This window comes from Dendropsophus ebraccatus, chromosome 8, assembly GCF_027789765.1.
Source record: "Dendropsophus ebraccatus isolate aDenEbr1 chromosome 8, aDenEbr1.pat, whole genome shotgun sequence".
Taxonomy (NCBI): domain Eukaryota; kingdom Metazoa; phylum Chordata; class Amphibia; order Anura; family Hylidae; genus Dendropsophus; species Dendropsophus ebraccatus.
In genome coordinates, this window is record NC_091461.1 from 2,908,815 (window position 1) to 2,969,762 (window position 60,948).

General features: G+C 48.0%; 2 protein-coding genes across 2 annotated transcripts; one reads left to right on the forward strand and one right to left on the reverse strand.

Annotated features, from left to right (window-relative positions):
* Nucleotides 1-2,564: 2,564 nt before the first annotated feature.
* Nucleotides 2,565-10,342, forward strand: LOC138798370 (glutathione S-transferase P 2-like). The gene is made up of 6 exons (XM_069978793.1): nt 2,565-2,824; nt 6,165-6,271; nt 7,599-7,686; nt 8,922-9,025; nt 9,927-10,034; nt 10,108-10,342. The coding sequence occupies exons 1-6, from the start codon at nt 2,761-2,763 to the stop codon at nt 10,291-10,293; spliced, it is 657 nt and encodes a 218-aa protein (XP_069834894.1). The 5' UTR covers nt 2,565-2,760; the 3' UTR covers nt 10,294-10,342.
* A 7,644-nt stretch (nt 10,343-17,986) lies between these two features.
* On the reverse strand, nt 17,987-59,793 carry TNKS1BP1 (tankyrase 1 binding protein 1). The gene is made up of 10 exons (XM_069979606.1): nt 59,637-59,793; nt 48,896-48,967; nt 47,815-48,229; nt 43,963-44,818; nt 37,153-37,493; nt 31,659-34,509; nt 29,719-29,857; nt 29,366-29,517; nt 28,914-29,020; nt 17,987-18,379 (listed from the first exon to the last, which is right to left on the reverse strand). The coding sequence occupies exons 2-10, from the start codon at nt 48,945-48,947 to the stop codon at nt 18,322-18,324; spliced, it is 4,971 nt and encodes a 1,656-aa protein (XP_069835707.1). The 5' UTR covers nt 48,948-48,967; nt 59,637-59,793; the 3' UTR covers nt 17,987-18,321.
* Between the last annotated feature and the right edge of the window lie 1,155 nt (nt 59,794-60,948).

Here is a 60,948-nt window from a genome sequence, read left to right on the forward strand (position 1 = left end):
TCCTGATGGTGACCAGGCCAGATAGTTATATAATGTTGCTTCGGTTAGATGGATACTTACCAAGAACACACAAGGTAGCTGTGGTCTTACTGACCGCTTAGACCTTAGAGTGTTCCTATTAATAATACAGTCCCACTACTTCTTAAGCATACAGACATTATCTTGCTCTCAAAGTGTTCAGCTCTTTTATATGGGCCTAAAAACAACCCACGTATATCTCAGAAAAAATGGACTCTTCCTAAAGATAAGGGAGGCTTCAATTTTCCAAATGTGCGCCTCTATAACTTGGCTTGTTTATTACGCCATGGGTTAGATCGGGTGAAACAAACAAGCTGCTACTCTAACTATGACTTAGAAACCCAATTAGTTGCCCCTTGGTCATTAAATAGCTTACTACATACAAGTTACAGGGCCCTGCCCTCTATAGTTAGGCAAAGTCTCCTTTTGAGAGATACGGTTAAGGCTTGGAAACACAGTCGGAAACTCTTAGGCCTTCCTATTTTGGTAAGTGCACACATGGACCTCTGGCGGCATCCAGAATTTTTCCAGAGCCAACAGAATCCTATGTTCCGAGTCTGGAAAATGAGATGGGTGAAAACGACCTCAGACCTAATGATTGCATCAGACCGCAGGCACTTGTCGTTTGCGGGAGTGCAGGAGACCTTTGCTCAGATACATGGGTTTCTTTTCTCTAGATTGCGACATTTACAGAATGAGTTGACATCTAATCCTATTTCTACCTATGTACGAACCTCTATGTCCACTCATCCTGTATCCTTCTTGCATATTACCTTACGCCATGCTGCACTGAAAGGGGTTGAACTGTCTTTATTCAAATACCGGGGTGACAAATTGCCCCTTCCTGAACTTTCAGCCCAAATCCTTAAGGGATGGGCCACGCTACGGAGGGACATTATACGTGAGCAATGGAGGGAATCTCAGTTTTGCATTTTATACCACGCTACATACGGGTTTACATTCCCGAGAACTCCAGAACACCCGGACCGTATCATTGCATGCCCGAATTGTAGGGAACCCAGGACAGATCTATATCACGTTATTTACCTGCCCTTTGGTACGCACATTCTGGGAGGAATTAGTTTCCTTATTCCAGGACAAATTGAACTTAACTATCCCTGTAGATCCTGACCTGATGATGCTACAAATCCCCCCTGACGAGGGTAGGCTGACTTTATTGATTCATACTTTTCTTATGGTGGCAAAACATTTTCTATTATCTAGGTGGCTAGTCCCGGATATGCCGACAGGTGATACAACAGGTTAAACACTACCTAATCATGGAACAATTAGAGGCAGAATATTCTAGAAAAAAAGGGCTAAGTTCATAGTCTCCTTCCTGGACTCCTCAGAACGTCAAAAGGTGGTCAGACCCTTTCACAACACAAAATGGTATCTTATGGCTGATATTGCTGGCACTTTGGGTAGCTTAAGGCTACCTGACTAGATATGACTGAATTGGTCTCCTTGGAGCAAGGAGGGCGCGAGCTGGGGGGGGGGGGGGGGGGGGGATGTTCCGGGATTGTTTTGATGATGTAATGTTGTTCAAGGTGGCAAAGATTGAGACACATTGTTTCTTTCTTCTCTTTACTTCTTTATTCTGTAAAACTGAATAAAAAGATATCGCAGAGTATTGAATTGGGTTACTACTGGTTTTAATGTCACGTGACACTTTCGCACTCTCATCATCATTAGGTGTATATGAGCCTTGACAGAGTGTGGCCTGGAGGAGGCGCCACCAGCGCCAAGCAGCTACATGTTATCAGTGAGGGCCTGTCTGTCTTCTATAAAGTTTCACGGACACGTCTCCAGCTCTTGATAGTGAGCCCCACTGATGTAGCGAGACCTCATCAGAGACTATAGACCTTCCTAGACTGTAGACTTGCCAACCGCATGAACTAAACCAACCGCATGAACTGAGCCAACCGCATGAACTGAGCCAACCGCATGAACTAAACCAACCGCATGAACTGAACCAACCGCATGAACTGAGCCAACCGCATGAACTGAACCAACCGCATGAACTGAGCCAACCGCATGAACTGAACCAACCGCATGAACTGAGCCAACCGCATGAACTGAACCAACCGCATGAACTGAACCAACCGCATGAACTGAGCCAACCGCATGAACTGAACCAACCGCATGAACTGAGCCAACCGCATGAACTGAACCAACCGCATGAACCGAACCAACCGCATGAACTGAACCAACCGCATGAACTGAACCAACCGCATGAACTGAACCAACCGCATGAACTGACCCAACCGCATGAACTGAACAGCGCCAGTCTCTTCCTCTATGTGGATATGGAAAACAATAGAATCCCAGCAGTAAATGTGTTATGGGGAGCGTTGGACACATATAGGCGCACTCGTTCTCCTGTCTGGGCGTCCTTTGTTCTCCACCTGTGGAGACATTGTGACTCAGCACAATCCTCCTGCTATATAAATCTGTGAGTCCAGGAGGGCCGGACCGCAATCTGCCGGACACAGCCGCCTCCTCCTCACAAGTAACTATCGCTCCTCTGGACCCGACTTCTGATTCCTCGTACACAGCTGATATGTCTGCTATTATGGCTTCTTCATTGGGCTCCATCTTCTGGGCTCTGGCGCCATTTCTATAACCTGCGCCAATCAGCTATCTGCAGGGATTGTTTCCTCCTGGACGCTTGTTGTTGGTGACTTTGTATAGAATGATTGTGTAATATTTACCCGGCAGCTCGCACAAGTTACACGTTATATGTTTAACCCTTTCATCTCTCTTGCAGTGCCTGGATACACGTTGACTTACTTTCCCACAAGAGGTAACTATCACCATCCGTACCGTGATATATGAACGTCTGAACTACATCATGGAGGCACAACCTCTTCTGGGGGCCACATTCTGCACCAGGGGCCACACTAACCCATAAAGGACTCCATGGTGAAGCGGATGCATTGGTCAGATATATCGATGATTTACCACCACTTCTCGGCTGCACACAGGAGGTTTGAGGCTTTGCTGACACTTGGGAGGGCAAAGAACATATCAGAAAACAGGAACATACTGGGGTTGGGTCCCATAGGGCGGCCGTGCAGAGGGGTCACCTTTTCCGGGCAGTTACTATGATCAGGGTTTATTACAGACACTAGAGTGTGCAGCCATCTCCACCTTCATGGCACTGAGTGTCTTCTACCACGTTGTATTTCTAGGTCTTTGTTACAAGGATCACTTGTGTACAGGACACTGTTTAAACATAGATTTTGGTGTGAACGGTGCCTTATAGCCCCCTCCCCTGGAGATGGAATCATTTAGTATTGCTTTATAATGTGCTGCTGCTACTCATTCTAAGTATGATCAGTAGAGATATAGGGGAGGAGGATATCTGCTTCCAAGGGTGTGCTATAGAGATATAGGGGGGCAGGATCTCCTCTCTTCTGAGGGTGTGCTACAGATATATAGGGGAGCAGGATCTCCTCTACTGAGGGTGTACTATAGAGATATAGGGGAGCAGGATCTCCTCTTCTGAGGGTGTACTATAGAGATATAGGGGGGCAGGATCTCCTCTCTTCTGGGGGTGTACCATAGAGATATAGGGGGGCAGGATCTCCTCTTCTGAGGGTGTGCTACAGATATATAGGGGAGTAGGATCTCCTCTTCTGAGGGTGTGCTATAGAGATATAGGGGAGCAGGATCTCCTCTTCTGAGGGTGAGCTATAGAGATATAGGGGAGCAGGATCTCCTTTCTTCTGAGGGTGTGCTATAGAGATATAGGGAAGCAGGATCTCCTTTCTTCTGAGGGTGTGCTATAGAGATATAGGGGAGCAGGATCTCCTCTCTTCTGGGTGTACCATAGAGATATAGGGGAGCAGGATCTCCTCTCTTCTGGGTGTGTGCTACAGATATATATGGGAGCAGGATCTCCTCTTCTGATGGTGTACCATAGAGATATAGGGGAGCAGGATCTCCTCTGAGGGTGAGCTATAGAGATATAGGGGGGCAGGATCTCCTCTCTTCTGAGGGTGTGCTATAGAGATATAGGGGAGCAGGATCTCCTCTGAGGGTGAGCTATAGAGATATAGGGGGGCAGGATCTCCTCTCTTCTGAGGGTGTGCTATAGAGATATAGGGGGGGCAGGATCTCCTCTTCTGAGGGTGAGCTATAGAGATATAGGGGAGCAGGATCTCCTCTCTTCTGAGGGTGTGCTATAGAGATATAGGGGGGCAGGATCTCCTCTCTTCTGAGGGTGTGCTATAGAGATATAGGGGAGCAGGATCTCCTCTGAGGGTGAGCTATAGAGATATAGGGGGGCAGGATCTCCTCTCTTCTGAGGGTGTGCTATAGAGATATAGGGGGGGGGGGCAGGATCTCCTCTCTTCTGAGGGTGTGCTATAGAGATATAGGGGAGCAGGATCTCCTCTTCTGAGGGTGTGCTATAGAGATATAGGGGAGCAGGATCTCCTCTCTTCTGAGGGTGTGCTATAGAGATATAGGGGAGCAGGATCTCCTCTCTTCTGAGGGTGTGCTATAGAGATATAGGGGAGCAGGATCTCCTCTTCTGAGGGTGTGCTATAGAGATATAGGGGAGCTGGATCTCCTCTCTTCTGGGTGTGTGCTACAGATATATAGGGGAGCAGGATCTCCTCTTCTGATGGTGTACCATAGAGATATAGGGGAGCAGGATCTCCTCTGAGGGTGAGCTATAGAGATATAGGGGGGCAGGATCTCCTCTTCTGAGGGTGTGCTATAGAGATATAGGGGAGCAGGATCTCCTCTCTTCTGAGGGTGTGCTATAGAGATATAGGGGAGCAGGATCTCCTCTCTTCTGAGGGTGTGCTATAGAGATATAGGGGAGCAGGATCTCCTCTTCTGAGGGTGTGCTATAGAGATATAGGGGAGCAGGATCTCCTCTTCTGATGGTGTACCATAGAGATATAGGGGAGCAGGATCTCCTCTGAGGGTGAGCTATAGAGATATAGGGGGGCAGGATCTCCTCTTCTGAGGGTGTGCTATAGAGATATAGGGGAGCAGGATCTCCTCTCTTCTGAGGGTGTGCTATAGAGATATAGGGGAGCAGGATCTCCTCTCTTCTGAGGGTGTGCTATAGAGATTTAGGGGAGCAGGATCCTCTCTTCTGAGGGTGTGCTGTAAAGATATAGGGGAGCAGGATCTCCTCTCTTCTGAGGGTGTGCTATAGAGATATAGGTGAACAGGATCTCCTCTCTTCTGAGGGTGTGCTATAGAGATATAGGGGAGCAGGATCTCCTCAGCGGGTGTGCTATAGAGATATACAGGAGCAGGATCTTCTCTTCTGAGGGTGTGCTATAGAGATATAGCGGAGCAGGATCTCCTCTTCTGAGCGTGTGCTATAGAGATATAGGGGCGCAGGATCTCCTCTTCTGAGGGTGTGCTATAGAGATATAGAGGAGCAGGATCCTCTCTTCTGAGGGTGTGCTATAGAGATATATGGGAGCAGGATCCTCTCTTCTGAGGGTGTACTATAGAGATATATGGGAGCAGGATCTCCTCTTCTGAGGGTGTGCTATAGAGATATATGGGAGCAGGGTCCTCTCTTCTGAGGGTGTGCTATAGAGATATACGGGAGCAGGATGTCTTCTTCTGAGGGTGTGCTATAGAGATATAGGGGAGCAGGATCCTCTCCTCTGAGGGTGTGCTATAGAGATATAGGGGGGCAGGATCTCCTCTCTTCTGAGGGTGTGCTATAGAGATATAGGGGGGCAGGATCTCCTCTCTTCTGAGGGTGTGCTATAGAGATATAGGGGAGCAGGATCCTCTCTTCTGAGGGTGTACTATAGAGATATAGGGGAGCAGGATCCTCTCTTCTGAGGGTGTACTATAGAGATATAGGGGAGCAGGATCCTCTCTTTCATATTTGTCCCAGGCTGACCCCTAGTAAAATCCTTGTGTAATAAACATTGGTTCAGACATATCAGTAAACCCTGAGCCCTTCTGGCACCAAGGAATTATAGGTAAACTCTCCTAGTCTGAGCTCCTGCTCACTCCTCTTATTGCAGCACAGCGCCCCCTCTCTTCTTACTCCGTCAAATCTTGTTCCTTTCTTCATGTGTTGGTTCCATTTCTAAACAACAGGTCATGGCTGGTGTTAGTATAAAGATATCTCAGCCTTATTTTCTTCTTTCCAGGAAGAGCGGAGGTAATACGGCTGCTACTTGCAGATCAAGGCGCCTCATGGACTGATGATGAGGTGCGGATGGAGGACTGGCCCATAGGGAATCTGAAGAAAAATGCGGTGAGAAACCCCTTAAGCCAGATGTGCAGGATGTGTTGTGTGCAAAGCAGATCTCTAAGATGTCAATCTCTCTATATAAAGCAGTAGATACAGTTTGCATACAGTACCAGAACCAAGCTTACTGCATACAGTACCAGAACCAATCTTACTACATAGATACAGTACCAGAACCAAGCTTACTGCATACAGTACCAGAACCAATCTTACTACATAGATACAGTACCAGAACCAAGCTAACCACATAGAACAGAAGTAAACAGAAGCAGCGCTCCATGTGCAGGATCAAACGTGATGTGGTGGAATAGATTGGTAATGGAGTAAAACCGGGCCCCCTATGGTAGAGTTGTGAAAAATCGAGACACAACTTTCCAAATGTCAATAGAGGAAAATCCAATGTGCAGCCTTCCTGGAAACCCACACTGGGGACGTACTGTGCTGCAATCCTCCACTCCTAGATTATAGATTATAAAGATTTATTAAAACTATAGGCTAGGAATAACTTGTTTCAAGACCAGACTGGGCTCTTCTTTAGATAATTAATAAACAGGAACTAGTCACTTTGACTGTTTTATTGTTTTAATACATTATTATAATCTACACTGCTCAGGAGTAGTTACACATAGAATAATTGCTTGATCTAGGTTTGGAGGATTGTATCACACTCTAAAAACATTAACACAGTAACAACCAAACATTACCATCACAAAGCTTACTACAGATACAGTACCAGAACCAAGCTTACTACATACAGTACCAGAACCAAGCTTACCACATAGATACAGTACCAGAACCAAGCTTACCACATAAATACAGTACCAAAACCAAGCTTACTACATACAGTACCAGAACCAAGCTTACCACATATGTACAGTACCAGAACCAAGTTTACTACATACAGTACCCCAACCAAGCCCACCACATATATACAGTACCAGAACCAAGCTTACTACATAGATACAGTACTAGAACCAAGCTTACTACATAGATACACTACCAGTCCCAATCTTAATACTACATTTTAGTAACACATCCACAATGGTTTTATAGACACAACAACAAAACAAAAAAATGCTATGTATAGACATACACCAGAAAAACGAGAGTCTACACCAGGTAGAGGACACAAAGCAGAACACCAGTGTTACATACAGCACTCTGCAGATGGGGTCCTGTTACCGATTCTGCCTTGGGATTAGCTGTATTCTTTGCAATGAGCCCCTTACTAGAGTGCTAGTCCTGACCAAGAGATCTTCCAGTATTGTCTACATTGCTTTGCTTAGTTTCAGGTAACTCGTCTCATGGAGCTTTATATGTTGATTGTTCTCAGGTCTTTGGTCAACTTCCTCATTTTCAAGATGGAAACTTTGAGCTGTATCAGAGCAACACGATACTGCGCTACCTGGGACGCAAATATGGTGAGGCCATTATATGTCACCTGTCTACCATACAAGTTAAGAGACCTCTGGGGCATCTCTATAAGGCTACACTATATGTGGTCCTACCCCCAGGGGGCTACACTACACATGTCCCTACCCCAGGGGGCTATACCACATGTGGCCTTATCGTGGGGCTACACTACATGTGGTCCTACCCCAGGCTGCTCTACACATGGCCCAACCCCAGAGCTATTCTGCACATGGTCCTACCCCCCAGGGGACTACACTACACATGGTCCTACCCCAGGGCTATACTGCAAATAGTCCTACCCCCCAGGGGACTTCACTACACATGGTCCTACCCCAGGGCTATACTGCAAATAGTCCTACCCCCCAGGGGACTACACTACACATGGTCCTACCCCCCAGGGGACTACACTACACATGGTCCTACCCCAGGGCTATACTGCAAATAGTCCTACCCCCCAGGGGACTACACTACACATGGTCCTACCCCAGGGGACTACACTACACATGGTCCTACCCCAGAGCTATTCTGCACATGGTCCTACCCCCCAGGGGACTACACTACACATGGTCCTACCCCAGGGGACTACACTACACATGGTCCTACCCCAGGGCTATACTGCAAATAGTCCTACCCCCCAGGGGACTTCACTACACATGGTCCTACCCCAGGGCTATACTGCAAATAGTCCTACCCCCCAGGGGACTACACTACACATGGTCCTACCCCAGGGCTATACTGCAAATAGTCCTACCCCCCAGGGGACTACACTACACATGGTCCTACCCCCCAGGGGACTACACTACACATGGTCCTACCCCAGGAATACACTACCTGTGCTCCTACCCAGGGGCTTCACTTCACATGGTCCTACCCCAGGAATACACTACCTGTGCTCCTACCCAGGGGCTACACTACACATGGACCTACCCTGGGGATACACCACATATAGCCCTAACCAAGAGTTCCATAGCGCTGCCCCGATAAATATAATGCGTTATAAAAAATGAATTTCATGTCTTCTGGGTCTGATGAATCCCGGTGGATTCCACTGACTGTCTTGGTGTCCTTTGGTCTGGTGTTCTTGGTCACAGATCGCCATGTTTTTACAATCAAAAAAGTGTAACGTGCGACAAAAATTGGCCAGTGTGAACAAAGCTTGGTGGCACAGACGGTTCATACCGCCCTATACGTCCAGTACTTTCTCCGTAGTTAACCCCGTAACCATCTGGATTGTGTCCTACAGGTATCAGTGGCCACAATGAACAGGAAATAGCCATCATCGAGATGATCAATGATGGGGTGGAGGACCTGAAGATGAAGTACTACACATATTTCTTTTTCGACCCTGTATGTATTACTGCCATGTACATAGCGGTATTATATGATCTGTAACATAGCGCCTGTGCCCTGCTGTCGGCTACATCCTACTTCCTCATGCCTCTAATACAATATCCAGGCCCATGGAGTTTATGGATTTCACTAAAGGGGTTGTCTGGAGAGTTAGAAGGGGTATTCCAGCCCCACAAAAGTCAGTGAGTCAGAAATAATCATGAAGCCATACTCACCTGCCCGATCCCCGTCACTGCTGTTTGAACTGAATGTCTTCTATTCTGTAGTATATATATCTCCAACAGCCCACAGGACTGAGGCCTCCTGTAACGTTACTGCAGTGTCCAACCCAGGGCCGTATTACCAGCTGCTGCCCCAGGCACTAAACCTGCAGGTGCCCCATCTTGGGGAGCGTGGGTTTGTAATCACGTTTTTCATTGTTTTTAGCTACTTAAAACATAAACAAATTTCCACATTGAATCCATGATTAGAAGCGTCTGCATATTGTCTGAGGGAATTCTCACCACAGGATCACCCCCCCCCCCCCTTCCCCCTGCAAGGTGCTGCCCCCGGCACTGGACCATGGGTGCCTAGTGGTAAATACAGCCTGGCCCAACCGGTTAATTCTATATTACTTCGGTGACGTGGGGCCCGTTGCAGCATCACTACTGTACGGTATATACCGCAAGAAGGAGCCGTAACTCAACATCAATAGAAGCCTGAGGCTCAGCAGTTCTAGCACGTTCCATTGAATACCGCCATTCTCTTTTACTAGAATCTCTCCATTATACGGTGTTATAGAGCGGCTCCATACAGGCTCCGGGAGATGTGGGTGCATGGAGTAATAGCTACTAGTACTGGACTGTTATCCGGCAATATACTTTAGCTGGTGACCTATTAACCCTTTCTTACCTTCTAGGAACCAAACAAGGAGAAATTTCTAGCAGAATTGGAGACTCAGCTCGGATACTTTGAGAAGATCCTCTCCAAGAATTCCAATGGATCAAAATTCCTGGTGGGAGATAAAGTAAGTATAAGGGTACGAGGGTACGTACAGGGCCTATCGTAGAGCGTGTTCACACCATAATGTCTCCCTATAGGTCACCTATGCCGACTACAACCTCCTGGACACCCTACAATGCTACCTGGACCTCTCCCCAACATGTCTGTCCGCCTTCCCCCTGCTGTCAGGATACGTGGAGAGGATGATGAAGAGACCGAACCTCAGTCAGTACCTGGGATCTGAAGGTCGGAAGAGACGCCCGATCATCCCCAAGTCCAAGTGAGCGGCCGATGTCGTCCACGATATTCACATTAAAGCTTTTTTTGGTGTTATATTTAGTCTGGAGGAGTCATTTTTGATGATTGATGGTGTATACCGAGGCTGATAGGCTGGATGGATGATCATCTGATGAGCCATCATTCAGACACGTTATAGGCACGGGTCTGTGCTGTATGATGTGTGATAGGATATAATACAGTGTGATACAATATGTGATAGGATGTGTGATACAATGTGTGATACAATGTGATAAGATATGTGATAGGATTTGGTATGATGTGCGATAGGATGTGTGATACAATATGATAAGATGTGATATGTGTGATAGGATGTGATACCATGTGTGATACAATGTGATAAGATATGTGGTATTATGTGTGATAAGATATGTGGTATTATGTGTGACAGGATGTGGTATTATGTGTGACAGGATGTGGTATGATGTGTGATAGGATATGTAATAGGATGTGTGATACAATGTGATAAGATATGTGGTATTATGTGTGATAGGATGTGAAATGATGTGTGATAGGATGAGATACCATGTGTGATACATTGTAGCTACTTTGCTGGTTGTAATCTGGTTGATCTCCTCGTGTGATCTGTTTTCTTAGGTTCTACAAATGATCCAGCTTATTATATAATGTGATTCCTTACAGGGAATCTGTACTGGCATGTACAGGACCCCCGACCCCCCCCCCCCCCCCCCCCCCACAATGCCATGTGGTAGAGCGAGCACTGTGGCCCCTCCGGTGTGTACACCCCTTTGAACTATATGTAATGGGGCACAAGGCATCCTACTCAATGAATGGGACAGACAGAACTTATAGGGGTTATCTGACGCTACAAAAACATGGCCACTTTTGCCCACTCGTCTCCAGGTCAGGTGCGGTTTGCAATTAAGCTCCATTCACTTCAATGGAACTGAGCAGCAAAACCCCACCTAAGCTGAGTGGTGCTGTCTCTGGATGAGTGGTGCTGTCTCTGGTGCTGTCTCTGGATGAGTGGGGCTGTCTCTGGATGAGTGGTGCTGTCTCTGGTGCTGTCTCTGGATGAGTGGGGCTGTCTCTGGATGAGTGGTGCTGTCTCTGGTGCTGTCTCTGGATGAGTGGGGCTGTCTCTGGATGAGTGGGGCTGTCTCTGGATGAGTGGTGCTGTCTCTGGTGCTGTCTCTGGATGAGTGGTGCTGTCTCTGGTGCTGTCTCTGGATGAGTGGGGCTGTCTCTGGATGAGTGGGGCTGTCTCTGGATGAGTGGTGCTGTCTCTGGTGCTGTCTCTGGATGAGTGGTGCTGTCTCTGGATGAGTGGTGCTGTCTCTGGTGCTGTCTCTGGATGAGTGGGGCTGTCTCTGGATGAGTGGTGCTGTCTCTGGTGCTGTCTCTGGATGAGTGGTGCTGTCTCTGGTGCTGTCTCTGGATGAGTGGTGCTGTCTCTGGTGCTGTCTCTGGATGAGTGGTGCTGTCTCTGGTGCTGTCTCTGGATGAATGGTGCTGTCTCTGGTGCTGTCTCTGGATGAGTGGTGCTGTCTCTGGATGAGTGGTGCTGTCTCTGGATGAGTGGTGCTGTCTCTGGATGAGTGGGGCTGTCTCTGGATGAGTGGTGCTGTCTCTGGAAGAAAGCGGACATGTTTTTGTAGCGCTGGATAACCCCTTTAAAGCGGAGTTTGCGGCACAGGCTCCACCTCAAATTCCAGGAGAATTACTTGGTGTGAAGGGGCCCTCAGGGGGCGCTGCTGGTGACATCCCGGCCGGTATACAGGAGGGACATGCTGGGTACCTGACATATACACTGGGGTAGATGCCACCTTCTATATACTCTTCTTCAGGTAAAGGACCTGGGAGACCATGTGACCATGACTCATCACAGGTCCTTTACACTGTGTACAGAGCCGACACCGACAACGCAGAGCGGCCATAATGGAGCCCCGCCCCTCACCAGATGGCGACCCCGCCCCCATAGCTCTGACAGCAGCCAATCACACTGTAAGACCACATCCTGGGGACCTCCCATCTGTCTCTTCTGCCGGTACCGCATCACACCTGCACATAGTGTGACCTGTCACCAGCTCCGCCTCTCCCGCCATTACACTGTGGGCTTCTCTCAGGTAACCTCTTTCCCGGGTTTCCTGACTACATTGTCGCCTTTCCGCCATAATTGTGGCAATAACCATAAAACGTGAACGCGGATTTATTACCGGGGTAACTCTCCTCCCGGCCGTGTAGCAGGGGCAAATACCGGGGTAACTCTCCTCCCGGCCGTGTAGCAGGGGCAAATACCGGGGTAACTCTCCTCCCGGCCATGTAGCAGGGGCAAATACCGGGGTAACTCTCCTCCCGGCCGTGTAGCAGGGGCAAATACCGGGGTAACTCTCCTCCCGGCCGTGTAGCAGGGGCAAATACCGGGGTAACTCTCCTCCCGGCCGTGTAGCAGGGGCAAATACCGGGGTAACTCTCCTCCCGGCCGTGTAGCAGGGGCAAATACCGGGGTAACTCTCCTCCCGGCCGTGTAGCAGGGGCAAATACCGGGGTAACTCTCCTCCCGGCCGTGTAGCAGGGGCAAATACCGGGGTAACTCTCCTCCCGGCCGTGTAGCAGGGGCAAATACCGGGGTAACTCTCCTCCCGGCCGTGTAGCAGGGGCAAATACCGGGGTAACTCTCCTCCCGGCCGTGTAGCAGGGGCAAATACCGGGGTAACTCTCCTCCCGGCCGTGTAGCAGGGGCAAATACCGGGGTAACTCTCCTCCCGGCCGTGTAGCAGGGGCAAATACCGGGGTAACTCTCCTCCCGGCCGTGTAGCAGGGGCAAATACCGGGGTAACTCTCCTCCCGGCCGTGTAGCAGGGGCAAATACCGGGGTAACTCTCCTCCCGGCCGTGTAGCAGGGGCAAATACCGGGGTAACTCTCCTCCCGGCCGTGTAGCAGGGGCAAATACCGGGGTAACTCTCCTCCCGGCCGTGTAGCAGGGGCAAATACCGGGGTAACTCTCCTCCCGGCCGTGTAGCAGGGGCAAATACCGGGGTAACTCTCCTCCCGGCCGCGTAGCAGGGGCGGCAGCTTCTCTCTCATCACCTGAAGGCGCCAAACGGACCAACGTCAGGAGAAACCGCGGCGTTACAGGCAGAGCGCAGGCGCCACCGTGTGTCCAGACGGCAGATTACAGGCACCTTAACGCTCCTATTAGTTGTATTGATTCCATTTACAGCGCACCACCCCCATCTAGTGGCTGGTTCACATATTACAGCTCTCCCCATCAGGGACCTGAGTGTATAGAGCAGTGAAGGAGAGTGAGTGACCAGGTCAGCACGAATTCATATTCAAAGCAAACTAAACAATCGATATCACAGCCAGGGGGCGACAGGGCGTCCATATGTGAGAGTCTGTGTGTGTGTGTTCCTCCAGCTCAGCTGTAGTGCAGACATCTTGTTAATCCAGGGCTCCAGTCTTGTTGCCAGCACTGGCTCCTGTATCCTCACTCTGTGCTGTATGTATGTATGTGTGTGTGTTGTGTATGTATATATATATTAGCTGGAGCTTTCCTGATTGGTTGGCATGTAGTTCACAGGTCACATGATGCTTGAAGTGACTGTACCACCAGGCCCAGGCTGAAGGCGGGCCGACCTACCCTTAGTGGGAGGAAACCCTAGCGCCTCTATGTTAGGGTTCCATTGATTCTAATGAAGTCATGTCATGGAGGGGCTGGAGTTTCTTCCCACTAAGGGTGGGTCAGCCACCTCCAGTGCTTCAGCCCGGGCCTGGTGGTACAGTCACTTTAATCACCTATGAGGCTTCTCCGGAGCTGTAAGCTGCAGCCATGATGGAGCCTGTACTCAGGGCCGGCTCCAGGGTTTTCTGGGCCCTTGAAACAAATCACGTGGCCACAGAAAAACAGAGGCAGTGCAGCTCTACATAAATCTCCATACTGTCGGCGCTGCGGGGACATTTTTACGCCCGGAGCAGAAAACACTGGACTTAGTAAATGTCCCCCATGGTTTACGCCATAGAGGAGGACAGAGGAGGCAGAGAAGGTAGAATAGGCACAAGAGGGGAGGCAGACTTGACAGAGGAGGTAGGAAGAGACAGGAAAGAGAGAAGGTAGAGGTGGCAGAGAAGACACAGGAGGTAGAGGTGGCAGAGAAGACACAGGAGGTAGAGGTGGCAGAGGAGACACAGGGGGTAGAGGTGGCAGAGAAGACACAGGGGGTAGAGGTGGCAGAGAAGACACAGGAGGTAGAGGTGGCAGAGAAGACACAGGGGGTAGAGGTGGCAGAGGAGACACAGGACGTAGAGGTGGCAGAGGAGACACAGGAGGTAGAGGTGGCAGAGAAGACACAGGAGGTAGAGGTGGCAGAGAAGACACAGGGGGTAGAGGTGGCAGAGAAGACACAGGAGGTAGAGGTGGCAGAGAAGACACAGGAGATAGAGGTGGCAGAGGAGACACAGGAGGTAGAGGTGGCAGAGAAGACACAGGAGGTAGAGGTGGCAGAGAAAACACAGGAGGTAGAGGTGGCAGAGAAGACACAGGGGGTAGAGGTGGCTGAGAAAACACAGGAGGTAGAGGTGGCAGAGAAGACACAGGGGGTAGAGGTGGCAGAGAAGACACAGGAGGTAGAGGTGGCAGAGAAGACACAGGAGGTAGAGGTGGCAGAGGAGACACAGGAGGTAGAGGTGGCAGAGAAGACACAGGAGGTAGAGGTGGCAGAGAAAACACAGGAGGTAGAGGTGGCAGAGAAGACACAGGAGGTAGAGGTGGCAGAGGAGACACAGGAGGTAGAGGTGGCAGAGGAGACACAGGAGGTAGAGGTGGCAGAGAAGACACAGGAGGTAGAGGTGGCAGAGAAGACACAGGAGGTAGAGGTGGCAGAGAAGACACAGGAGGTAGAGGTGGCAGAGAAGACACAGGAGGTAGAGGTGGCAGAGAAGACAGGAGGTAGAGGTGGCAGAGAAGACACAGGAGGTAGAGGTGGCAGAGAAGACACAGGAGGTAGAGGTGGCAGAGAAGACACAGAAGGTAGAGGTGGCAGAGGAGACACAGGAGGTAGAGGTGGCAGAGGAGACACAGGAGGTAGAGGTGGCAGAGAAGACACAGGAGGTAGAGGTGGCAGAGAAGACACAGGAGGTAGAGGTGGCAGAGAAGACACAGGAGGTAGAGGTGGCAGAGAAGACACAGGAGGTAGAGGTGGCAGAGAAGACAGGAGGTAGAGGTGGCAGAGAAGACACAGGAGGTAGAGGTGGCAGAGAAGACACAGGAGGTAGAGGTGGCAGAGAAGACACAGGAGGTAGAGGAGACATAGGAGGTAGAGGTGACAGAGAAGACACAGGAGGTAGAGGTGGCAGAGGAGACACAGGAGGTAGAGGTGGCAGAGAAGACACAGGAGGTAGAGGTGGCAGAGGAGACACAGGAGGTAGAGGTGGCAGAGAAGACACAGGAGGTAGAGGTGGCAGAGAAAACACAGGAGGTAGAGGTGGCAGAGAAGACACAGGAGGTAGAGGTGGCAGAGAAGACACAGGAGGTAGAGGTGGCAGAGAAGACACAGGAGGTAGAGGTGGCAGAGAAGACACAGGAGGTAGAGGAGACATAGGAGGTAGAGGTGACAGAGAAGACACAGGAGGTAGAGGTGGCAGAGGAGACACAGGAGGTAGAGGTGGCAGAGAAGACACAGGAGGTAGAGGTGGCAGAGGAGACACAGGAGGTAGAGGTGGCAGAGAAGACACAGGAGGTAGAGGTGGCAGAGAAGACACAGGAGGTAGAGGTGGCAGAGAAGACACAGGAGGTAGAGGTGGCAGAGAAGACACAGGAGGTAGAGGTGGCAGAGAAGACAGGAGGTAGAGGTGGCAGAGAAGACACAGGAGGTAGAGGTGGCAGAGAAGTTCTCCACAGAGTAATTCCTGCAGCCAGTAGACACCACCGTACAGACAAGCAAACCCTCAGAGACACCACGTTCACCATATACAGGTTTATTTTATGATACGTTGGCGCCTCTATTGTGGATGGCGCCTGGAAAGCACATAAACCCCTTCACTTCAACTTACAATCCCTTTTAACAATAAAAATAGATTTTTTGTGATGTACAATAGAAATTGTATCATAGAAAAAAACAACAAAAAAGTAATTACAGTATAAAAGTTTCACCACCGCAAAACGGCAAATCGCATGACAGCAATAAAGTGTGACAGGAGCAGTAAACATGGACGGCGGACAGGCTGTACCTTCATATCTGTGTGTTGGTGTACCGCCATCCACAGCCACCTCCCCGAGGGGTGACCGGCCCGGCTTAGAGGGAACCTGCCCACTGTACATGGCGTCCTCTGCATGGGCAGCAGGTTATAGAGCAGAGACAGTTATTCATTTTGAGTATGTTAATTAAAAGGTGTAGGAGTCAAGTGGGCGGTCCTACCAATTGAATCACAGCTATCTCTGTATTACACTCCGCCCTCTGGACTCATAGGCCTAGATGGAGGGGGGATTGAGATGAGTAAAATCCAAGGTATTATTAATCTTATCCCCTAAACTATATATCAATGTGCTCAGCTCCTCCTGCTCTACAACATGAGGCCGATCTATAGAACGTCATGTACAATGTGGTGGGGGGTGGGGGGGATCATACAGCTCTGATCATCTGGGTATCCTATTAGTGATATAAAGGGGCACAGGTTTAAGCATAGCCAGTAGAGGAGTCACTGATCCTGGTTTGGCCATGAAGGGGCCGCGCTGCTCGCATCATTCTGCCCCATGGTCCTGTGCTCCTTGTCCTCATCTTATGTCATTGATGACGGCTGCTATGTGCTCCTTTATTAACCCTTTCCCTTTATTAACCCTTTCCGCTGCTTCTGGCCTCATTCACGTTAATATCGGCGCTCCGCCATTGGTATACATTAAGATACCAACAAAAGGGATTGTAGTATATCCTGTGACGTATCCGTGGAATACCCAGAGAAGTTACAGACCAAGGTAGCCAACCAGTGACCATGTATCATCTGCTATACTCCGGAGTACATTTTATTTGTGTTGGCGACGCACGTGAAGTCTATGGCTGGGACTTGCAGAATGCTACAAAACGTTTAAGGCTTTTGCCCTCAGATCACCTCAGTCTGCAGAAATAAATATCACTAGATCCCTGGATACACAGTGTCGGCATCCATGGCTATATCACCAACGTGAAGAGATCTGGTAATCTAGGAAACAGCGACTGACAGCACAGATGGCGGTACACCAGTCCTCCCATCCCAGACTTAACCGGCTTGTGTGTTAGCTCCGCCCCTCTGACCTACACAGGTGCAGCTATATATTACATACTTGGGGAGGCTGGAGTCTAAAACCGGACATGACAAGGATTCGAGTAACCTGGTTACCAGTAACCTCAATGTCAAGCAGCAGCTGCACAGCCAATGTGACTTATGTTGTGGAAAGAGAGAAGAATAAGGGAGATCACAATGTAATATGGCTTCTCGTCAAATCCCCTGGGGAGCTTTGGCTTCAAACAAGTGGTTTTTGATTTTTATTCTTTTTTAACTTTCTGGTTTATTTTCATGGTTTTTTTTCTTCTTTTTTTTACTGCAGTTTATCTGATATGAGACATTACCCTGATGACTGCGCCCATGAGCGAATCTACGGTAACATTCTCTGAATCTCAGTCATTCTGATTCCCTGGAGATGTCTGGTATTCCACGAGTCCTAGGAGACCCCAGGACTCTCAGACATCTCGGCTGATTCATCACATCCACATGCGGGGAATCTTACCGTAGATTCACTCAGCTCTATAATTCTTAAAGCAAATCATTTTTTCCAGGGAAAGTATATAAAGTTGTGGATAATTTCCCATATTCTGGCCCCAGGTGACCATTGGTGTTCTTGGCTTACTCTGGATCAGCATCAAGATCAGAAGTTGGTAGTGGACGGTCTTTTCAGCTCTTGTCCATTATAAGTGATGGCTTTGCCCGATTTCCGTCAGATTATGGGATTATTTAGACAATATAATAAGTGGGATGAAGCAGTGCACGAACAGCGTATAGGGCACTCAGAGCCGTCACACCTTCACTTCGGGTTCTTCTTCTTCTTTTTCTTCAATGCTTGCAGCCAATTGAGAGAATGACTGAAATGGCAAGAAGAACACCATGAACATTTGTGCCAGGGAAGGAGGGCAGTCGCCATACACATTAGAGATCTGCTACATCCAGTATATGAGGACAGTGGTTTCTAATCATTAGGACCTGCATTAGTTCTACAGAGAGGCTCCTCCACCAACCTGGATCGGGTTCTTAATTCCCATCAATGTCTACATCCAACCCGGACCTGGCCCTGACCATTTCCATCAATGTCTACATCCAACCCGGACCTGGCCCTGACCGTTTCCATCAATGTCTACATCCAACCCGGACCTGGCCCTGACCGTTTCCATCAATGTCTACATCCAACCCGCATCTGGCCCTGACCATTTCCATCAATATCTATATCCAACCTGGACCTGGCCCTGACCATTTCCATCAATGTCTATATCCAACCCGGACCTGGCCCTGACCGTTCCCATCAATGTCTACATCCAACCCGCATCTGGCCCTGACCATTTCCATCAATATCTATATCCAACCTGGACCTGGCCCTGACCATTTCCATCAATGTCTACATCCAACCCGCATCTGGCCCTGACCATTTCCATCAATGTCTACATTCAACCCGCATCTGGCCCTGACCGTTTCCATCAATGTCTACATGCAACCCGGACCTGGCCCTGACCGTTTCCATCAATGTCTACATCCAACCCGCATCTGGCCCTGACCATTTCCATCAATATCTATATCCAACCTGGACCTGGCCCTGACCATTTCCATCAATGTCTACATCCAACCCGCATCTGGCCCTGACCATTTCCATCAATGTCTACATTCAACCCGCATCTGGCCCTGACCGTTTCCATCAATGTCTACATGCAACCCGGACCTGGCCCTGACCGTTTCCATCAATGTCTACATCCAACCCGCATCTGGCCCTGACCATTTCCATCAATGTCTACATCCAACCCGCATCTGGCCCTGACCATTTCCATCAATGTCTACATCCAACCCGCATCTGGCCCTGACCATTTGCATCAATGTCTATATCCAACCCGGACCTGGCGGACAATGTCCGCGGAATTCCGTCAGCTGTCCGCCCGCACATCTGGGCGCCTTTCCGCCGGCCCCATAGACACCATTCTATGGGCCGGCGTATTCCGCTATATGCTGAAAGAAGTGTCATGTCACTTCTTTTAGCGGATCGCAGAATACGCCGGCCCATAGAATGGTGTCTATGGAGCCGGCGGAAAAGCGCGTGCCCGTGTGGGCGGACAGCTGACGGAATTCCGCGGACATTGTCCTTGAGAATTCCGTAGTGTGAACCCGCCCTTAATGTGTAAACTGGCTGGTGATCAATGGGTTAATATCTAATATGTCTAGCAGGGGGCGCTCAAAGCATAAAGACTGCAGCTCTCACTGAACTCACCGGTCCCTGTATAAAGAGAGAGGAGGAGGAAGAGGACACAGGAAGAAAGAATCAGAGAAATGTATACTGGATGTGACTGAGAGTGTACAGGTGTATCCAATCTATACAGGTGTATCCAATCTATACAGCTGTGCCTGCTGCTGTAGTGCAGGTGTATCCTATCTGTACAGGTGTGTCTGCTGCTGTAGTACAGAGACATGCCTATCCCTTATGTATAGGTGTAGCTGCTGCTATAAGTACATGTCTATCCCATATGTATAGGTGTAGCTGCTGCCATAAGTACATGTCTATCCCATATGTATAGGTGTAGCTGCTGCTATAAGTACATGTCTATCCCATATATATAGGTGTAGCTGCTGCCATAAGTACATGTCTATCCCATAGGTATAGGTGCAGCTGCTGCTATAAGTACATGTCTACCCCTTATGTATAGGTGCAGCTGCTGCTATAAGTACATGTCTATCCCATATGTATAGGTGCAGCTGCTGCTATAAGTACATGTCTATCCCATATGTATAGGTGCAGCTGCTGCTATAAGTACATGTCTATCCCAAATATATAGGTGTAGCTGCTGCTATAGGTACATGTCCACCCCTTATGTATAGGTGCAGCTGCTGCTATAAGTACATGTCTACCCCTTATGTATAGGTGTAGCTGCTATAAGTACATGTCTATCCCATATGTATAGATGTAGCTGCTGCTATAAGTACATGTCTATCCCAAATATATAGGTGTAGCTGCTGCTATAAGTACATGTCTACCCCATATGTATAGGTGTAGCTGCTGCTATAAGTACATGTCTATCCCATATGTATAGGTGTAGCTGCTGCTATAAGTACATGTCTATCCCAAATATATAGGTGTAGCTGCTGCCATAAGTACATGTCTATCCCATATGTATAGGTGCAGCTGCTGCTATAAGTACATGTCTATCCCATATATATAGGTGTAGCTGCTGCCATAAGTACATGTCTATCCCATATGTATAGGTGTAGCTGCTGCTATAAGTACATATCCATCCCATATGTATAGGTGCAGCTGCTGCTATAAGTACATGTCTACCCCTTATGTATAGGTGCAGCTGCTGCTATAAGTACATGTCTATCCCATATGTATAGGTGCAGCTGCTGCTATAAGTACATGTCTATCCCAAATATATAGGTGTAGCTGCTGCTATAGGTACATGTCCACCCCTTATGTATAGGTGCAGCTGCTGCTATAAGTACATGTCTACCCCTTATGTATAGGTGTAGCTGCTGCTATAAGTACATGTCTATCCCATATGTATAGGTGTAGCTGCTGCTATAAGTACATGTCTATCCCAAATATATAGGTGTAGCTGCTGCTATAAGTACATGTCTACCCCATATGTATAAGTGCAGCTGCTGCTATAAGTACATGTCTACCCCTTATGTATAGGTGTAGCTGCTGCTATAAGTACATGTCTATCCCATATATATAGGTGTAGCTGCTGCCATAAGTACATGTCTATCCCATATGTATAGGTGTAGCTGCTGCTATAAGTACATGTCTATCCCATATGTATAGGTGTAGCTGCTGCTATAAGTACATGTCTATCCCATATGTATAGGTGCAGCTGCTGCTATAAGTACATGTCTATCCCATATATATAGGTGTAGCTGCTGCCATAAGTACATGTCTATCCCATATGTATAGGTGTAGCTGCTGCTATAAGTACATGTCTATCCCATATGTATAGGTGCAGCTGCTGCTATAAGTACATGTCTACCCCTTATGTATAGGTGCAGCTGCTGCTATAAGTACATGTCTATCCCATATGTATAGGTGTAGCTGCTGCTATAAGTACATGTCTATCCCATATGTATAGGTGCAGCTGCTGCTATAAGTACATGTCTATCCCAAATATATAGGTGTAGCTGCTGCTATAGGTACATGTCCACCCCTTATGTATAGGTGCAGCTGCTGCTATAAGTACATGTCTACCCCTTATGTATAGGTGTAGCTGCTGCTATAAGTACATGTCTATCCCATATGTATAGGTGTAGCTGCTGCTATAAGTACATGTCTATCCCAAATATATAGGTGTAGCTGCTGCTATAAGTACATGTCTACCCCATATGTATAAGTGCAGCTGCTGCTATAAGTACATGTCTACCCCTTATGTATAGGTGTAGCTGCTGCTATAAGTACATGTCTATCCCATATGTATAGGTGCAGCTGCTGCTATAAGTACATGTCTATACCATATGTATAGGTGCAGCTGCTGCTATAGGTACATGTCCACCCCTTATGTATAGGTGCAGCTGCTGCTATAAGTACATGTCTACCCCTTATGTATAGGTGTAGCTGCTGCTATAAGTACATGTCTATCCCATATGTATAGGTGTAGCTGCTGCTATAAGTACATGTCTATCCCATATATATATAGGTGTAGCTGCTGCTATAAGTACATGTCTATCCCAAATATACAGGTGTAGCTGCTGCTATAAGTACATGTCTACCCCATATGTATAGGTGCAGCTGCTGCTATAAGTACATGTCTATCTCTTATGTATAGGTGTAGCTGCTGCTATAAGTACATGTCTACCCCATATATATAGGTGTAGGTACTGCCATAAGTACATGTCTATCCCATATATATAGGTATAGCTGCTGCTATAAGTACATGTCTATCCCTTATGTATAGGTGTAGCTGCTGCTATAAGTACATGTCTATCCCATATATATAGGTGTAGCTGCTGCTATAAGTACATGTCTATCCCATATATATAGGTGCAGCTGATGCTATAAGTACATGTCTACCCCTTACGTATAGGTGTAGCTGCTGCTTTAAGTACATGTCTATCCCTTATGTATAGGTGTAGCTGCTGCTATAAGTACATGTCTACTCCATATGTATAGGTGTAGCTGCTGCTATAAGTACATGTCTACTCCATATGTATAGGTGTAGCTGCTGTTATAAGTACTTGTCTATCCCATATATATAGGTGTAGCTGCTGCTATAAGTACATGTCTACCCAATATGTATAGGTGCAGCTGCTGCTATAAGTACATGTCTACCCCATATGTATAGGTGTAGCTGCTGCTATAAGTACATGTCTACCCCATATGTATAGATGTAGCTGCTGCTATAAGTACATGTCTACCCCATATGTATAGGAGTAGCTGCTGCTATAAGTACATGTCTACCCCTTATGTATAGGTGTAGCTGCTGCTATAAGTACATGTCTACCCCATATGTATAAGTGCAGCTGCTGCTATAAGTACATGTCTACCCCTTATGTATAGGTGTAGCTGCTGCTATAAGTACATGTCTATCCCATATGTATAGGTGCAGCTGCTGCTATAGGTACATGTCCACCCCTTATGTATAGGTGCAGCTGCTGCTATAAGTACATGTCTACCCCTTATGTATAGGTGTAGCTGCTGCTATAAGTACATGTCTATCCCATATGTATAGGTGTAGCTGCTGCTATAAGTACATGTCTATCCCATATATATAGGTGTAGCTGCTGCTATAAGTACATGTCTATCCCAAATATACAGTTGTAGCTGCTGCTATAAGTACATGTCTACCCCATATGTATAGGTGCAGCTGCTGCTATAAGTACATGTCTATCTCTTATGTATAGGTGTAGCTGCTGCTATAAGTACATGTCTATCCCATATGTATAGGTGTAGCTGCTGCTATAAGTACATGTCTATCCCATATATATAGGTGTAGCTGCTGCTATAAGTACATGTCTATCCCAAATATACAGGTGTAGCTGCTGCTATAAGTACATGTCTACCCCATATGTATAGGTGCAGCTGCTGCTATAAGTACATGTCTATCTCTTATGTATAGGTGTAGCTGCTGCTATAAGTACATGTCTACCCCATATATATAGGTGTAGGTACTGCCATAAGTACATGTCTATCCCATATATATAGGTATAGCTGCTGCTATAAGTACATGTCTATCCCTTATGTATAGGTGTAGCTGCTGCTATAAGTACATGTCTATCCCATATATATAGGTGTAGCTGCTGCTATAAGTACATGTCTATCCCATATATATAGGTGCAGCTGATGCTATAAGTACATGTCTACCCCTTACGTATAGGTGTAGCTGCTGCTATAAGTACATGTCTATCCCTTATGTATAGGTGTAGCTGCTGCTATAAGTACATGTCTACTCCATATGTATAGGTGTAGCTGCTGCTATAAGTACATGTCTACTCCATATGTATAGGTGTAGCTGCTGTTATAAGTACTTGTCTATCCCATATATATAGGTGTAGCTGCTGCTATAAGTACATGTTTACCCAATATGTATAGGTGCAGCTGCTGCTATAAGTACATGTCTACCCCATATGTATAGGTGTAGCTGCTGCTATAAGTACATGTCTACCCCATATGTATAGATGTAGCTGCTGCTATAAGTACATGTCTACCCCATAGGTATAGGAGTAGCTGCTGCTATAAGTACATGTCTACCCCTTATGTATAGGTGTAGCTGCTGCTATAAGTACATGTCTATCCCATATATATAGGTTCAGCTGCTGCCATAAGTACATGTCTATCCCATATATATAGGTGTAGCTGCTGCTATAAGTACATGTCTATCCCATATGTATAGGTGTAGCTGCTGCTATAAGTACATGTCTACCCCATATGTATAGGAGTAGCTGCTGCTATAAGTACATGTCTACCCCTTATGCATAGGTGCAGCTGCTGCTATAAGTACATGTCTACCCCTTATGCATAGGTGTAGCTGCTGCATAAGTACATGTCTATCCCATATGTATAGGTGTAGCTGCTGCTATAAGTACATGTCTACCCCATATGTATATGTGTAGCTGCTGCTATAGGTACATGTCTACCCCATATGTATAGGTGTAGCTGCTGCTATAAGTACATGTCTATCCCATATCTATAGGTTCAGCTGCTGCCATAAGTACATGTCTATCCCATATATATAGGTGTAGCTGCTGCTATAAGTACATGTCTATCCCATATATATAGGTGCAGCTGCTGCTATAAGTACATGTCTACCCCTTATGTATAGGTGTAGCTACTGCATAAGTACATGTCTATCCCATATGTATAGGTGTAGCTGCTGCTATAAGTACATGTTCACCCCATATGTATAGGAGTAGCTGCTGCTATAAGTACATGTCTATCCCATATTTATAGGTGTAGCTGCTGCTATAAGTACATGTCCACCCCATATGTATAGGTGTAGGTGCTGCTATAAGTACATGTTTATCCCATTTGTATAGGTGTAGCTGCTGCTATAAGTACATGTCTACCCCATATGTATAGGTGTAGCTGCTGCTATAAGTACATGTCTACCCCATATGTATAGGTGTAGCTGCTGCTATAAGTACATGTTTATCCCATTTGTATAGGTGTAGCTGCTGCTATAAGTACATGTCTATCCCATATATATAGGTGTAGCTGCTGCTATAAGTACATGTCTACCCCTTATGCATAGGTGTAGCTGCTGCATAAGTACATGTCTATCCCATATGTATAGGTGTAGCTGCTGCTATAAGTACATGTCTACCCCATATGTATAGGTGTAGCTGCTGCTATAAGTACATGTCTACCCCATATGTATAGGTGTAGCTGCTGCTATAGGTACATGTCTACCCCATATGTATAGGTGTAGCTGCTGCTATAAGTACATGTCTACCCCATATGTATAGGTGTAGCTGCTGCTATAAGTACATGTCTATGCCATATATATAGGTGCAGCTGCTGCTATAAGTTCATGTTTACCCAATATGTATAGGTGCAGCTGCTGCTATAAGTACATGTCTACCCCATATGTATAGGTGTAGCTGCTGCTATAAGTACATGTCTACCCCTTATGTATAGATGTAGCTGCTGCTATAAGTACATGTCTATCCCATATATATAGGTTCAGCTGCTGCCATAAGTACATGTCTATCCCATATATATAGGTGCAGCTGCTGCTATAAGTACATGTCTACCCCTTATGTATAGGTGTAGCTGCTGCATAAGTACATGTCTATCCCATATGTATAGGTGTAGCTGCTGCTATAAGTACATGTCTACCCCATATGTATAGGAGTAGCTGCTGCTATAAGTACATGTCTATCCCATATGTATAGGTGTATCTGCTGCTATAAGTACATGTCTATCCCTTATGTATAGGTGTAGCTGCTGCTATAAGTACATGTCTACCCCATATGTATAGGTGTAGCTGCTGCTATAAGTACATGTCTACCCCATATGTATAGGTGTAGCTGCTGCTATAAGTACATGTCTATCCCATATGTATAGGTGTAGCTGCTGCCATAAGTACATGTCTATCCCATATGTATAGGTGCAGCTGCTGCTATAAGTACATGTCTATCCCATATATATAGGTGTAGCTGCTGCTATAAGTACATGTCTATCCCATATATATAGGTGTAGCTGCTGCATAAGTACATGTCTATCCCATATGTATAGGTGTGGCTGCTGCTATAAGTACATGTCTACCCCATATGTATAGGTGTAGCTGCTGCTATAAGTACATGTTTATCCCATTTGTATAGGTGTAACTGCTGCTATAAGTACATCTCTTCTCCTTATGTATAGGTGTAGCTGCTGCTATAAGTACATGTTTATCCCATATGTATAGGTGTAGCTGCTGCTATAAGTACATCTCTTCTACTTATGTATAGGTGTAGCTACTGCATTAGTACATGTCTATCCCATATGTATAGGTGTAGCTGCTGCTATAAGTACATGTCTATCCCATATGTATAGGTGTAGCTGCTGCTATAAGTACATGTCTACCCCATATGTATAGGTGTAGCTGCTGCTATAAGTACATGTCTATCCCATATGTATAGGTGTAGCTGCGGCCATAAGTACATGTCTATCCCATATGTATAGGTGTAGCTGCTGCTATAAGTACATGTTTATCCCATTTGTATAGGTGTAGCTGCTGCTATAAGTACATGTCTACCCCATATGTATAGGTGTAGCTGCTGCTATAAGTACATGTCTATCCCATATATATAGGTGCAGCTGCTGCTATAAGTACATGTCTATCCCATATATATAGGTGCAGCTGCTGCTATAAGTACATGTCTACCCCTTATGTATAGGTGTAGCTGCTGCATAAGTACATGTCTATCCCATATGTATAGGTGTAGCTGCTGCTATAAGTACATGTTTATCCCATATGTATAGGTGTAGCTGCTGCTATAAGTACATGTCTACCCCTTATGTATAGGTGTAGCTGCTGCTATAAGTACATGTTTATCCCATATGTATAGGTGTAGCTGCTGCTATAAGTACATGTCTATCCCTTATGTATAGGTGTAGCTGCTGCTATAAGTACATGTCTACCCCTTATGTATAGGTGTAGCTGCTGCTATAAGTACATGTTTATCCCATATGTATAGGTGTAGCTGCTGCTATAAGTACATGTCTATCCCTTATGTATAGGTGTAGCTGCTGCTATAAGTACATGTCTACCCCATATGTATAGGTGTAGCTGCTGCCTAAGTACATGTCTATCCCATGTGTATAGGTGCAGCTGCTGCTATAAGTACATGTCTATCCCATATATATAGGTGTAGCTGCTGCTATAAGTACATGTCTATCCCATATATATAGGTGTAGCTGCTGCATAAGTACATGTCTATCCCATATGTATAGGTGTGGCTGCTGCTATAAGTACATGTCTACCCCATATGTATAGGTGTAGCTGCTGCTATAAGTACATCTCTTCTACTTATGTATAGGTGTAGCTACTGCATAAGTACATGTCTATCCCATTTGTATAGGTGTAGCTGCTGCTATAAGTACATCTCTTCTCCTTATGTATAGGTGTAGCTGCTGCTATAAGTACATGTTTATCCCATATGTATAGGTGTAGCTGCTGCTATAAGTACATCTCTTCTACTTATGTATAGGTGTAGCTACTGCATAAGTACATGTCTATCCCATATGTTTAGGTGTAGCTGCTGCTATAAGTACATGTCTATCCCATATATATAGGTGCAGCTGCTGCTATAAGTACATGTCTACCCCTTATGTATAGGTGTAGCTGCTGCATAAGTACATGTCTATCCCATATGTATAGGTGTAGCTGCTGCTATAAGTACATGTCTACCCCTTATGTATAGGTGTAGCTGCTGCTATAAGTACATGTTTATCCCATATGTATAGGTGTAGCTGCTGCTATAAGTACATGTCTACCCCTTATGTATAGGTGCAGCTGCTGCTATAAGTACATGTCTACCCCTTATGTATAGGTGCAGCTGCTGCTATAAGTACATGTCTATCCCATATGTATAGGTGTAGCTGCTGCTATAAGTACATGTTTATCCCATATGTATAGGTGCAGCTGCTGCTATAAGTACATGTCTATCCCATATGTATAGGTGTAGCTGCTGCTATAAGTACATGTTTATCCCATATGTATAGGTGCAGCTGCTGCTATAAGTACATGTCTACCCCATATGTATAGGTGTAGCTGCTGCATAAGTACATGTCTATCCCTTATGTATAGGTGTAGCTGCTGCTATAAGTACATGTCTATCCCTTATGTATAGGTGTAGCTGCTGCTATAAGTACATGTTTATCCCATATGTATAGGTGCAGCTGCTGCTATAAGTACATGTCTATCCCATATGTATAGGTGTAGCTGCTGCTATAAGTACATGTTTATCCCATATGTATAGGTGCAGCTGCTGCTATAAGTACATGTCTACCCCATATGTATAGGTGTAGCTGCGGCTATAAGTACATGTCTATCCCATATGTATAGGTGTAGCTGCTGCTATAAGTACATGTCTATCCCATATGTATAGGTGTAGGTGCTGCTATAAGTACATGTCTATCCCATATGTATAGGTGTAGCTGCTGCTATAAGTACATGTCTATCCCATATGTATAGGTGTAGCTGCTGCTATAAGTACATGTCTATCCCTTATGTATAGGTGTAGCTGCTGCTATAAGTACATGTCTATCCCATATGTATAGGTGTAGCTGCGGCCATAAGTACATGTCTATCCCATATGTATAGGTGCAGCTGCTGCTATAAGTACATGTCTATCCCAAATATATAGGTGTAGCTGCTGCTATAAGTACATGTTTATCCCTTATGTATAGGTGTAGCTGCTGCTACACATCTACTCTTATTGTAATGTTTTTACCTTGATGACTCGGATTTGTCTTTTCCGGGAGATGTTGGATCTTGACTTTCTCTTGATTCAGCTTTGGAAGCATCTTCGGAGGTTTTATTTTTAGATTTCCGGCGACCCTATGACAATGGTGAACAGACGGTGGTTATAGGATTCTGCCTAAGGCTGTGTTCAGACGTGGTGTTTATTTTGCATTAATGATGCGTTGTTGAGATTTTGACACTATTTTTCTGCAAATTGCACAATCATGGTAAAATATCTCAAATATCTTGATGGAATTGTGTCAAAAATGCTATATTTTACAGCGATTGCAAAACAGTGGCAAAAATACATCGCTAACACAAAATAGACACCATGTGTGAACACAGCCTATCAGACAATTTACATTCACCATGAGAATAAGCATTTGCTTCCCCTTCAACCCATTGACACCATTTATTCATCGCCATATGCGTGTTCCTTACCTTCAGTATAGATGGTGAGATTATTCCAGAAAATATCCCGCCCTTCTTAGTCGTGGACTTTGGTGCCGTGGGAGAATTCTCTGGCGTACCTTCAGGAGACGTCTCTTCTTTCTCCTCTTCTTCAGACTCTTTTTCAGGGGAACATTTTGGTTCTAAAAGTTCATGTAAAACATGGAGTGAGATATAAGACATTGTACAGACTGTGTAGGTGATGGGCAGAAGACTGTTCTCTTATATCGTATTGTTGGACGCCACATTGACCTTTCTTTGAGTCACCACCCGTGAAGACTAAGAACCAGGGTGGAGCTTATGTATGGAGGACCTCCTATAGCACGTCCTGTCAGCATCTATACCTGTAGAGTCCCGGAACATCCAGTATTCAGGATCGGCTTCTTCAGGGGTGGAGGATCCGGCTACTGGTGTTCGGTGATTTCTTTTTTTGCCAAGTGATGCTCTGCCCCTCATCAGTGACGTATCCAAGACGGTGGTGCCCTGAAAGTAAAACATCAAACTGCTACTAAAAAGGTTCTGTGGAAAAGACTTGAAACCCAAAAATTCAATTTTTTAAAGCATGTCGGTAACCTTGAACAATGCCTATTTACCTCATCCTTGTGGTGACGTTAGACCTCAGCGATACACAGAGTCCCTGTGACATTCCATGGTGATCTATATTGCACGGTGTCATTGAGGGAGTCTCCTTTACAGACAATGTGGCTCTGCTGACCTTTCGTCAGAGGTGGCATGGCCTTCCAGTAGATAGAGGCCGCCAATGAGCCAACCAGAATAAGTTATAAGCATTCTGTTCTAACCATAGTCAAATGAAAGGAACTCTGGAGCCAGTAGATCAATAAATAAAGCATTTCAGGTTTTTGCGTCTTGGCCATGTTATACCGGCCGATCCGGTGTGGATATGATGGGATTTTACTGAACTAAATGCCCTCTCAGATAAAAGACGGCAGAGCTTCCTGGATACCTTGATGTGATGACACGACATGGTTGTCTCTACATTTGTTGGGTCTGTTTTTTCTCCCTCTCACCCTATCCCTGGGGCACATCTCCATCAATACCATAGTAAACTCGAGTGGGGACCCTGCTACTTCCTGTCACATTATTAGAGAATAAAACTTCCATTTTCATCTTGTGTTTCACTTTTTACAAATCATTAAGGCCAAGGTGGACCCATGAATGTACTGTAGCATACAAATACATTAGGACCAAGCACAGTTTAGACATACAGACTTAAAGAAGTTCTCCGACGGCTAAGAAAAGCTTTAAGGACCTGAAGTATCATCATCCAATATGTCATCTATCTAGGATTAAGGGCCTGTTTACACACAGGATCACTAGAACCTCCAGTCCAGTCACCACAACCAGAACGCCCATGGACAATGGCAAACATTTCTGTGGGGCTTACATATGATAAGAGGTATTCTTGAAGGTGTTTACCTGGCAGGGTGTGTAAATCTATAATATCTGTAGTTGGAAATGCTATAAGATTTTATCTGAGTTGATGTCTCTACCTTTACTTTGGGGTACCTTATGTGCCCTCTATTATTGGCCCTTTACCAAATGTGTGATGGTGAGAGTCTATAGGAGACCTCCTCCCCTCAGATTACATGATATCAGATCTTAATACTAGAGAATGGCCTGATCCATACGTTAGCTCTGTGTTTGCGGGCAGAGTATGTCAACATTGCAGCAATGCCAGAAAGCCCAGAAGGGATTCGGCCCTCATCCTGACAATACTGCTTCTTCCTACCATCCAGCATATGCCCTTTCCCGCCATGGCCTACAATGGATCTGCACCCGAGAGTTATTCAGTCGCCACATATGATAAAGCCGTCAATGGGTTTTACTCCTCAAAATAATGTAGGCTGATCACAGTTTTTGGTCATGAAATGGATCGCTACTGACTGTTCCTAAAGGTCATTACCTTCTGTTGGTCAGACGCTTACTAGGCTTGGCCCATGGATATTCTGAATGAAGTGATGTAAGAAGACCACTGCCCAGGGACCACTGGTCCCCCAAGCCCCTCTGGCAATGTCATATGCCTCTGAGAAGAAAAGCATTGGACATGGTGAAATCTATCCACCCACTTCTTCTCTCTCCGATATCAGGGGCCGCGTACACATAAGGTGTTAGCAGATCCCATCAAAATCATGTTCAGCTAATATTATGCCCAAGTTTAGTTGTAGCCCACCTGCTCATGGTTGTTATACGGCACTGAACACCCTCTTAGTTGTCTGAAGCTGTAATAAAGACACAATTAAGTGTAAATGGATGGGGCTCTTACCTCTAGAAAGTCAAAATTAGCTTCTTCTGGAGTTTCCTCTGTGTCTGACTCCATCTCCCCTGGACTTTCTTCATTCTTTTGATCTGATAATTTCTGTCCGTCCAGCCTTTCTTCACCATCCTCCGATTCTTCACGTTCACAGTGTCCATTTATAGTTTTTTCAGTGTAAATCTGTTTGTGCAGTCTGTCCTCTGCCCGATCCTCTTGTGAATTCTCTGATTGTCCATCAGTTACGTTAACATCTTTCTGCTCCTGCTGCTCTGGTTGAACGTCTCTAGTTTTTGGTTCTACGGTTTGCGTATCTAAAGTGTTTGGCTGTTCTTGCTGTGCGTATTTAAGGTCTTGCTCTTTTGATAGTTGATCTTTATGGTAGGTCTCAGATGTTGAATCATCTTTGTGGTGGTAATCTTCTGGAGAACCGTGTCTCTGGTGCTGCTTCAAGTACATTTCGGGTCTTTTCTCTGCTTTTTCTTGCTCTGCTGAAGTTTCTGACTCTACACCATGGAAGTCCATATATCCCTGCTCTAATCTAACTCTGTTTTGCTCAGACATCCTAGGTTTCCCCTCTGGTGTCTGGACTTCCTCTTCTGAATGATACCTTCCTGTATGAGATTGCTCTGAGCTTTTATCTTGATGCTCCAAGTTTTCTGGATGTGTATGCCTGAAATCTAGGTCTTCTGATTTTGCCTGTGTGTAATGTAACTCCTCTGGGAGCTTGTGATGGTAAGGTGTCTCCTCGGAATGTTCTTGTTGGTTATGTGACTTGTCTTGTTGGTAACCTGGCTCCTCAGATTGAGATTGTTGGTAGTTTGGCCTCTTGGATTGCTCCTGTTGGTATTCTGGCTCGTCAATTTGAGTTTGTTGGTAGTTTGGCCTCTTGGATTGATTTTGTTGGTAATCTGGATCTTCAGATTGAGTTTGTTGGTAATGTGGCTGTCCTGATGGGCTTTCACTTGGAGCTATTTGTTCTGATAAATAGTTTCCACTAGCTGCCTCCTGTGGTGGCGTTTGTTGATAGTAGGACTCATCTGATTGGACATGGGGAATGATCCTTTCTTGTGGATCCTCAGGTTGTGAATACCTTACTAATGTTTCCTCTTGGTTTTCATATAGTTTTTCTGGCCTCGTGGGTTCTGTTTCCTGGGGATATGACTTTTTTAAGTGATCATATGTATAATCAGTTATTTCTGATTGGTCATATGTCAGGGTTGGCGTCCTCGATAGTTCATATCTATGAGCTAAATCTTCAGACTTGATGTTGTGGTGAACTAGCTCTGGTTGCTCATATGTATGATGGATCTTCTCTGGCTGATCACATGTATTCTCTGATTTCATTATATCTGGTTCTTCTGGTTGCTGGTATGTGTAAGCCAGCTTTACATGTTCATCATACCCATACCTTGCTTTCTTTAGTACTACATCCTTGTGGCTCTCCTCATCTGGCTGTATATTGGGGTAGTCTGGCTTCTCTTGGTGCTGATAAGTGTGAGCTAACTTCACTTGTTCATCACATCCATTCCTTGATCTCTTTAGTGCCACATCCCCATGGCTGTCCTCTTGTGACGGTATATTGGGTTGGTCTGGCTCCTCCGATTGCTGATATGAATGAGCTAATTTTTCTGACTCATCGTACCCATGCCTTGCTTTCTCTAATACTGCCCACTCAGGACTTTCCTCATCTGATTGTATGTTGGGGTCATCTGGCTGCTCCAATTGATGGTGGGTGTGAGCTAACTTTACTTGTTCATCGTACCCATACCTTGCTTTCTTCAGCACTACATCCTTATGGCCTTCTTCATCTGATGGTATATTTGGGTGGTCTTCCTCCTCTTGGTGCGGATATGTGTAAGCGAACTTTACTTGTTCATCATACCCGTATCTTGATTTCTTTAGCATTACATCTCCATGGCTGTCCTCTTGTGATAGTATATCAGGCTGGTCTTCCTCATCTTGGTCCTGATATGTGTGAGCTAATTTTACTTCTTTATCGTACCCATACCTTGTTTTCTGTAGCACTACATCTCCATGGCTTTCCTCTTCTGATGGTATATTGGGGTGACCAGGCTCCTCTGGTAGCTGATATTTTTGATGTAGCTTCTCTGGTTGATCCCACTCATATATTGCTCTCTTCAGGACCACATCTCCATGGCTTTCTTCATCTGACTGTATATTGTGGTGGTCTGGCTCCTCTAGTTGCTGATATGTGTGAGCTATTTTTTCTGGCTCATACTTGGGTTTCTTTAATGCTGTGTACTTATGGCTTTCCTCCTCTGATTGTGAAAATGTTTGTGGTGGTTCTTCTGATTGTACATATGTGTCAACTGGTTCCTCAGACTGTGCGTGTCCATACATTGCTTCTTCTTGGTGACCATGTGAAGGATGACTTTCCTCTGACTCGTCAGCCACGTGTTTTGGTTTTTCTCCATCCTGTGAGTAAGTATTATAGTACTGAATTCCATCTTTGTGGTCACTTCCATCACTTGACTCCATTGGCTGAATAACTCTGTAAGCTGTATTGTCGAAATTACTTGAATGAAATTCTTCATATTTGGAAGACGTCAAGTCCTTGAGGTAACCAGGACCTGACATAGAAGTCTTTGGTTGATAATTCCCCTGAGTCAGCTCTTCCTGTGGCTGAGACGGAGCTCTTGAGGGATGAAGTTCCTCTAAATGAGTACTTATTTCCCAGGAAGGAAGCTTGTCAGCTGGTTGGGATTCTGTAGTCATGTGCGGTGGTTCCTTTCTATCTGTATTTTCAGGAAATTGTGACTGATCTGCTGTGGATCCATAATGATGAATATAAGATGTTCCCAAGTCTTGTGCGGGATAAGCATCAATGTCATGTTCTGATCTAAAATATGAAACCAATAAGGCGTATAAGTATGGAATACAAAAACGTATAAAAAGTAATCAGACTCTTGTATTATTCTGACACAAGGAGCGCCATTGTTGACTGGCATCGGTGGTAATGATAACTTTGATGGTAGCGTTATGGATGAAGATCGGCAAAACAAAGGTCACCTTTATAGTAAGATTGGCAAACTCCTTCAACGTGTCTGAAGATGCTGGAGACAAATAACTCGACAAACCTCAGAATTATGGAAGGCCTCGCCCATCTCAGTGTAGGCGTAGGGATTCACTGTGTGTGTGTGGGGTGGTGGGGGTGGTTGTGTTCATTGGTTCTCCCGTAGTAAGGGACACAGATTCAACATTCCCATCACAGTTTGTGGGTTTTATAGTTGACCCCCACTCCACCATGTAAGTCTAAGCTGGGGTCTCTGTATACTAAAAACTTAGGCTAGGGCTATACGACGACCTGTATTGATATAGCAGTACAGGTCACAAGGAGGCCACAGTCGCAACGAGGATTGAGGTAAATGCTGGAAAAGTTGTGACCTGTGACTAAAGATTCCTTATAGTTGTAATTTGAATGACTGTTGTGTTGCTTTCGCATCATGTCACAAGTTACACATTACCAATCATTAAATGCGATGTCACAATCCAGCACCACATGACCAAAGTGTAGTCCTAGCCTAATCTTAAAGGGATCGGCATTTAGGAATTTTATTTCAGGGGCCAGGCTTGTTTAAAAGGGTATTCTAGCCCCAGTGGGTATCCAAAAGACTTACTTACTTTGGCTCCTGTTGGCCTCTGTCTGGTCCTCTGATCCTCTCTTCTTTTTTTTCTTGATTCTGATACAAGTGCTTGGAAGCAGGACCAGTCGCCTCGGCCAGTCACTGTCTTGCCATATCCTATGTCTGCCACTGATTGGCCGGGGTGGTCGGTCCTCCTCCCCAGTGCTCATCTCAGAATCAGGAAGAAGAGAGAATATCGGGGAACCTGACGGAGATGCACCATCCTGACAGCATTATATATTATATTACTTTTTATGCAAAGGATGAAATACCTCTTTAAAGAAAGAATAAAACTGGTTTGATGGTACCAGGTCCCCTAGTTCACTGCTCCCAGTCCTGGTCAAGGAATTGCCTGATCAGCCAATGGCTGTCTTAGAAAGGTCTTGGCTGTGGCCAGTGATTGGCTGAGCCGGCATTTCCTCATCTGTTGAGGTGGAGGTCAGGATGTGTTGAGCAGTGGAGACCTGGACACGTGAGAGGAAATTTTCTACAGATAAGAGTTACGATTAATATGTGAGGGGTCCCTCCATATAACAGCATCTCCCCTGACATAGCGCACTCTTCACACCAGATTGTTTTGTAGATAACGTATACTGTGCAGGACTTTCAGGTTTGTCTTCTTTTACCGATTTTGCAGTCTGTAAATACGGCCGTCCACCAGGGCCACATTCTTTTCTATCCAAGACAATAAAAATCGATTCTATTACCCTGATCCATTGTGAGTCCAGTTAAATGTTATCAGGAATGGGCGGCACCCGCAGGGAACACTTTTTTTTTTTATTTAAAAAAAACAAAAAAACACGGCCCACGGGTGCCTAGTCCGTGCCGGGGGGGGGGGGGGGGGGTGACGGAGCGGCCGAGAGCAGGATGGGCAGGCAGGCTGGTTCCCTCCCCCCATGCAGCCCCGCGGTCCCGGATCTTCTCTCCTGCTCGGCGGCGGTCACGTGATGTGACGTCATCGCCGAGCAGGAGAGAAGATCCGGGACCGCGGGGCTGCAGCTGTGAGCTTCCGGCCTCTGTCAGACTGTGTGTGCCGGAAGCTCAACCCCTGCCCTGCACCCCGGACCTCGGCGCTGCATAGGGGGAGGGAACCAGCCTGCCTGCCCATCCTGCTCCTGGCCGCCCCGTCTCCCCCCCAGCCTCTCCCCCCTGCCCCACAGCGTCTGCCCGCCCCCCGGCCCCCCTGCATCCTCAGCTGCTCCCCTGCCCCCCCCAGCCTCTCCCCTGCCCCCCAGCCTCTCCCCTGCCCCCCCCAGCGTCTCCCCTGCCCCCCAGCCTCTCCCCTACCCCCTCAGCCTCTCCCCTACCCCCTCAGCCTCTCCCCTGCCCCCCAGCCTCTCCCCTGCCCCCCCCCCAGCGTCTCCCCTGCCCCCAGCCTCTCCCCTGCCCCCCTAGCCTCTCCACCTAACCCTCAGCCTCTCCCCTGCCCCCCAGCGTCTCCCCTGACCCTCAGCCTCTCCCTCCCGCATTCTCAGCCTCTCCCCTGCCCCCCAGCCTCTCCCTTGCCCCCAGCCTCTCCCCTGCCTTAGGAAAACCCTTTAAAGGGATTATCCATGAAAAGTTTTTAATATAAATGATGTCACAGGCTTGCTCAGCCAATCAGTAAGTGAGGTTGGACAACGTTGTGGCCACTGGTTGGCTGGCTGGGCCTGTGATGTCATATCTCAGATCCAAGAAAAACTGCTACAACAGAGACCAGGTGTAAAGAGGCGTGGGGGGCAATATCAAGTAAACACTTATGGGGTGTGGGGGGCAATATGCCTGTGTTTTGCCACCACATAACTTTGCCTGGACAAACTCCTCAATGTTACGATGTATTTTTTAGAACCAAAAACACATTTTAAAGAAGAACTGGTTACCTTGGTGCTGCAGGAGAATCGGTGGGTGTACAAGTAAAATGGGGCACATAGTCCCTGTTCTTTCCTGCCGGTTCTACTTCCGGGCGCCTCTTATAGACGTCTCTGTGGTCGTGGTCCTTGTCTTCAGCTTGTTTGGTGTCACACTCAGCTTTTTCATACAGTTCAGTAGTGTGGGGAGAGGAATGCAGCGTAATGTCTTTAGGATGGGAGTCTGGTCCATGGACATCTGTGTCTACCCTAGAAATCCCCTCACCTGCCGTCATCGTATAGCTGGATGTTTGTGTCCTCACCAAACTTGGTGGCTCTTCTATTCCCACTGATGGTTCTGGTTTCTCTTCTTTCTGCAGAGATTTAATACAGAAATAAGATTACCCCCACGTTGTGCCAAATAATCGGGTGGAGAACGGCCATCACAGTGGATGGTAGTTTGATTCTATTTTATTTCATTGGTGCAATGCTATGGCCAACCATCGGTATTCCTGAGAAAAGTCTTCATGGTTGGCCAAGCATGGCACCGCTGTGAGGGCTGCTCTCCACCTCCAAGATGAGGTCAGAATGAGAGGAGATAAAGTCACCCTGAGACGAGGTCAGACGTTCACCGTCATTCTGTTCTGATGAATCCCTAGTAGATTAAATGCATTAAATAATGTCGGTTATAATATACCCTGGGTCGAATGTGAAGGAACATCATAGGAAAATTGTATTATATCATATGAAAATCTGCAGAGACCATTGACACCCTGACAACCAGTAACAATACTCTACATCTAGGGCAAGGGTCTCAAAACTGCGGCCCTCCAGCTGTTGCAAAACTACATTTCCTATCATGCTTGGACAGCCAAGTCCAAAGCATTAGCTGTCCAGGCATGATGGGAGTTGTTAATATCCATATGTTGGAAAAAGCAGCTCAGCGGCCTCATATGTGCAACATTTGGCCCAAACACTGTTTTTTTCCACTGTATGGGGAGACTGGCAGTGCCAACCTTTCCTGCATTTCTGTCACCCAGAGAGCACCGCACTGATCCACAGTAGCAGACACGTCTGGCGTTGTCACCTCTGGCAGCGAAACTGGCAGAACTGGTTTTAATATAAGATATGGCCCTGGGCAAAGATTAAGGTGGGGCGCACCTGCTCGCCATTACAGACAGACGATCTTGTGATATCAATGTTTATACTTCTATATACTAGCTAAATAAATCAGAATCCAAACAATACTACAATAGTGCCACCAAAATATTACTATAATATTCCTAAATAATACCTCCATATAGTATCCAAATAATACTGCAGCATAGTGCTACATAACATTACCATAATATTCCTAAATAATACCTCCATATAGTATCTAAATAATACTACAACATAGTGCTACATAACATTACTATAATATTCCAAAATAATAACTCCATATAGTATCCAAACAATACCCTCCACATAGTGCCACCATAATATTCCTAAATAATACCTCTATATACTATCCAAATAATGCTACAATATAGTATTACCATAATATTCCTAAATAATACCTCCATATAGTATAAAAACAATACCCTCCACATAGTGCCATAACACTGTCATACATGTCCCCCTTGTCTCTAGCCAATGCCATTCCTTAGACTTCCTGTTACCCCCAGAAGTTCACCAATACCCTACCTAAATAATACCCTTATACATCTTAAGGCTATGTTCACACTGCGTATGATTCCGTCCGCAGTGCGAACCGTGAATATACACACGTAGTTTTGAGGTTGATGCGTTCGCTTGAAAGTATACGATATACGGCCGCACAGTGCACACTACGTATGAGCTTACGGCCGGATCGTATACGGCGCCGTGAAAAATGAACAAGACCATTGTTTGAGGACGGAAATGTTGAAACTCACGGCCGTGGATTTCCAAATTGAACTTGATTTTTCGATCCAAAAGGTTCTGTGTGGTTTACGGGGCGAAGATTTCCAAGTAAATGACCTGCCTCAGATCGCTTCGAATCAAGCTAGGGAAGCAGAACTGTACTACGGGCGTATGTTCGCGGTTCGTACGCATCCGGCCGCATGTCTAGTTTTTCCCACGGCCGTAGTTTCAGCTGCACATGTACGGCGACGTACGATCTACGGACGGAATCATACGCAGTGTGAACATAGCCTAAGGCTGGGTTCACACTACGTATATTTCAGGCAGTATTGTGGTCCTCATAGCAACCAAAACCAGGAGTGGATTAAAAACACAGAAAGGATCTGTTCACACAATGGTGAAATTGAGTGGATGGCCGCCATTTAATGGCAAATATTTGCTGTTATTTTAAAACAACGGCTGTTATATTGTAATAATGGCCGTTATTTACTGTTATATGGCGGCCATCCACTCAATTTCAACATTGTGTGATCAGAGCCTTTCTGTGTTTTTAATCCACTCCTGGTTTTGGTTGCTATGAGGACCACAATACTGCCTGAAATATACGTAGTGTGAACCCAGCCTAAAGGAGACCTGTCACCCCTCGTGCCGGGGTGACAGGCTCCCGACCCCCAGCTAGATCCCCTTATACTTCCCTCATCTCGCTGAGTCCCGCTGCCGGAGCCGGTCCCGGGACGGAGATATCCTGGTCAGAAGCCGACGCGCGCGCTCTGGAGATAGGTCCGGCGTCCATAGAGAATGAATGGAGCCGGACTCAGGTAAGTATAAGGGGATCTAGCTTGGGGTCAGGAGCCTGTTACCCCGGCACGGGGGGGACAGGTCCTCATTAATAATACTAATAATCACATAAGATGATATCTAAATAACTAACTGCATCATTAACTCTGAAACCACGATGAGCGTCCGCGTCTGGGGTCGGGGTGGTGTCAGTACCCAAGAGTAAGAAGGCCTGAAAGCTGCAGGAACGAGGAGAGGTGAGCATCTGTCTGCTCTGGGTCAGTGATATGGATATAGACGAGCTCTCTCTGACAGCTTTGGCTTTTCACCCCCGCCATACACAGCACATATAGGGGACGTTCAAAGGGCCCCTTTTCCTTTTGGAGGGGATATGTGCCAGGTCACGTCCTCCAGTCTCCATTCTATATCTGGAACTCTACAAGATACATGACAGTCTCGTAACTTTTCTGGTGGATCCGGCTGAGAATGAAAGTATTTTATACATGTAGTTACTGGTAAGGTCACAGGGAACCCTCATGGTCCTTCTGAAGATAGTGAAACGACGATACAGATCATACTATGGCGGCCGATAAGGGGCTCGCGTCATCACTCTACAACCCGGAGAACTGGTTTTACAGTCCACCTTGAGCACACATCTCCTGGCCGCGGCACTCGGATATCGCTGTTACTACACTATAGGAATTATCTCACGGAGGCCACAAGATTTGATTTCTCAGTTGACTGAACTTTGTACTGATTTACTAGCAGATTGACGGCCCCTGGCAGGTTAAAGTAGAGTGGCGAGGGTTATAACGAAGACTAAAAACAGCTTCAGCCCCAGAGGTCAATGGAGAAGAGAATGGAGAACTTCATATATAGTGTATCCTGTACTGACTTGACATATGTCCATATTCATGTGAGTGTATAGTGTTTAGAAAAGCAACAACTCACGTTTGGTAGTCTTCACTTCGACTTGGATTTATTTTGCTTACTTGCAAGATTTGGAATGGAGAAACCATTGAATGAAGCCAATGACTACCCCTTACCTTCCCTGCCGGTTGTCTTCTATTATATTTTACCTGGTCACCCATCTCATTCCTCTCAGGACTGTGCAGCCGCTGACATCACGTTACTAGTGTAGAGAAGTGTTGCCACACTGGTTGGCATTTGACTACTGGAGCATTTCGATGCTGCCCTTGGGCTGCCGAAAGAACATGGGTACAGCCTATGGCTGTAACCATGTTTTCCAGGACTCACTAGGGCGGCATCCAACTTCTCAAGACGCCAGAAGTCAAATGCTGATCGTTTGGGATCGGAGAACATTGCCAAATGTGAACAGTTTGGTAACTCCACTCAACACTAGGAAGTTGCATCCTCACCCAAGATGTAACCTTGTAAAGAGACTTCCCATGCGTGACTATTCACTAACAGGCCCATCCTTAGGAAGGAGCCATAAGAGGTTCTCCTCAATGAACCAGAAATATTGACGAGATTCCCAGACTCTGAGACTGATTTCTTTTACAGACCTGCCTCTAACTTCTGGAGGGTCAGGAGACGTCTCTCGCCATCGTCCTCTATTTTGGTTGATCCCCAGATAACTTTGGTCATGTCTGGTTCTCATCGAGCACTGTCCTTTTCCCTTTCACTCTTGCAGCTCGGCTTCTCTCCTCTAGTTGAATGGGACCCCCATATTTTTTACAGCTCTTTGTCGTTTTCTTCTGAGCGGACCCCCGTTTTTATGGGGTAAAATAAAGTTGTCACCTTTCTGCACGTTCTGGTGGGTGTTCAAACCCCAAAAGCCAAATCAGTGTTGATGTCCGCACTAACAACATGAAAGGCCTCGGACGTTTTAAAGCTTAGCTGAGGGCTTAGAGGAATTTATTAAAGAAACTTCCTTGCAACACTAGGAAAAAAATACAACTCTTACCGCAAGAAGCAGTAATGATACCCTGGTAAGTCTGGGTTCACACTGCGTTGTTGCAATCCGTTTTCTCCATCCATTTTATGCAAAAAACATATGCATTTGTGCGCATCCGTTTCTCCATTGACTTCCATTATGAATAAAAGAGGCTGAAAACACATCCCATGGTGGACAAAAACTTGGTCCACCATATTTTTGTGTACCCTAAAAATATACATATGTTTTGATCCTTTTTTATGGAAGTCAAATGCATCCGTTTTTTATCTTTTTTTTTTTTTTTTTTTTTTTGCATAAAACAGAAAAAAACGGATAGCAAAAATGCAGTGTGAACCCAGTCTAAGACCGAGCGCCATCTACCCACATACAAGCCAATAAGGACATAAAGGTGGGTGATCAAGTCTTCTTAGTCCCAGTTTACATCATGTTTTCAGAAGTGATGCTGATGTACTGAGGAGCATCTGCCCATTGACTTTAATGTCCCCAAACTCTGTCTCCGGAATGCTGTATATAGATGACAGACCACCTGTATTGTCTTCTCCTTACACTGTATACACCCAGATGTATGGCTCCTCCGGCACATGTACACATGGTCTATGTAATACATTCCAATGTAACAAAGTCACTGCAGTGCAAAGTTAATAAATGAACATATGTCAGATAAGAATGCATGGAAAAATGATAAGTCCTTCACAGAGAGAACTAATCCTACCGAATAGGGAAACGCAGAACTGACCGTATGCAAAACCGCCATAGAGTAACAATGGGGACTAGAACCTGAAGTTCCTGGATTCCAATGCAGAATATGGGCTGATATTACAGTGGGGCCGGTCAGACACCTCACAGTGCACCCCCTGTCGCTAACTCCAGAAGGTTCCCCCCAGCTGAGCCGCGGCCGCACACTATACATCTATAATACATGCCCTGCATTCAGTTCTCTGCAATGTTACAATGTTCTTCAGGCAAATCCACAGACGGAGCGGCTCAGTCCCCCCATTCACCACCAGGGGGTGCATGGGCGAACTACAATGAGTAAGTCTCTTATAAGTTACATTGTTTCCCTGGCTCCTGGCTGGAGTTTCATCTTTTTCCCAATTTACTTTTTTATTACAAAGACAAGAAAATAAACCAACAACCAGCGGATCTGCACTACACGTCCCAGGGTAGAATGGGGTCATGGGGGGGTGACCTGACGGGACCCTGTAATCCCCCCCCCATGTGCCCGGTGTTGGCAGGACTATATCAGTATGTTTTGTGTGACTCTCCCAGTGGTGCAGGATCATTGGGCTCCAGGCCTGAAGCTTCCTGGGATCATTTCTGTTACTCATTATAATATTAACATTACACAATGTTATTAACCTCAATCCCAAAGCCTGAGGCCGCACCACTGCGAGAGTCTTCTAGCCCTCCCAATCCTCTTGGGCGCAGGAGACAGAGCCTGGACTCCATGTGAATAGAGAAAACACCATGTTGGGTATAGCTTTCACTTGGAGTTGTGATCCTGCCTCTTCCTCACAGTCTACGTAAAGCCGGGGAGAAGCTGAACCCCGATCCTACACCAGTGTTGCTATAGAGATTGGGAAGAGCATAGTCTTTCCAGTCTACACTGTGTCCTCCTCCTCTCCGGCCTCCATTAGAAACCAATTTGACTGCCTCCCTTGCCTACAGCACCATAGAGGTCTATAGGACCCTAGTGGAGCTCTGTTTCCCGTTTCCTGTTCTGTTCCATCAGGAGCCACATTACAAATATGTTCTCTCTTAGGGCCCTATTCCACCGGACGATTATCGTTTGCATAATCATTAACGATTAACGATCTCAAACGACCGCTATTGCGAAAGACCTGAAAACGTTTACTCATTTCCATGAAACGATAATCGTTATTTATGATCGTAATTGCGATCGTTTTTCTTCGCTATTTATTCGCTATTGCGTTCGTATCTATTGCGAACGACCGAACGATGTCTTATTCAATGCGAACGATTTGCGAACGTTTTGCGAACGAGCAACGATAAAAATAGGTCCAGGTCTTATATAGTGATCAACGATTTCTCGTTCGGTCGTTAATCGTTAACTGCATTTCAACCGAACGATTATCGTTTAGATTCAAAGGATTTAACGATAATCTGAACGATAATCGTCCGGTGGAATAGGGCCCTTAGAAGTATTACCTTCAGGGGGAAATATGTCCACAATATGGCGCCACGTGGAGCACCCTATGGGGAAAACTCACAGTGACCAGTAAACATTTCATGTGGCCTCTTACCTCCACAACACCGTCCTCTCTGTCCCACCGTCTCACGTCCACATCCTCCTTGTGTCCGTACTCTTTGGTCTCTCTCTCCTCTCGCTCAGGCACAGTCTGGTCCAATGGTCTTTGTCCGTCCTCTTTGTCCTCTACATTTGGCACAGTGAACTGCACAGATGGCTTTTTCCGTTCTTTGGGTTTTGGGGCTAACGGTTTTGAGGTCACATGTTTGTCCTTTGGCTCGTCGCGATGTTGTGTTGGTTGCCCGTAAGCTGTATCAGGGGGATGTAAAAACTTTTTGGGTGTGACATCTGCAATGTGTTGGGGGTCCGGGGCATCCACATGGGCTTCTGGTTGGTGATTCTTGTCCGTGTTTTCTAGGTGTCGCTGGTCTACAATGATGTCATTATTACGTAATACATGTCCAGGCCCTGACCCAAACTCACCAATCTGAGTATCGTAAACGTTAGCATTTTTGACATTTTGCTCCTCAGTCTCACTTTTTGGCACATCTGTGGATTCCCTTATAGGAACTTTTGGAGCCTTTTTCTCGGGTTTAGACCCAATGGACGTTGCCATGAGATCTTCCTTATGGTCATGTAAGGCATGTTTACTGTCTTCGCCATAAGGATGAGATTGTTGGGGAGCAGACAGTGGTTTCTTATAGTCTATAATCTGCGCTGATCCTGAAGAAACAACCTTCACATCTCCAGGACTGGCGATGTAGTCGTGGACATGAGTTACAGCTTCCTCCACCTCTGGAGTTAATTTGCTGGCATTTCTAGAATCTTCCTTGTTTGTGGTTCTTCCTCGTTCTTGTGTATCTATATCTTCACTGACGGAGCGGGCGCTCGCCTTCTGGGACGCAGACTCGCTGACATAAGCCAAAATAAATACAGGGATTAAGTACAGGGAAGCGGAGAAAGAAACAGTAGAAAAACAATGAAGAAACCAGTCACAGTCTTCAGGGGACATGAATAGCTCAAAGCTATCCACTGATAACTGCATAAGCAACAACGTCCATGGACAAGAGGGCCGTTGTTTCCCTCTGATCCTAGATGACCCCTTTTCTCTAATCTCATCCTAGATGACCCCTTCTCTCCGATCTGATCTTAGATGACCCCTTCTCTCTAATCTGATCCGAGATGACCCCTTCTGTCTAATCTGATCCTAGATGACCCCTTCTCTCCGATCTGATCCTAGATGACCCCTTCTCTCCGATCTGATCCTAGATGACCCCTTCTCTCTAATCTGATCCTAGGTGACCCCTTCTCTCTGTGATCCTAGATGACCCCTTCTCTCCGATCTGATCTTAGATGACCCCTTCTCTCTAATCTCATCCTAGATGACCCCTTCTCTCTGTGATCCTAGGTGACCCCTTCTCTCTAATCTGATCCTAGATGACCCCTTCTCTCTAATCTGATCCTAGATGACCCCTTCTCTCTAATCTGATCCTAGATGACCCCTTCTCTCTAATCTGATCCTAGATGACCCCTTCTCTCTAATCTGATCCTAGATGAACCCTTCTCTCTGTGATCCTAGATGACCCCTTCTCTCTAATCTCATCCTAGATGACCCCTTCTCTCTAATCTCATCCTAGATGACCCCTTCTCTCTAATCTCATCCTAGATGACCCCTTCTCTCTAATCTCATCCTAGATGACCCCTTCTCTCTAATCTGATCCGAGATGACCCCTTCTCTCCGATCTGATCCTAGATGACCCCTTCTCTCTAATCTGATCCTAGATGACCCCTTCTCTCTAATCTGATCCTAGATGACCCCTTCTCTCTAATCTGATCCTAGATGACCCCTTCTCTCTAATCTGATCCTAGATGACCCCTTCTCTCTAATCTGATCCTAGATGACCCCTTCTCTCTAATCTGATCCTAGATGACCCCTTCTCTCTAATCGGATCCTAGATGAACCCTTCTCTCTGTGATCCTAGATGACCCCTTCTCTCTAATCTGATCCTAGATGACCCCTTCTCTCTAATCTGATCCTAGATGACCCCTTCTCTCTGATCTGATCCTAGATGACCCCTTCTCTCTAATCTGATCCGAGATGACCCCTTCTCTCTAATCGGATCCAAGATGACCCCTTCTCTCTAGATTTTAGAGTTGTCCCCAGGATTCACAGGATAAGGGATAAGTAGCTGATCGCACGTGGTCCAACTGCTGGGGCCCCGTGATCTCGAGAAGGGGATAGACTGTAACACTGAGGCAGTTGTGCCTCTTCATTCACCCTCTATAGGAGTTGCCGGCCAAACATTGCACTTGACTGTTTCTGTGGCCCCTGTAGAGAATAAATGGACTGACCGCCTCTCCATTCTAATAGGAGACTGGGGTCCCTGTTCTCAAGATGAATAGAGGTCAATGTTACAGGATGGACGATACACCTCCTCCCCAAGTCTGGGTCAACAGGGAGCAGGTCCCATAAGGTACTCCCACATGGCTCCTGTTACAAGATGGGGATACCCAGATGAGAACAACAGGATCAGCCATATTGAAGTGTAACACGCCCGGCCGTTATTTCAGCCACCAGGGCAGTCGGGATAGTTAGCTGATCCCTCCGAAACTGGTAGGTCTGCTAACTAGGATATACTGTGTATAGCTGGCAATACCACCACAGCAGGTAATATGTCAGGACAGCCCCGGGGACCTTCATTAGGATCAACCCATCACAATGCCGGGCTGACCATGGTGAGACACAGGGGCTTCGTCTTCACTCCGTCAATGCCGTGATCAGACAATGGCGGCTGTCAGTCACATTTGACCACCACCAGTGATGCTCACATTAAAGGGGCACTTTTCTTTCAACTGCTTTCAGAAAGTTATATAGATTTGTAATTTACTTCTATTAAAAAATCTCCAGTCTTCCAGTACTCATCAGCTGCTGTATGTCCTGCAGGGAGTGGTGTATTCTCTCCAGTCTGACACAGTGCTCTCTGCTGCCACCTCTGTCCATGTCAGGAACTGTCCAGAGCAGCAGCAAATCCCCATAGAAAACCTCTCCTGCTCTGGACAGTTCCTGACATGGACAGAGGTGGCAGCAGAGAGCACTGTGTCAGACTGGAGAGAATACACCACAGGACATACAGCAGATGATAAGTACTGGAAGACTGGAGATTTTATATAGAAGTAATTTACAAATCTGTATAACTTTCTGAACCCAGTTAATTTGAAAAAAAAAAAAAGCTGGAGTCCCCCTTTAAGGGGTTAATATTGTTAGCTAATAAATAATTGTGGATTTACCAAAGTCCTGCGGTAGAAGAGCAAAGAGCAAACAGAGACTCTTTACTTTTGGATTTTTATTGGCAGATCCTGGTGGTTTTTTATCATGACTGAATTTTAACCCGTTGAATTGTATATGAGATCAGTGGCCGTGGAGGTGTCCGACCAATAACCAGCCGTACATCCGCCGGATTGGTCATTAAAGGGATTGTTCACCCAATTTTTTATTTGCAAATTAACTGTTGCCAGAAAGTGCCAGAGATTAGTAATTTATTTCTTTAAAAAAAAATCTCCAGTCTTCCAGTACTTATCAGCTGCTGTAAGTCCTGCAGGAAGTGGTGTATTCTCTCCAGTGTGACACAGTGCTCTCTGCTGCCACCTCTGTCCATGTCAGGAACTGTCCAGAGCCGCAGCAAATCCACATAGAAAACCTCTCCTGCTCTCCAAACTGGAGAGAATACACCACTTCCTGCAGGACATACAGCTGCTGATAAGTACTGGAAGACTTGAGTTTGTTTTAATAGAAGTAAATTACAAATCTCTGACACTTTTTGGCACCAGTTGATTTAAAACCCCCTTTAATAGTTCCTGTATAATGAGACCTAAAAAGAGACTGCAGCAATGATGAAAGAGACCTCACCTCTCGTTGTGATCCCGTGATTGAGTCGACCTTTGTTCCCCCCATCCTCGAGTTGTTAACATGAAAGGACTTTTCCCTTTCCAGGCCGGCCCGGTTGGCGGAGGCCTCACGGGGGCTGATAGAGGCGGGGCTGTAATCTTGTTCTCCAGCGGTGACAGCGCGTTATTCTCGCCACTTACGTCTTCTCCCACAGAGGAGGACCATCTCTTTAGAGAAGTCCTCCTGGTCCCGTAGGGCTGTGGTCCCGTCAGCTGGCTGATCTTGAGGGCAGATGGTATATCGGAAGTTGGGGAGCAGGGGCCACATGTTGGGGACAGCAGGGGGCTCTTATTTTCAGCACCAGAAGCAGCAATTTCCTTGGGACGTTGAGGCAACACGGGTTTGGGTTTTATGGGAGGTTTCACGTGTTTTACACCTGATGGGAAACAGGAAATAGATATCAATATGTCAGAGATACAAGTATGTGGCAGATACGCCGTCCTGTTCTGTGAGGGGATCCCCCACTGCTCTCTTACTCCACCGATCTCCACTTCCTGGTCTTGTCTGGACACACAGGAAATGCCTGCTCAGCCAATCAGTGGCTTCAGTGGTGACTCGCCTCGGCCAGTGATTGGCTGACTGGATTTCCTGTAGATTGAGACGAGACCTGGAAGAGAAGACGAGTGAGGACTCTGTGAGTGAGGGGATTGGGGGGAGGTGAGTACTACCTATCTTACACTCTACACCCTGTACACCCGTCTTTGGTGGGACTGGTGGGCCCCTGCGTGCTTGGTCCCTATAGAACCTTATGCGTATAATAAATCACAGCACTGCAGGGGGAGCAACGGGGACGAAGCTCCAGCCACAATTTCCAGCTTTTGGCTGCAGATTTTCTAGTCACATGGAAGCGCTGGGGATGACGGCATGTTTGGACCTCGGCAATCCCATTGTGTGAGCTAACAGGCAGCTGGCCGCCTTCTCCCTCACGTCCCTCACACACATGTTTCGCAGTAACTATTGGGCGTTTTCCATCTAACACGTCCTTCTCCTGTTCTCGTGTGTTAACACGCCGGATCTGCAGCTTCTCATGTGGACGCCATACCTCTCACGGGTTCCATCGTCTCCAGGATCTGGTGTGAGTTAGATGCTGACATGATGATGCTGAGAGGTGTCCCTGGTGCCAAGAAAAGAGAGCGCAGCGTCAGTGAAGGAGAGAGAACCAGATTACAGCTGCATCACGGCTACATAGAGGGGCCCCCACTACTGCGCTGCCCATGCCCCCCCTCTTGTGTCACCTAACAATGTAACCGAGTCCTGCACCAGATCTGGCCGGACCACTGGGCACCGGAGCAGCCATGACTGGGGCCCCTCTCCCCAAGGGCCACATATCAGCTGCACAGCCTGCGTCTATGGAGTCTCCCCCCTCGCCCCTTTATAAAGCTGATTCACGTCTTCCATCGCTGCGGCCTCGGGGACACAATTACCACTTATTTATTGCTGAGGTTCATCGATTCATCAGAAACTCTAAACTCATCTATTGTTCTTCCATTAACCCTTCAATCCCCGGAGGAGGCAGCTATTCTGGGCTCCGAGGGAACAGGAATTTTTCTGTTTTTGTGTCACTGCATTCCAAGAGCCGGAACCTTTCATTTTCCCACTGACGTTACTGTATAAGGGCTGGGGGCTTTTCCTGCAGTTCTTCTCTATCGCAGAGTGTTACGCCTCTCGTGAAGGATAATTCCAACCTGTCGGGTCACACAAGTTACGTCCTCCGGCATCTCCGGACAAACTTACTGAGGATTTACAGCAGCTACGTATAAGGCCACAACAGGGACCACGGTGCGGGGTCACAGGGACCATGGTGCGGGGTCACAGGGACCATGGTGCGGGGTCACAGGGACCATGGTGCGGGGTCACAGGGACCATGGTGCGGGGTCACAGGGAGCTGTAGGACGGGCTGACCCATCTAAAGTCCCAGCGTTCCTCCTGAATGAAGAAAAAGGAAGGAGCCCCAGACACCAACATGCCTGATCCCTCTTTTCTCTGTCATCAGGCGCCATAGACATTAGATTGGCCAGCCCCTTAGATATCGGACGGTTCGGCCATCACATCTGTGTCTCAGCCTTGTACATCTTAAGTAGTGCGTAATCAGGACAGTGACTTCTTAGTGGCTGACTACCGAGCTGCAATACAGAACACAGCCTGCTGACTATGGGGGCGCTGTAAGGCTTAGTGATCCTGCACTGGCCCTTTAATACTGCCAGGGGTGTTGAGCGTCAGCTATCGGCCATGTTGTATCACCCCGCTGCTGCCATGAATCCTGCGTGTGATACGGCCGCTGTGCCATCCCTGAGGTCCTACAAGTCAGCACAGTCTCCTTTGCTTTGTCAGTGAGAAGAACCTGACGATCCGGTTGCATTATCATACGGCTTCTATTGCACAAGGAAGGTTTCACAAACAAACAATAATTATTGCAGAATCTGGTGCGGGTGAGATGTGCTGCGTGTAGCAGGGCGAGATCTCACCCGACCCCCCGGGGCTTGTCTCTATGTTACATAATCCTCCTGGCTCCGGTTAGTCACTCTGCCTCCCAGCTTACAGGCTGATTACCTTAAAGGGGGTCTCATCCCAGTAAGCTATCCCCTATGCACATTATAGGAAATAACAGAGAATGGGGGGTGGGGCATTGGCAGCCCATGCTAGTCTTGTGGGGGCCCCAGTGGGATGACAGGGGAGGCCTCATACCTCTGTGCCCCACTATATGGTAGAGTTATGTGTCCCCCATAGGGGAGGCATCAGTAGCTGTGGCGTCGGGCACCACCATTACAGCTTTGTCCTCCCTCTCTTTGTAGATGGGATTTCCCTCCGTCCTTCCATTTTACCAGCAGCGTTGACATCATTCACTTCTGTTTGTTTCACTCCCTTCATTTTCCTGAACTTTTGTAGCAAAAGCAAACACAGGGCTTACGCTCAACTCCCCCCCCCCCCCTTGATCCCCCCCATTATATCACCCTACCGCCCCCCCCAGCCATTCCCCACATTGATCCCCCCCCCATTATATCACCCTACCGCCCCCCCAGCCATTCCCCACATTGATCCCCCCCATTATATCACCCTACCCCCCCCCCCAGCCATTCCCCACATTGATCCCCCCATTATATCACCCTACCCCCCCCCCAGCCATTCCCCACATTGATCCCCCCCATTATATCACCCTACCCCCCCCCCAGCCATTCCCCACATTGATCCCCCCCCATTATATCACCCTACCGCCCCCCCAGCATTCCCCACATGATCCCCCCATTATATCACCCCCCCCCCCCCAGCCATTCCCCACATTGATCCCCCCATTATATCACCCTCCCCCCCCCAGCCATTCCCCACATTGATCCCCCCATTATATCACCCTACCCCCCCCCAGCCATTCCCCACATTGATCTCCCCCATTATATCACCCTACCCCCCCCCAGCCATTCCCCACATTGATCCCCCCCCATTATATCACCCTACCGCCCCCCCCAGCCATTCCCCACATTGATCCCCCCATTATATCACCCTACCCCCCCCCAGCCATTCCCCACATTGATCCCCCCCATTATATTACCCTACCCCCCCCCCAGCCATTCCCCACATTGATCCCCCCTATTATATCACCCTACCCCCCCCCCCCAGCCATTCCCCACATTGATCCCCCCCATTATATCACCCTACCGCCCCCCCCAGCCATTCCCCACATTGATCCCCCCCATTATATCACCCTACCGCCCCCCCCAGCCATTCCCCACATTGATCCCCCCCATTATATCACCCTACCGCCCCCCCCCAGCCATTCCCCACATTGATCCCCCCATTATATCACCCTACCGCCCCCCCCAGCCATTCCCCACATTGATCCCCTCCCCCCATTATATCACCCTACCGCCCCCCCAGCCATTCCCCACATTGATCCCCCCATTATATCACCCTACCGCCCCCCCCCAGCCATTCCCCACATTGATCCCCCCCATTATATCACCCTACCCCCCCCCCCAGCCATTCCCCACATTGATCCCCCCCATTATATCACCCTACCGCCCCCCCCCAGCCATTCCCCACATTGATCCCCCCCCCATTATATCACCCTACCGCCCCCCCCCAGCCATTCCCCACATTGATCCCCCCCATTATATCACCCTACCGCCCCCCCCCAGCCATTCCCCACATTGATCCCCCCCATTATATCACCCTACCGCCACCCCCAGCCATTCCCCACATTGATCCCCCCCCATTATATCACCCTACCGCCACCCCAGCCATTCCCCACATTGATCCCCCCCATTATATCACCCTACCGCCCCCCCCCCAGCCATTCCCCACATTGATCCCCCCCATTATATCACCCTACCGCCCCCCCCCCCCCCCAGCCATTCCCCACATTGATCCCCCCCCCCATTATATCACCCTACCCCCCCCCCCCCCCCCCAGCCATTCCCCACATTGATCCCCCCCACACTTGGTACCTCAGAGCTGCAGGACTCTATGTACAATCTCTGGTGCAGTGTCCCAGTACAGGGGTCACTAAGTCTTTTTTAACCACTGACAGAATGTAACTCTCTCAGGTGTCACACCAAGTTCTGGCAACTGTGTTTTCCACTCCGGCCACTAGGTGTCCCACTCTCCCCTGTGTACAGGTGCGGTGTCTCAAGGTTTAGCTATGTTTGACCAATCACAGGTGCCTCCCCTCTACCCTGCTTGCACTCTCTTACCCTTAGTTCCTGTAGTTAGTGAGTTGTGATCTAGCCAGTCAAGGGAGAGGAGTGTCTGGGGGGGCGGGGCCTGAGCGCGATGTGAGCAGCAGCACGGACTCAGAGCTCCCGCGCTTATCATCCTGTTAAACAGCTTCCCCGTGGCACCATATCGCTACAAAGCGGCTTGTGGAGAGATAAAGACTACTACAACCCTCCGACACCCCGGCAGCGACTATGGGGTACGGACAGAAGCGGGGGACAAAAGAAAAGGGAGAGGAGTGTCTAGTCTAGGCTAGACCTGTAGCCACTATGCAGTCCTAAGCTTCAGATGTGGGGTAACTGGAAGACTAGGACCAAGGCTTGCCTACGCCAAGGATTCTTCAAGTCAGGACAGTCACCCCCAAAGGAGAGGCAGAGGGACTGATCCCCAGTAAGGCAAAGATGCTAAGAGCCAAAGCACCTTACTGACACTCACTTGTCCACCTAGAGACAAAGGCCTAGGACTCGTACTACCTCACATGGTGGTAAGCAGAAGGTGGTGAGATATATGAATGTATCTATATGTGAGTATGAGGATTCTTCTTTCAAGTATCCTTCAACACACATCCCGGCAGAGTACTGTTACTAAATAGGCAAGGGCTCCTATCCGGCCCCTACACCGCCCTCGCACAACAGTCTTTTCCTTCTTACAACTATCTGCAGACAGTCTACCTCAAAACTCTGTCTACACTCTAAAACTCTAACTACACTAAGTGCTGGACGCCTGCACCCCACCAGGACACCTCACCAGGACACCTGCACCTCACCAGGACACCTGCACCCCACCAGGACACCTACACCTCACCAGGACACCTGCACCCCACCAGGACACCTGCACCCCACCAGGACACCTGCACCTCACCAGGACACCTGCACCCCACCAGGACACCTGCACCTCACCAGGACACCACCTCACCAGGACACCTGCACCTCACCAGGACACCTGCACCCCACCAGGACACCTGCACCTCACCAGGACACCTGCACCCCACCAGGACACCTGCACCCCACCAGGACACTTGCACCCCGCCAGGACACCTACACCTCACCAGGACACCTACACCTCACCAGGACACTTGCACCCCACCAGGACACTTGCACCCCGCCAGGACACCTACACCTCACCAGGACACCTACACCTCACCAGGACACTACCTCACCAGGACACCTGCACCCCACCAGGACACCTACACCTCACCAGGACACCTGCACCCCACCAGGACACCTGCACCTCACCAGGACACCTGCACCCCACCAGGACACCTACACCTCACCAGGACACTACCTCACCAGGACACCTACACCCCACCAGGACACCTACACCCCACCAGGACGCCTGCACCCCACCAGGACACCTGCACCCCACCAGGATACCTGCACCCCACCAGGACACCTACACCCCACCAGGACACCTACACCTCACCAGGACACCACCTCACCAGGACACCTACACCCCACCAGGACACCTACACCCCACCAGGACACCACCTCACCAGGACACCTGCACCTCACCAGGACACCTACACCCCACCAGGACACTTGCACCTCACCAGGACACCTGCACCTCACCAGGACACCTGCACCCCACCAGGACATCTGCAGACAGTCTACCTCAAAACTCTGTCTACACTCTAAAACTCTAACTACACTAAGTGCTGGACGCCTGCACCCCACCAGGACACCTGCACCTCACCAGGACACCTGCACCCCACCAGGACACCTACACCTCACCAGGACACCACCTCACCAGGACACCTACACCCCACCAGGACACCTGCACCCCACCAGGACACCACCCCACCAGGACACCTGCACCCCACCAGGACACCTGCACCCCACCAGGACACCACCTCACCAGGACACCTACACCCCACCAGGACACCTACACCCCACCAGGACGCCTGCACCCCACCAGGACGCCTGCACCCCACCAGGACACCTGCACCCCACCAGGATACCTGCACCCCACCAGGACACCTACACCTCACCAGGACGCCTGCACCTCACCAGGACACCTGCACCTCACCAGGACACCTGCACCCCACCAGGACACCTGCACCCCACCAGGACACCTACACCTCACCAGGACACCTACACCTCACCAGGACACCTGCACCCCACCAGGACACCTACACCTCACCAGGACACCTGCACCCCACCAGGACACCTACACCTCACCAGGACACCTACATCCCACCAGGACACCTACACCTCACCAGGACACCTGCACCCCACCAGGACACCTACACCTCACCAGGACACCTGCACCCCACCAGGACACCTGCACCCCACCAGGACACCTACACCTCACCAGGACACCTACACCTCACCAGGACACCTGCACCCCACCAGGACACCTGCACCCCACCAGGACACCTACACCTCACCAGGACACCTACATCCCACCAGGACACCTACACCTCACCAGGACACCTGCACCCCACCAGGACACCTACACCTCACCAGGACACCTACACCTCACCAGGACACCTGCACCCCACCAGGACACCTGCACCCCACCAGGACACCTACACCTCACCAGGACACCTACATCCCACCAGGACACCTACACCTCACCAGGACACCTGCACCCCACCAGGACACCTGCACCCCACCAGGACACCTACACCTCACCAGGACACCTGCACCCCACCAGGACGCCTGCACCCCACCAGGACACCTGCACTTTACCAGGACACCTGCACCCCACCAGGACACCTACACCTCACCAGGACACCTGCACCCCACCAGGACGCCTGCACCCCACCAGGACACCTGCACCCCACCAGGACACCTACACCTCACCAGGACACCTACACCTCACCAGGACACCTGCACCCCACCAGGACGCCTGCACCCCACCAGGACACCTGCACTTTACCAGGACACCTGCACCCCACCAGGACACCTACACCTCACCAGGACACCTACATCCCACCAGGACACCTACACCTCACCAGGACACCTGCACCCCACCAGGACACCTGCACCCCACCAGGACACCTACACCTCACCAGGACACCTGCACCCCACCAGGACGCCTGCACCCCACCAGGACACCTGCACCCCACCAGGACACCTGCACCCCACCAGGACACCTACACCTCACCAGGACACCTGCACCCCACCAGGACGCCTGCACCCCACCAGGACACCTGCACCCCACCAGGACACCTACACCTCACCAGGACACCTACACCTCACCAGGACACCTACACCTCACCAGGACACCTGCACCCCACCAGGACGCCTGCACCCCACCAGGACACCTGCACTTTACCAGGACACCTGCACCCCACCAGGACACCTACACCTCACCAGGACACCTGCACCCCACCAGGACACCTGCACCCCACCAGGACACCTGCACCCCACCAGGACACCTGCACCTCACACCAGTTCTACCAAGGTCCAATGCCTGTGTGTCCGGGGGTGGGTATTACCATTCCTGGTCACAGTCACGAGTTGCCCCCTAAACTGTGACTCCAACAATATCATTCTATATCTATATCAGGTCCCATGTCTGTACCCGGTAGGAGCTGGGTGACAACCAATGTGGCCGCTCCACCATGGACAGCAATTCCCACAATCCCACAGTGTAACTGGGAGGATGCGTGATGGGCCCACCAGGACACAGAGACTTGTGATGTGAGAGGGGGGGGGGTCGTGTCCCGGTATAATGTATACAGCAAAACATCTCGGAGAAAGGAAACAACATCTGGAAGACATCTATGTCCCGGCAGTGATGGAGTCTCTACAATTAAAGGGACAGCGCCTCCATCTCCCCTCGCAGACACAATCCCTACCTGCCCCATTTACCCCTTAGTGGCCCCAGTTGTGTAGATGTCGGAGGCTCCGACCCCCCGTCTGATCTCGGCCTCATAGTATGTTCCAAAGTACAAAGAAATCCTCAAGGGAAAGAGAAGAGAAGCCAAGAATTGAGCAATAAGTATGTGATGCCAAGTGGAGACTGTGACAGGATCCCAGACACACCCGGTCCCCGCCCGCCCCACAGTCCCAATACCCCCGCCTGGCACAGTGCAGCCGCCCCAACCCACTACAACCTGGACCTCACACTGACAGTCCCTATACAATGTATCACACCGACAGTCCCTATACAATGTATCACACCGACAGTCCCTATACAAAGTATCACACCGACAGTCCCTATACAAAGTATCACACCGACAGTCCCTATACAATGTATCACACCGACAGTCCCTATACAATGTATCACACCGACAGTCCCTATACAATGTATCACACCGACAGTCCCTATACAATGTATCATACTGACAGTCCCTATACAATGTATCACACCGACAGTCCCTATACAATGTATCATACTGACAGTCCCTATACAATGTATCACACTGACAGTCCCTATACAATGTATCACACCGACAGTCCCTATACAATCTATCACACTGACTACATACCCCCGTACACCTGGTACATGCAGGATACTACATACCCCCATACACCTGGTACATGCAGGATACTACATACCCCATACACCTAGTACATGCAGGATACTACATACCCCCATACACATGGTACATGCAGGATACTACATACCCCCATACACATGGTACATGCAGGATACTACATACCCCCATACACATGGTACATGCAGGATACTACATACCCCCATACACCTAGTACATGCAGGATACCACATACCCCCATACACCTAGTACATGCAGGATACTACATACCCCCATACACATGGTACATGCAGGATACTACATACCCCCATACACATGGTACATGCAGGATACTACATACCCCCATACACATGGTACATGCAGGATACTACATACCCCCATACACATGGTACATGCAGGATACTACATACCCCCATACACATGGTACATGCAGGATACTACATACCCCCATACACATGGTACATGCAGGATACTACATACCCCCATACACATGGTACATGCAGGATACTACATACCCCCATACACATGGTACATGCAGGATACTACATACCCCCATACACCTAGTACATGCAGGATACTACATACCCCCATACACATGGTACATGCAGGATACTACATACCCCCATACACATGGTACATGCAGGATACTACATACCCCCATACACATGGTACATGCAGGATACTACATACCCCCATACACCTAGTACATGCAGGATACCACATACCCCCATACACATGGTACATGCAGGATACTACATACCCCCATACACATGGTACATGCAGGATACTACATACCCCATACACATGGTACATGCAGGATACTACATACCCCCATACACATGGTACATGCAGGATACTACATACCCCCATACACATGGTACATGCAGGATACTACATACCCCCATACACCTGGTACATGCAGGATACTACATACCCCATACACCTTGTACATGCAGGATACTACATACCCCATACACATGGTACATGCAGGATACTACATACCCCCATACACATGGTACATGCAGGATACTACATACCCCCATACACCTGGTACATGCAGGATACTACATACCCCCATACACCTAGTACATGCAGGATACTACATACCCCCATACACATGGTACATGCAGGATACCACATACCCCCGTATACCTGGTACATGCAGGATACCACATACCCCCATACACCTGGTATATGCAGGATACTACATACCCCCATACACATGGTACATGCAGGATACTGCATACCCCCATACACCTAGTACATGCAGGATACCACATACCCCCATAGACATGGTACATGCAGGAGGGCACATACCCCTGTACACCTGGTACATGCAGGATACCACATACCCCCATACACCTGGTACATGCAGGATACTACATACCCCCATACACATGGTACATGCAGGATACTACATACCCCCATACACCTGGTACATGCAGGATACCACATACCCCCATACACATGGTACATGCAGGATACTACATACCCCCATACACATGGTACATGCAGGATACTACATACCCCCATACACCTAGTACATGCAGGATACCACATACCCCCATACACCTGGTACATGCAGGATACCACATACCCCCATACACCTAGTACATGCAGGATACCACATACCCCCATACACCTGGTACATGCAGGATACCACATACCCCCATACACCTAGTACATGCAGGATACCACATACCCCCGTACACCTGGTACATGCAGGATACTACATACCCCCATACACATGGTACATGCAGGATACTACATACCCCCATACACCTGGTACATGCAGGATACCACATACCCCCATACACATGGTACATGCAGGATACTACATACCCCCGTACACCTGGTACATGCAGGATACCACATACCCCATACACATGGTACATGCAGGATACCACATACCCCCATACACCTAGTACATGCAGGATACTACATACCCCCATACACATGGTACATGCAGGATACTACATACCCCCATACACCTAGTACATGCAGGATACTACATACCCCCATACACATGGTACATGCAGGATACTACATACCCCCATACACCTAGTACATGCAGGATACTACATACCCCCATACACCTAGTACATGCAGGATACTACATACCCCCATACACATGGTACATGCAGGATACTACATACCCCCATACACCTAGTACATGCGGGATACCACATACCCCCATACACCTAGTACATGCGGGATACTACATACCCCCATACACATGGTACATGCAGGATACTACATACCCCCATACACATGGTACATGCAGGATACCACATACCCCCATACACCTAGTACATGCAGGATACTACATACCCCCATACACCTAGTACATGCAGGATACTACATACCCCCATACACCTGGTACATGCAGGATACCACATACCCCCATACACCTAGTACATGCGGGATACCACATACCCCCATACACCTAGTACATGCGGGATACTACATACCCCCATACACCTAGTACATGCAGGATACCACATACCCCCATACACCTAGTACATGCGGGATACCACATACCCCTAGTACATGCGGGATACTACATACCCCCATACACATGGTACATGCAGGCTGGCACATACACCTGGTACACACAGCCCCCCAGTACCTGCATCTGTTTTGTCCCTTTGACTTCTGAGTCTGTTTTTACAAGCATAACCGAGCGGAGGAAGGAGAGTCAGGAGGCATTCCTGATCACTTACTCAGCCGGCCCAGCCCCGTCCTTACATATTAATGCTCCCTCATGAATATGTACTGCGCTCCTGCACAGGGAGAGCTGATCCTGCCTCTGCCTCTGCTGCACAAAAAGGCATAGTATGGACAAAAAAGGCAGCGGCTGGGAGCAAAGAGAGAGGGGGCAGGACAGGGGCAGGATTCACATTGCAGGATCTGGGGCAACACAGGGGCAGGATTAACACACACAGGAAGGATCCAGGTCATTACAGGGGGAGGATTCACATTGCAGGATCTGGGGCAGCACAGGGGCAGGATTCACATTGCAGGATCTGGGGCAGCACAGGGGCAGGATTCACATTGCAGGACCTGGGGCAGAACAGGGGCAGGAGAGGAGCAGGATTCACATTTCAGGATCTGGCGCAGCACAAGGGCAGGACAGGGGCTGGATTCACATTGCAGGATCTGGGGCAGAACAGGGCAGGATTCACACACAGGAAGGATCCGGGGCATTACAGGGGCAGGATTCACATTGCAGGATCTGGGGCAGCACAAGGGCAGGACAGGGGCAGGATTCACATTGCAGGATCTGGGGCAGAACAGGGGCAGGATTCACAAAGGAAGGATCCAGGACAGGGGCAGGATTCACGCTGCAGAATCTGGGGCAGGGTCCACACATGCAGGATCTAGAGTAGAATTCATACTGACAGGATCTTGGGCAGGATCCACACAGGAAGGATTCGGGGCAGGATTTATACAGGCAGGATTCACAAATACTGAATCTAGGGCAGGATTCACACATGCAGGATCTAGGGCAGGATTTACACACACTAGATTTAGGGCAGGATCCACACGTGCAGGTTATGGAGTGGAATTCACCAGGGAGACCTTGAGAAATTTCTCCTTCCTCGAAGAAAAAATAGAAGAACATATCCTAAAGAATAGAAGAATTCCTGTAGAAAAACAATGGTGACTTACTTCCCATGACTTTTGAAAGTGAAGTCAACTCAGAGGCAGCATACTGGAATCTGAATGTAGCATTTTCTTCTTACAGACACTCTGAGATACTTTACTGGGACTGGATTATGGACTGCTTTCATTGGTTAAGAGGCATCATGCGCTGCCAATATTTTTCAGTGTATGCTCTTAAGCAGTGTGTAGCAGTGTGACAAGTAAAGCAACAACTAATGCAAAGAATATACCCAAACACATATTAGAATTCAAAGTATTCCTCACAACCTTATACA

Coding starts and splice junctions, on each gene's coding strand:
- LOC138798370 (XM_069978793.1), top strand. CDS start 2,761: ATGTTTAACCCTTTCATCTCTCTTGCAGTGCCTGGATACACGTTGACT. Junction 6,272..7,598: donor GGAATCTGAAGAAAAATGCG/GTGAGAAACCCC, acceptor GATTGTTCTCAG/GTCTTTGGTCAACTTCCTCA. Junction 10,035..10,107: donor AATTCCTGGTGGGAGATAAA/GTAAGTATAAGG, acceptor GTCTCCCTATAG/GTCACCTATGCCGACTACAA.
- TNKS1BP1 (XM_069979606.1), bottom strand. CDS start 48,947: ATGTCAGCATCTAACTCACACCAGATCCTGGAGACGATGGAACCCGTG. Junction 48,230..48,895: donor GACGATGGAACCCGTGAGAG/GTATGGCGTCCA, acceptor GTTTCCCATCAG/GTGTAAAACACGTGAAACCT. Junction 29,518..29,718: donor GATGTTCCGGGACTCTACAG/GTATAGATGCTG, acceptor ATGAACTTTTAG/AACCAAAATGTTCCCCTGAA.